This window comes from Rhinatrema bivittatum, chromosome 1, assembly GCF_901001135.1.
Source record: "Rhinatrema bivittatum chromosome 1, aRhiBiv1.1, whole genome shotgun sequence".
NCBI classification, from domain to species: domain Eukaryota; kingdom Metazoa; phylum Chordata; class Amphibia; order Gymnophiona; family Rhinatrematidae; genus Rhinatrema; species Rhinatrema bivittatum.
In genome coordinates, this window is record NC_042615.1 from 810,700,707 (window position 1) to 810,772,362 (window position 71,656).

At 45.8% G+C, this 71,656-nt stretch overlaps 2 protein-coding genes across 4 annotated transcripts; both read right to left on the minus strand.

The window, feature by feature from the left end:
* Window positions 1-210: 210 nt before the first annotated feature.
* On the minus strand, window positions 211-2,705 carry RPP25L (ribonuclease P/MRP subunit p25 like). 2 transcript variants are annotated; one of them, XM_029581410.1, is made up of 3 exons: window positions 2,623-2,705; window positions 1,709-1,875; window positions 211-1,382 (listed from the first exon to the last, which is right to left on the minus strand). In XM_029581410.1, the coding sequence occupies exons 2-3, from the start codon at window positions 1,713-1,715 to the stop codon at window positions 814-816; spliced, it is 576 nt and encodes a 191-aa protein (XP_029437270.1). In that variant the 5' UTR covers window positions 1,716-1,875; window positions 2,623-2,705; the 3' UTR covers window positions 211-813. The 2 variants fall into 2 exon arrangements, with proteins under 2 accessions (XP_029437270.1, XP_029437261.1); XM_029581401.1 differs by lacking the exons at window positions 1,709-1,875; window positions 2,623-2,705 and adding an exon at window positions 2,296-2,602.
* Window positions 2,706-13,392: 10,687 nt separating this feature from the next.
* DCTN3 (dynactin subunit 3) lies at window positions 13,393-36,182 on the minus strand. 2 transcript variants are annotated; one of them, XM_029581425.1, is made up of 7 exons: window positions 36,025-36,182; window positions 31,079-31,163; window positions 30,770-30,856; window positions 23,800-23,883; window positions 22,973-23,031; window positions 17,257-17,316; window positions 13,393-15,632 (listed from the first exon to the last, which is right to left on the minus strand). In XM_029581425.1, exons 1-7 carry the CDS (start codon window positions 36,112-36,114, stop codon window positions 15,543-15,545), a joined length of 555 nt encoding a protein of 184 aa, XP_029437285.1. In that variant the 5' UTR covers window positions 36,115-36,182; the 3' UTR covers window positions 13,393-15,542. The 2 variants fall into 2 exon arrangements, with proteins under 2 accessions (XP_029437285.1, XP_029437280.1); XM_029581420.1 differs by having other exon boundaries at window positions 13,393-15,638.
* Window positions 36,183-71,656: the final 35,474 nt, after the last annotated feature.

Here is a 71,656-nt window from a genome sequence, read left to right on the forward strand (position 1 = left end):
CATACTAAATTTTTAAAAGTATTATAAATCATCATGTGAGTACTGTTTCTATAAAAGAGGAAGTAAAAAAACACAAGTATCTCATCAGTAAGAAGATATTGCAAAAGGGAATTAGGATTTTTTTTTTTAGCAGCCAACCTAAAGAACATTCAGTTGTGCTGCTTTTAAAACAGTAACTAATTTAAAAAAAACAAAACACACCTATAGCAATACATTCCAGTTCAAAAGCAGTACTCATTTATTAAAAATAAAAGGTTTCCAAACAAGCAAATTGTTTGTTACATTGCAACATGTCTCCCACAGACTTACAAATAGTACTGCCTCACAAAAAGTTTAATAGGTTTTCTGTTCTCCCCACATCACGTCTTGATATTAACCTGAAGAGTCATCTTGATCACAACTAGCAAGTGACAAGAATTAGCATGTTTTCCAGAACCGTAGTCAGTCCAATACCCTGACCCCTTTACTTCAGTGAGCCAGAACTGAAGTGTAATGGTACCCCCCCCCCCATCTCTTCTGTGCACAGAACGTCACCCCTCATATGCCACTCAACTCTTCAATGCAATTTTGCTTCTTGGGATCAACATGTCAGTAAGATTTTACTGTACTGAGAGATTACTGCTCAACCAAAATCAGATGCCAACCAGTCAACTAGCACCAGGTTGCAAGATGGATGTTTTTATCACTCTATCAGCACTGGCAACGAATCTTTACCTCTATCATCGCATCCTGAAAGAACATGCTGGTATTTCTGGGACAACCATAGCCCTTCAGTGAGGCTTATGAAATGTCAGTTACTGACGTGCCCTTTTGTTAGGACTTCTTACGCGCATCTACATATCTTCCTATCGACCTGGGGTATTTTCCCCCTTTGTTCCTCCCTCTCCCTCCACCTTGTTTCCTCTTTTTCTGGCCCTGCGATTCCTCTTTCAGCGCCTGGATCCACATGGCATCAAAGCACCCTGGGGCCTGATAACCAGGCTCTTGGGTATTTAATGGGTCTTTGCTCAGCAAAACATATATAGCAGGAATATTTCGCTTCACAGTCAAGCTGTCCAGACCAGCCTCTGGCACAATGGGCTCCCACATCTCTTCAATCTGCCGAAAGACCACCTTTGTGATCTGGTGAAGCCCTTTCACCTTTCGTTTCATGATCTCTACGCATGTGATAGTCTTGCTGACTGCCTTGCCAAAACCACTGAAAAGGATTTGTCTGACTGGGTCTGACTCCATTTTGCTTATAGCATATCCCATCAGGTTTCTGATCTTGCTTCCATCCCTTACTTTCATGTCAGTGGTATCTTGAGGCAGGTCAGTGAATGGAGAGAGAAAGGGCTTTTCCACAACCTTTGTCTTCCTGTAATTTTCCATTGTGCTGATTACTGTAAACAAAGGAGAGAATATTTACTAGAAAGAATGTCAACTCATGTTAGGACATGACTATAGCACCTCAAAAAGTGATGCTACAGAGCAACTTAAAATTAAAAAAAAGTCAAGATTTCATTTTCTGGGAAAGTGAGGGGAGAGGCAAAGCCCCTACTCAGCAGCTAAAATTTCTTAGTAATTCATCACAAAAAGGGAGACCAATCAAAATATTCTGCAACATCAGGTTAGCAACTGTTTGCTGCATCCCCCAGACAGACAGACATTCCCTCTCAACAACTCTTCCCCCCCCCTCCCTCCCAACACATTAGTTTTTGCCCCTTACCTAGCATCCTCAACTCCCTCCTTCTGCCCCTTCACAACCCCCCTGTTGTTCAAGGATGTATCTTCTCTCTTGCTGCGGTGAAATCAAGATCCCCAGGCATATGCAGATTTGACTAGAAATGGAAAGAGTCCTTGGGGGACGCATACATTCCTCTCTCATATACTGCGCTACAAGGAAGAAATATGCAGGCCTTTACTAGTTCTTAGTGCTTCTTCCTCCGGGGAGACAAAGGAACAGAGGAAAGTATGATGTTATAGACTAGAGGAAGAGGAAGGAAGGGATAAAGCAGACGGATTGTGGGGGAAGGGCAGTAAAGTTAGCTAAGTCAGATACAAATAGAGAGAAGAAGATTGATTGGGAAAGAAACGAGATTGAAAGCATGGGGGGAAAAGACACGAAAAACGACATGAATTTCACAAGAGCAAAAAAGATGAATAAAATCCAGACAGAACTGATATGTGAAAAAAAAAAAAGCAAGCTAACCTCCCAAAGAAGAACGCTACAAACTCTTTCTATAACCATGCTCGTTATTTTAAGCCGCCCGCGTGATTCTTACTCCCTGGTGCACACCCCCCAGCTACACAAACCTTCCGAGTCCCTCTCCCCGTCCATTGCTGCCTTGCCAGCCACCTCGCATCCCGGCCACCAGGCGGCGACAGCAGCGGAGGACACGCGCACGGGGAGAGCCGCGGCTCCATGCCGGCTCCCCCGCCCGCGATGTCCGGAGCAGATCGACAACGACGGCGGCGCCGCCGCTCGTAAGTGGATGCAGAGAGCGCTCGGGCCTGGCCTTCCCGCTCCAGGGCGCCTTCCTCTCGCCTGGCCCTTCGGCATCCCGCCGCGACTCCCTCTTTCGATAAACGCTTTCTTTTCACACCGCACGCTCTTTGTTTCGCCCGACAACCGTCGCTTACCGTTCAACCGCGGCGCTTGAATCCCGCCAAGCAGGCGCTCGCGGTCACTTCCCGGGGCCCTGCAACGTCATCACCAGGCGCGCTCAATGGCTGCTTCGGAGCTCAAAACTAAATGTAATCGCGAATCAGCCCCGCCCACCTCACAGCGTCGACCAATCCACCGATCAGGCGCGACAGCTTGCTCCAGCCCCGCCCCCATCTCCACGCCAGGCCCAGGGCGATACCTAGGGGTTTTCTGACGCCCGGGGGAATTCTGTGCAAAAAAATGTAAACGTTTGTGCACAAAAACTTAAAAATCTGCAAACTTTATATTGGTCAAAATAACACAATTTAACATGACAGTCTTTAAGTAATTACAAAACAAAAACAGAACGTTACAACTTGAGGTACTGCAAAATAACAGATGTGTCCTTCTATTGCTTTTAATGTATAATTAAAAAGACTTACCAGAGAGAGTGGTATCAGAAAGGTGTCAGTGTGTTCGCAGTCTCATGAGCTCTTGCCCTTACAGGGCTACAGCCCCTCTCTTGACTTCACCACTTATTAATCACGTCATTTACCTACTCTCTTCAGGTTTGTCAATTAATGTTATATTTTTATAAAGTGCAAATATGCCTCCCCTAAAATCCCTAAAACCACCCATATTTGACCATCTAACATGCCACAACTAGTCATTAGAACTGGCAAATGGAGGAATTGGGGCCTGAGAGGGCAAAGTGGCCAGGGGAGTAGGGAGAGCGAGTGGAAGGGACACTTAAGTGAATTTCTAGGGAAATTCTGATCAAAATATTTAAAATTCTGCATCTCTAAGTAATAACATTATGTTCTAATGACTAGTTGTGGCATGTTAGATGGTCAAATACGGGTGGTTTTAGGGATTTTAAGGGAGGCATATTTGCGAACACACTGACACCTTTCTGATACCACTCTCTCTGGTAAGTCTGGTAAGTAATTACATTTGAAACTAATACAGAAAAAAGTTATTACTTAGAGATGCAGAATTTTAAATATTTTGATCAGAATTTCCCTAGAAATTCACTTAAGTGTCCCTTCCACTCGCTCTCCCTACTCCCCTGGCCACTTTGCCCTCTCAGGCCCCAATTCCTCCATTTGCCAGTTTCTCTCCCCTCAACCTCTAGGCTCCACCCCATCCACTCTATCACCATTCCCAGAGTTTGACCCTGTTCTCAGTACTGCCCCTCTCACACACATGCTCCCTCCCTCGAGTACACATACCCACATCCTCATACAGACTCCCTCACTCTCTCTCTCACACACACACATCCTCTCATACAGGGTCCCTCTCTCTTGCATACACACCCACACAAGCTACCTCTGTCTCTCTCTCAAGCACCCCTTCACACAGGCTCTGTCTCACACATACAAAATCCCTTCATACAGACCAGCACTCTCACGTACACACAATCCCTTTTTCATACATATGAGCTCCCAATCTCTCTCACACATACATACTCCTTCACAATCTCCTCACACAATCTCCTTCACAATCTCCTCCACAATCTCCTCACAAGGCTCCCTCTCTCTGAAACCCACTAAAGCATCCCCCCACCCCCTCTTACCAACCAAGCTGCCTCTCACCCTCCCCAACCCCCCCTCCCACACACACACATTCTCTCTCACCGGCAACCCCCCAACCTCCCATGCTCTCTCACCCTCCACTCATATACACATTCTCTCACTGGCAATCCCCAACCCCCTTACCTCCCATGCTCTCTCACCCTCCCCTCTCTCATACACACATTCCCTGTACCTACCAGGATCAGTCCAGACTGCTGGGTTATGCCTCCCCTCCAGCAGATGGAGTCAGAGAGAAAACTGAAAGCACCCCCTAGATATACTGGTGTGCCACCTGCCATCCTTCAGTATTTCCTCTGACTCCAGCAGATTGAGAGACATAACCTGCAGTCCTGTCTATCCTGACACAAAATCTTTTTCAGGTGTCATTTATTAATTTCTTGACTTGTACTGTCTAGATCGATTAGTTATTTCTCTGTTTAGTTTATAAAAAAAAAAAAGTGGAACTGTTTTAGTTTCTTGTTGTTTCCTTGTTTTCAGCGCAGCGTGCTATTCTTTTACAGGCAGGCTGAGAGAGCTTTGCTCTCCTTTATTTTCCCGGTTGGTGTCCCGTTGGTCGGGGGGAAAGTCTACCGGTGGTCCGGTCACCCTCCCCCGTCTGTTCCTGCTTTATTCCAGTGGTTTTTTCCTCCTGAAGAGGGCTTCTGTTTTAAAAAAAAAAAAAATAAAAAAAAATAAACTAAAGGCTAATTTAAATTCAGCGTGAGGACCCGTAAGTCCTGTTGGTGACAGGCTGTGGTCCCTTGTAGCCCTAGCCTGCCGCGCGGACCAGGGACTCCGGAGGGGGTGAGGTCTCTTCACCCGGAGATTTTTTCCCCTTGCTGTTTTTTGGCGCGAATCCCTGCTCCCAACCAGATACTCACGGTTCTGCCGTAGGATGCCCCGAGCTTCGGCCTGCACGGCCTGCGGCAAGGCGGGGGCGCGACTCTCCAGGGAGGGTCTCTGCTCCCATTGTATTCCCGGGGGCGAGGGACCCTCCCGGGGGCCGAGCGCTGCCCGCAGCGCAGCTTTTCGTCCCTCTTCAGGGCGATCAGGGAGCCTGGCAGCCGCGCTGTCATCAGCCCCGCCCCCCACTGTTAGGGAGCCGGTGGCTATTTTGACCACGCGGCAGCCTGCTGATTCGGCATCGGAGGAGGAGGATTTTGCTCATATCTCTCCTCCTGCCTTGAGCCCGTGCAGTGGATCCGAATTGGACGCTCCTCGAGCCCCTCCCCCCTGGGACCAGCCCGCGGGGGGCTCCAAAAGGAAAGTACCCTTTTCTTCAAAATTTGTCCTATTGATGCACCAGGCATTTTTAGACGCGGAGGCAGGTTGGGAGCCGGATGAACCCCCTCCCCCTAAGGTTCCCAGGGTCTCTCCTGAGCGGGGCAGAATCTCTCCTGAGCGGGGCAGGTCTGGGCCTAGGGACAACGCGGGGGGGGTTCAGATCCCACCAGACTTTATTCATTAGGCGGCAAGGGGGGTCCGGTAGCTCCGGATCTCACTCAGGGGTCTCCGGATGGCACAGGATCGCCGGATGGTACGGGGACAGAGGTCTCTGACGCTCCGGGGGCGCTCGAGGGCGATGACCCCCAGATCCTGCGCCTGTTTAGCAAGGATGAGCTTAACTTTTTAATCCTTCATGTTTTGAAGGAATTAGAGATCCCAGCGCCACAGCAGGACACTGACACTTCCACGGGGGACATAGCTATGGCAGGTTTAAGGGCTCCCCCACAGTCTTTTCCCTTACATGCCAAGGTTTTACAGCTAGTTTCCAAAGAATGGGAGGTGCCGGAGGCATCACTGAGAGTCAGCAGGGCCATGAATAAATTATATCCTCTGCCTGCAGATTCTTTGGATATTTTTAAAGTCCCTGCCGTGGATTCTGCAGTGACGGCTGTGGTTAAGCACACTACCATACCTGTCACAGGAGGGGTAGCTTTGAAAGATCTCCAAGACAGAAAGTTAGAAGTGCTGTTGAAGCGCATCTTTGAGATAGCGGCATTGGGGGTCCGAGCAGCGGCATGTAGCAGTATGGTTCAGCGCGCTACTCTCCGCTGGGTCCAACAGTTGCTTACCACACAGGAGCTACCACCAGCCGAGGCTGAGCAGGCTAACTGCGTGGAGGCAGCGGTTACTTACACGGCGGATGCCTTGTATGATTTGTTGAGAACCTCGGCCCGCACTATGTCATCGGCGGTCGCTGCTCGGCGTTTACTCTGGCTTAGGCGTTGGTCGGCTGATGCCTCGTCAAAATCGCGCCTCGCATCTTTTCCCTTCAAGGGGAAGTTGCTGTTTGGGGAGGAGCTTATCAAAGACTTGGGGGAGAACAAAGTGTATAAGTTACCGGAGGACAAGCCCCGTTCGTTTCGCTCTTTTGGGAATGTACGATCCCGCTTTCGGGGCCAACGCCGGTTCCGTATGGGAAGGGGGGCTCCTTTCCCACAGAAACAGCAGGTTCCCAGGTCTCAGCCTTGGTCTCCTTCCTTTCGAGGCAGGCGGCCACAGCGTTTGGGATCCTCGCAGAACCTCTCCACCGGCAAGCCTTCGCAATGAAGGCGCGCAGGCCCATTCCTCCCTCCCCTGCATCGGAAGTCGTTTGTCCCTGTTTTGGGAGGAATGGGTCAAGGTCACGTCGGATCAGTGGGTTCTCGACGTAGTTCGTTACGGCTACGAGTTGGACTTTGCTCGGCCCCTCCGGGATCTTTTTATGGTCTCTCCCTGCGGTCCTCAGGAGAAGCGGCAGGTTATCGCCCACACTGTGCACAGGTTGTGATTGCTGGGGGCGATATTGCCGGTTCCTCCGGAGGAGACCAGAACAGGCAGGTATTCCATTTACTTTCTGGTTCCAAAGAAGGAAGGTACGTTTCGCCCAATTTTGGATTTAAAAAAAGTGAACAAGGCATTGCGGGTTCCCCGGTTTCGGATGGAAACGCTAAGGTCTGTTATTGCGGCCGTCCACAAGGGAGAATTTTTGGCTTCTTTGGATCTGGCCGAGGCGTACCTTCATATCGGGATCAGGGAACGTCACCAGAGGTACCTCCGGTTCACAGTTCTGGGGGAGCACTTCCAGTTTTGCGCCCTTCCGTTCGGGCTAGCCACGGCCCCGAGGGTGTTCACCAAGGTTCTCGTTGTAGTTGCAGCTTATCTGCGACGTCAAGGAATTCTGGTGCATCCCTATTTGGACAATTGGCTCATCCGCACAAAGTCGGAAGCGGCGTGCCGACGAGCAGTCCAGTCGGTCGTGCAGCAACTTCAATCGCTAGGTTGTGTAATCAACTTTGCGAAGAGCCAGTTGGTCCCGAGTCAACAGTTGGAATTTTTGGGGGCGCGCTTCGATACCTTAGAGGGCAAAGTATTCCTCACGCAGCAGCGCCTAGAGAACCTGATGTCTCAGGTGCAGACCTTGCTAGCTCTACCGTTGCCTACGGCTTGGGATTATTTACAGGTCATTGGACATATGGTTTCTACTCTGGAAATGGTGCCGTGGGCCTTTGCTCATATGCGGCCTTTACAGCGAGCTCTCCTCTCCCGCTGGGACCAGAAATCGGAGGATTACGGTGTCCAATTGCCGCTGTTGGAGCCAGCTCGGTCCAGTTTGGCTTGGTGGCTGATCCCAAACAATTTATTGCAGGGGGTGGACCTAGAGCCGCCCCCGTGGATCGTAGTGACGACGGATGCCAGTTTGACAGGCTGGGGAGCGGTCTGTCAGTCCAGCGCGGTGCAAGGCCTGTGGACCCCGCTTCAGGCAGCTTGGTCCATCAACCGTCTGGAGACCAGAGCGGTACGTCTCGCCTTACGCCACCTGCTTCCGTTGGTTCGAGGTCGGGCGGTGCGAGTTCTATCGGACAACGCAACCACGGTAGCGTATATCAATCGTCAGGGCGGCACAAGAAGTCGGCCGGTGGCGGACAAAGCGTTGTCGCTGTTGATGGCCTGGGTGGAACGTCACCTAGCCCGCATAGCGGCTACCCACATAGCGGGCGTCGACAACATACAAGCGGATTATCTCAGTCGTCAATACTTGGATCCCGGAGAGTGGGAGCTCTCAGCCGAGGCGATGGGCCTCATCACCCGACGATGGGGAACTCCGCATCTGGACCTGATGGCGACTCGGCAGAATGCGCAGGCGGCGCGTTTCTTCAGTCGACGGCGAGAGCACGGGTCGGAAGGGGTGGATGCCCTGGTGCTTCCATGGCCTCGGCACATCCTCCTCTATGTGTTTCCCCCGTGGCCCCTAATAGGAAAGGTGTTAAGACGCATAGAATCCCATCGAGGCCCAGTGATTCTAGTGGCTCCGGAGTGGCCAAGGAGACCGTGGTTTGCGGATCTCGTCAACCTGGCGCAGGACGGTCCTCTCAGATTGGGTCATCTTCACCACCTGCTTCGGCAGGGACCCGTATTTTTCGATCAGGCGGACCGCTTCTGTCTGGCGGCTTGGCTTATGAGAGGCGGCAGTTGAGGAGGAAAGGATACTCAGAACCGGTCATTTCCACGCTCCTTCGGGCGCGCAGGCCCTCCACTACGCTAGCCTACGCCAGAGTGTGGAAGGTGTTTGACTCCTGGTGCTCTGCATCAAAAATCCCGCCGCGAAAGGCCTCGGTAGGGGATATCCTTACCTTCTTGCAGACGGGTTTAAAAAAAGGGTTAGCTTACAGTTCTCTGAGGGTTCAGGTGGCGGCCCTGGGCTGTTTGAGGGGCAAGGTGGACGGGTATTCGCTCGCTGTCCACCCAGATGTGGCGCGTTTTTTGCGGGGCGTTCGGAACTTGCGTCCACCATTTCGACCCCCTTGTCCTTCCTGGAGTTTGAATTTGGTGCTCAAAGGTCTCGTCAAGGCCCCCTTTGAGCCCCTCAGGAGGGCATCGCTAAAGGATCTCACGCTCAAAACCGTGTTCCTAGTGGCAATTGCGTCAGCCCGTCGGGTGTCGGAACTCCAGGCACTTTCGTGCAGGGATCCGTTTTTACGGATTTCCAGTGCCGGCGTGTCACTACGTACGGTCCCGTTGTTCTTACCAAAGGTGGTGTCGGCTTTTCACCTTAATCAGACCGTAGAATTACCTTCGTTCTCAGAGCTGGACCTAAAGTCTTCGCACGGTTCCGATTTGAGGCGTCTAGATGTGCGGCGAGTGCTCATGCGGTATTTGGAGGTAACTAATGCATTCAGAAGGTCGGATCACTTGTTTGTCCTGTGGCAGGGGCCCAGAAAGGGCCTACAGGCGTCCAAAGCAACTATTGCTCGTTGGCTGAAGAGTTCGATCGCATCCACATATATTGGCTGTGGTAAGTCTGTTCCTGAGGGGCTCAAGGCGCACTCTTTGCGTTCTCAGGCGACTTCCTGGGCAGAAAGTCGTTTGGTTTCTAGCCAGATTTGCAGAGCAGCCACGTGGAAGTCATTGCATACCTTCGCTCGTCATTATCGGCTTGATGTTGGCGGCACATCAGCTGATTCCTTTGGCAGCAGTGTCATTCGAGCGGGACTCTCTGGGTCCCACCCCAGTTAAGGGGGCTTGGGTACATCCCAGCAGTCTGGACTGATCCTGGTACATACAGGGAAAGGAAAATTATGTTCTTACCTGATAATTTTCGTTCCTGTAGTACCAAGGATCAGTCCAGACGCCCGCCCGTTGTTGTCTATCCAGAGAGTCTGCTCCATTAGCCAGTTCTTTTTCAATATTTCAGCACGGTAGGTACCAATCCCTTTTCTTTGATTTTAGAGGGTGGTGCCTTTTGAAGTTCTGTTAATGTTCGCCAGTTTTTGGCATGTGAGAGTTTAAATATTTGATCTAGACAGTTGCCATGGTTTATTCATGGTTGAGTTGGCGGAGGATTGTTTTGGCTTTCTTCTGCTTTGTTATACTTTATACTGAAGGATGGCAGGTGGCACACCAGTATATCTAGGGGGTGCTTTCAGTTTTCTCTCTGACTCCATCTGCTGGAGGGGAGGCATAACCCAGCAGTCTGGACTGATCCTTGGTACTACAGGAACGAAAATTATCAGGTAAGAACATAATTTTCCTTTCTCTCTCACCGGCATGCCACGAATGGAGCACGCCCCGCGTCTGCCGCAGGACGTGCTCCGTTCACGGCAAAGATGAAGGCCCGGCGCGCCGTTCGCGGCGAAAAGGAAAGGCCCCCTTGTGCCGCAGGACACTCTCCATTTGCGGTAAAGATGAAGGCCTGGGTGCGCTGTTCGCGACACAGGGCTTTCCCTTTTTGCCGCGAACGGCACGTCCGGGCCTTCATCTTCGCCGCAAATGGAGCTTGTCCTGCGGGACGCGCTCCATTCGTGGCATGCCGGGGTCTCCTCTGCTATTTTCTGTACAGGGGGGAATTCTGAGCAACTTCTACGCTCCGCAGTAGCGTAGAATTCACCCAGGACTACCTTTTTTCTTTTAGTGGAAAATTTGTTGTTTTTTTTTTTGTTTTGTTTCATTATCATCTAGGGATGTGCATTCGTTTGCAACAAAATAGGAAATAAAGACAATATTTCCTATTTCGTTGCATTTCAGGAAGCCGAAAAACCAAAAGGAAAACCCACAAAATTTCATGTGGTTTTCCTATCGTTTTTTGGTGGGGGGGAGAAAGGGCACATTTAAAAAAAAAGAAACCCCAACCCTTCAAATTTAATTAATTACACCCCCCCTCCCCCCCACGCAAGACTTGCCAAAAGTCCTTGGTGGTCCAGTGGGGTCCCGGGAGTGATCGGCCCAAACTTCCTGCGGTGGGCCAATAACGAATCACATCTCTATTATCGTCTGCTATCTTTGAACGAGCATCTGTTTGTACTTTGCGCAGTGTGGTTGCCAGCTTGCCACATTAATTCACCGGCATAGGCAGAAATAAACAACAATAAGCAGCCCTTTTCGGTGAGCTAAGTTTCTGACAGCCAGTCTTCGTTCACCAGGAGATATTGTTGGGACCCGATGTAGAGTGTGTAGGAGTCAAAGTTAGAACGGTATTGTTAATTCAAGAAGAAGCAAAGGTATCGCCTACAACTTGCTTTTTTTTTTTTTTTAACTCTTCTGGATAATACAGGAAGAAATGCATTGCTGTTTCTCTGGCCTCATGGGGGTTCTGTTTAGGTTTTTGTCATCAATGCACTGTTAGGTTTTTCAGCATGCTTTCAAGTACCACACCCCCCTCCCGGCAGTCAGCTTTACCAGAATATATACAGAATTAAGGGTCAGACTGAGGTCCATCCTGCCCAGCATCCTTTCTCAATGGCCCATCAGGCTCATAAGTACCCAGCGGATCCCAAATAGTTGACCTATTTTTATATCTCACTCTCAAGGATAAGCTCTGGCTTTCCCAAGTCTGCTTGGCTAACAACCGTTAATAGGCTTTTCCTTCAGGAACTTGTCCAATCATCTATTTTTAGTTGCCTTGACCAAGTCCTCTGGCAAGAGATTCCATAGTGTGTGTCATGTAAAAATATTTCCTACCATTTGTGTTAAGTCTGCCCGTTGCTAGTTTCATGCAGTGTTCCTTGAAAGAGTAACCATTCCTATATGTACCCATTCCATCCCCACTCATGATTTTAAAATCTCAGTCTCTTTTCCAAAAGCCTGAGTAGCTCAAATGGTAACGTGTGAGACCCTTGAGCTCTGGCTCATGGGTTCAAACCCCCATATAGGGAGAGAAAGTTTTTATTCCAAAAAGTTACCAATAAGGGCCCTGACCTCAGCAGTCAGAGTAACAGATAAGTATGAGAAAAATAATTGTGAAAGCTTGATGGGCCGTTTGGTCTTCTTCTGCCGTCATTTCTATGTAAGAGAAAGAGCCCTAATCTGTGTTGCCTCTTTCCCTAAGGGAGTTTTTCCATGCCCTTTATCATTTTTGTCACCCTTCTCTGTACCTTTTCAATGTCCGCTATATTGTTTAAGAGATGGAGGGGAGCAGAACTGCACACAGTGCTCAAGGTTCATTGCACAATGGATCTATACAAAGGCATTATAATATTCTCAGTTTTGTTCTGTATTCCTTTCCAAATAATTCCTAACATTCGATTTGCCCTTTTCATGGCTGCTGCATACCAAGTCAAAGATTTCAACTTATTTTCCACAATGGCTCAAGTCGTTTTCCTGGGTGATGACTCCTAAAATGGACCTGTTGTTGGGATTATTTTTCCCTATGTGCATTATTATGCAGATATCCACATTCAATCGCATCTGCCATTTAGATGACCAGTCTTCTCGTCTCACAAGGTCTTTCTGCAGTTCTTCAAAATCCACTACAAATACTTGAAACAGTTTTGTGTTATCTGCAAATATGGTGACCTCACTTGTTCCTTTCTCCAGATCATTTATGAATATGCTAAATAGCAGAAAAAGGGAGGTGATATTGCTCCTGTATCCCTGAGGAGAGCTCAGTTTGAAAACCGTATACAATTCTGGAGACCATACCTTCAAAAAGATATAAACAGGATAGAGTTAGTGCAAAGGGTGGCTACTTAAATGGTCAATGGTCTTCATTATAAAGCAAATGGGGAAAACGTAAGATCTAAACATGCATACCCTACAGGACAGGAGAGATACAGGGAATATGATAGAGACATTTAAGTATCTCACAGGTCTGCATGCACAGGAGACTCAACAGAAAGGAGGCTCTATCTAGCACAAGGGATCATGGGATGAGGGTGAAAGGGGATAGACTCAGGAGTAATCTTAGGAAATATTTCTTTACAGAGAGGGGGGTAGATGCAGGGAACAGCCTCCCACTGAAGGTGGTGGAGATTAAAACGGTATCTGAATGCAAGAAAGCAAGCGATAATTACCAGAATCTCTGAGGGACTGATAGGAATTATAAAGCTAAATTAATTGGGCAGATTTGCAGACGAGTTGGGCCATATAGTCTTTCTGCCGTCATTAGAGGGTCGGTGTGGTTTAGGAACAGAATGGGGGACTTGACAAGTCAGGCATTCAAACCTCTCTCCATGGTCTGTGTGAGTTTGAGAAAAATCACTTTATTTCCTCATTTCAGCTTACAAAGCTATAACTGGATAACATCGACCTTCTCTTCATTGAACTGGCCTTCAAATCAGGCAGCAATATTGGTATTTTACAATTTCCACCTCCAAGGTAGCTGCTTGCATGCTTCTGCTGTATTATAACTATAGAATACCCTACAATCATCTGGCATTTTAGAAATGCACACTACCTTCCTTCTTCATCTGCAAATAAAACCAGGACACTACACCATTTAATATCTCATTTTAGTTTAAGCCTGATTCAGATACAGCCAGGTAGTTTTAAGAGAAGACATTACACAAAAATACAGCAAAACAGACATTGTAAACATTAACAATAAATAGGAAAGTTTAGAGAACCAGTAACCTTGTACAGTGTTATAGAGATTTAATTGATGGTCACGCTGAACCTGCACTACTGTGTTACAGCAAGACAACATCATGAGCATGAAATCAAAGAAAAGCAAACAACGCTACGTCCCCACCAGTGTCAGTTCATGGGCAAGAATACCTTTGATGGAAGCATTTTCCACCTACTGCTTTTTGTAGATTTAGAAACATATGCAAATGCTCAAAGAAAACCAAGACCTCTTCTGGCAAGGGATGACATTTTAATAAAAGTTCACAGCGGAATGAATGGGGATGGTGGAAGCAATTCTGATTCCTTTCCTCAATTCTTCATTTAAGAGTGCATTGGTCAGGTCCTGGAAGCCACCATCTCCATTCCTCTCCCGCCATCTACAATAATTGACTTGAAATGGCTGTGATGGAAAGAAAGCTCTCTGTAAGCACCAGATTTTAGTGACAAACATATCTACAGAAAGGTCAGAGAGGTTTTGTAGCTAGGCCTTGCAGTAAACATTCTTTGTAAGCTGTAGAATTCTCCAAAGATCAGGTTGCACGTAAGGTTTCAAAGACCATGCAGGTCCCTTCAAATATGACTTCTGGTTTCAAAGGCGTGTATAAGAATTACTGAAAGATTTGGGAATGAACTAATCCACACAAAAGCATCACAAACTGCAAGGAATAACTGTAAGGTCAAATCCACTATACCATAAAGAAAAACATTTTTAAGCCGTATAGAACTAACTTAGGAAAAACAATTCCTGGAATGAGGAGTTTTGCATAGTTATAAGTCAGCAATAAAATAGAGACACGACTGAGATCTCCAGCAGGGTAGAAACATTTGCAAGAGAAGCAAAAAGGAGTGTAGGGAAAGATCACACAAGGGACTCAGAGGAGGCATCTCCTACAGCCCATGGCTGCTAAAGGAAACTGAAGTTACCTGGGAAGACCATCTGACGAGGGGAAAGGTTAATGCACATCACACTGAAGCATGGTGAAGTCTTCTTAGGAATGATTACTGCTCGGCTCAGCGTTGGACAATAAGTTATCTCTTTCAGTTTTACAAAGAGAGATTGGCATGCATGGAGATTGGCAGCTGCTTTAGCGATCTTGAAGGGTCATATGCACCTCATCACCGCTTAGCCTTTAAAACCTGTTGCGAGTTGAGCAGAGGGAAGCAGGAAGCTGAAGCGTGCTACTTCAAGCCAGATGAGGCCAGGTAGCTCTGCAGCTGTTGTTTACCAGCCTCTTTTAAATTTCAGTTAACGACTAACTAGTTCTAAGCAGCAGCAGCAACGAGCCATAACTTCCAATAAGATTTCAGATTCCTCCAGTTTTCGCTAAAGGCACACGTTAAGATAATACACCCCTCTAGAATCTAATGCAGGGCCAAGGAAGCTTTTTTTTTTTGGACTGGGCAGATTCCTCCTGCTCCTTTGTACTTCCAGTTCAATCAGACACAGGGCTGGGATCTGGCTCCCTGAGCCTTCGCAACTGTCTGGGGATCTATCCCGTTTTATATCCCCTTCAATCTACTTAGTCTGGACAATGAGGCAACAGTCCGGGGTCTGGGGCCAGGCAGCAGGCTTCCTTCTGGAGCCCTGAATCTAGCGCCTAGGTGTGACCCTTAAGGGATGACCGTGACTCCCTCCCTTCCTGGGGGCCACCACAGCCAGCCCCAGCCCTGGAAGACTTGAGTCAGGGTTTGAACTCGTGACCTTCTACTGAGGCACCAGGCCAGCCCAGAAAGATCACATATGTGTGTGTGTGTGTGTGTGTGTGTATATATATATATAGTTTTTAAAGGCCTATTCTGGCCACTTCTTCCTTCAAGTTTCTAAATGTTTGCTCCTTAGAGGCAGAGCCGAAACTCCCATGAGGTGGGTCAAAATTTCGCTAGGATATGAATGCCCACAAAAAATGTAGTGTTTGAAGAAAAGTTACACATACAGAAAGAAAACAGATAATGGTCACTGCAAGTTGCTAACTCCAAATCCCTTATCTCCCATGGCTGCTCCGACCCCGCTGAAAAGATCACTCTGCTGCAAGTTTCACTCGCTTCGCTGCCTCCAGCTGCGTTAACATTTCATCCCACTGGACAAACTGTTTTGACAGGAGCAAGGTCTGATGCTAAGCGTAAAGGAAAAGAATTGTGCATCACCCAACAAAACAAAATCCAATGTCTCTAATTTTGCACCAGTTGTCATCAAATGAGCTTAACATCTTCACAAGGATGGACCGGCAGGGATTTATAGTAAGGGAATGCTGTGGCTGGCAAGGCTTCTCACCATGGACTGCGTTACCGCTTACACATTTGGCCGCACAGAACCACGCATCTTGCACCAAACACGCACACAGCAAGTAACACGTTTATATGGCAAGAGATGCGCCCAACAGCTCGCATTTACTTAGAAACCAGTCAGCAAGTTGTGGGACTTGAAAACAAGCAGAGCCTAAACCTGTCTGGGAAGAAAAGAATCATCAGAGGAAGCACAGGTTTAGCCACCAAGACTTATCCAGAAAAGCTGCATTGGGATCTGCACTCACCGCTGAAAAACGCACTTCTGCACTTTATGCTCGGTTCTCTTCCTTTTTGTTGTTTAGCACTTTTCTGTTCCCATACATTTGGGTCTAAGGCTGCCAGGCTTCTCTCTCCCCTGCTGGGGCACCCTTTTTTTTATCTTAGTTTGCAAAAATAATGCAAAAAGCAGGCACCAACAGACTGGGAGAATAGAAACAGGATAATTGTATTAAATCTGAGAGAGCACTTAGTTGTATGGGACTAATGCAGACAAGTAGACTAATCCTGAATTTGACAAAAATTCAGAGCGTACAAAGCACTGCTATCATGAAGATCACCTTAATAGCAGCCTCTACCACCAATGGATAGAGCCTGTATCCAGAATCTCTGGCCAATAGGCTGAAAGGTCAGCACTGCCCCAGATTGTCACACACTCATTACAAGAAAGTGTTTTGATGCGATGTTTAGGGGTCCCACTCATCTCCCTGCTTTTTGTCTGCCCAGTCACATCTCTTCAGATCCTGCACTGCAATCATTTTTCATCCTCTGTTACTGCTCAATGGAAACAGGTTGTAAAGCTCAGGCTGTGTGCTTCTTGCTTATGGCGGTCACACCTGCTCCACTGTCTGCTGAGGTCATGCACAGGAAAAACACTGCCTGACCTTCACAGAACATTTTCACAGAGCTACACCCAAGAGGGTAAATAAGTGCTTCTAACCAGAAAGAGACAAACATCAACTTATAAAACAGACATGTGCAATGGAAGAAGCTTATTTATACAAACTCACACACTGCTGTGTTTTGTTATAGGATTCCATACTATGATAGCGGGGCTGTGTAGAAAATAATTATTCATCTGAGCCCTGATCACCACTGGCCCCAAGGCTCTGAGTACAGTGGCACTCGTCACTGGGGATAGTAACAACCTCAAATCTCCCACCTCTCTAGTGCCTCCTGGTGATTGCTCAGGAATCTCACAGCTTTGGGAAAGGCTGGGGCAGTGCTCCAGCAGAACAGATTGAGCGTGCTCACATACAGGTGTAGTAAGGGCCAGGACCCTCCTCATGTATGACCTGAAATCCAGTTGCTCTAAGTAAATCAGCATCTGTGGGGAGGAGGAGAGAAAGCAGCCGAGAACAACCCCCACCAATCACGTCTCATTACCAATTACACTCCCTTAGCTGGCAAAGTGCTCCTGCCATAAACATCGCTCAGCTTAAAGGATACTGTTTTATTATAATCTTCTAGAAGTTTCTTGGTCTCTGCTGTTATTGCTTCAGACTTGTCCTGCAATTTAAAAAAAAAAAAATATATATATATATATCTCATTGTATATATATATATATGAGATTTGCTTTTCTGAAATTTACATTGAATGCTGATAAATCTGCTGTGGATAAAGTTCAACTTTATAAATGTTTGACACACTTAAAGTGCAAAGAATAAGGGCTATTGCTTCAAGTTTGTTTTTTCCTCTTTACCTCAGATACACAGTACGAAAAAGTCTTTACAAAGGAAGATCCCATGTCAGGACACAAAGTTAAGGACTTCACATTAGCCCATAATCCAGTTTTCCATGCTAACTCTCCTCCAGGAGAGGCCGAGTCGCTGCACAGATTGGATAAGGAATGCAGAAGCTTCATGTCTACAGATCTAGCTCAAATCAGTAGCAGCTAAAAGTCACTGCATGCATGTCTGAAATAAGTCAGTAGTCTCAGATCAATTCCAAGTGGGCAGATGCCCACAGCCTTAGAAAACAGGAGCCCAGCTGACACTCTGGCGACCACCTTACGTAGCCAGGACAAGGAAAGAAGAGCCAAAACCCGGCGTAACCTCTCCTGCCCAACAGAGGTCCAAGGCGCGGTGGCAGAATCGCGAGAAGCTTCAAACTGTCACTACCTGCGCTGCGGGGAAACCTACATTTAATTGCCCACCTTTCTAAACCTGAACTCAAGGCAATTCCTTGTCCCAGAGAGCTTACGATCTAGGTTTGGACCTAAGACAATGGAGGATGAAGTAACTTACCCAAGATCACAAACAGTGTCAGTGGGAGAAGCAGAATTTGAACCCTGGCTTCCCTGGTTCTCAGCCTGCTGCTCTAATTTTACAGCACCTTTCACAAATGAGAAATTACTATTTACCTGATAATTTGCTTTTCTCTAATGAAGTCAGGTTAATCCATGACCAGTGGGTTATGCACCTCTACCAGCAGAGGGAGAATGAGCAAAGCTGATGTCATATACCTCTGCTCTGACATCAGCCCACCAGTATTCTCTGCAAAAGCCAACTGTGGACAAACTAACAATACTTGATTATAACCATTAAAAGTCAACCACTCAAGCACTCAGCAACAGGAAACACTGAGCTCAGCCAAAGAGTGTATCACTACTTTACCTAGGGACTGAAACTGCCACTTACCAGTTATCCCCGGAATCAGCTTCTGAATGCAGATCTCCGGCGGAAAAACTCTGCCTTGCTTCATGTCGCAACAAACACTGAGATACTCCAGTGTCTGGGACAACTGTAAATTGCTCTTGACAAAGTTCACCACCCAACCTAGCTCCTGCAGCAAGGAGATCACCTTACGTGAGGCTTGAAGACTCATTTCCAAGTTTGTGACCTAATTAGCAATTCATCTAGGTGTGGGTAGAGAAGAATACCATCCTCTCTCAACGCTGCCACCACTGCCACCATGACCTTGGAGAAGGTTCTGGGTGTGGTGGCCAAACTGAAGGGGAGCATTTGAAACCGATAATGTTCTCCCAAAATGGCGAACTGCAAAAAACGTTGATGCTCCAGACAAATGGGAATATGTAGATACGCCTCTGACAAATCCAGAGATATAAGAAACTCCCCCGACGGTACTGCCATTATCACCAAGCATACTGTTTCCATGCAGAAACGAGTCACTTGCAAATGATGACAGACTCCCTTCAGTCCAGGATGGACTGAAAAGAACCCTCCTCTTGGGCACAACGAAATAAATGGAATAACGGCCCGTATTTTCTTGTGATTTGGGCACAGGAATCCAGAACCACAAGTTCAACAGCCTTGCCTCTTTTGCGGGGAGCTGCAGGGAGACTCCATGAAGATGTCTCAAAGAACATTGAGAAATTCCAGCGCATAGCTCTCTTGTCACCTCCAAACCTCAGTGATCCTGACCCACTTCTGATAAAATAGACAGACAACCCCCTATCTCCTGCTCCAGGAGGTGGTCAGGACACCTTCATTGAGGGGGTCGGGAAGCACTGCTACCCGAGCCTGTGCCCTGTCTGGGCTGCCTGGGCCAAAAGGACTGACATTTATTTATTTATTTATTTATTTTAAGTTTTTTTATACCGATTTTCCTGCATAAAATGCATATCAAACCGGTTTACAATGAAACAGAATGAGCAGGAAGTAAAATTCCTTAGTCTAATACATTTAAACATCAATAATGAAATAATTTTAAACAAAGCAAAAAGCTAAATAACATTAATAAAAGTTAAATTATTAACATAAACATAAATATAATTATATTAGAAGGAGCACAAAGGTTAGCATGAAGGGGAGCACACCCGGCACGCGACGCCTGGTGTAATTGTGCAGTTAATCGGGTCGCCGCTGGCTGGTCGTCATGACGTGGGGGGGGGGGGGGGGCGAGTCTTCACATCGCTGATTTTCTCTTTTAACATCTCAGTTCATTTTTACTATTTTTTTTGTGTCTTTTTCTCACAAGATGTAGTTTTCTTTAAGTGCCCGATGGTAGTGGGCTGCCCCTCTGTAACAGCGCCTGGTGGAATCGTGCCGTTAATCGGGTCGCCGCTGGCTGGTCGTCATGACGTGGGGGGGGGGGGGGGGGGGCGGGTCTTCACATCGCTGATTTTCTCTTTTAACATCTCAGTTCATTTTTACTATTTTTTTGTGTCTTTTTCTCACAAGATGTAGTTTTCTTTAAGTGCCCGATGGTAGTCTACCCAAAGGTCTAGCCCTCTGTGAAGTCGCTCCTCTGTATGGTCAAAAAAGTTTGAAACCCTGAGAACGGCGCTTTATCGTAGTCTAGCAACTGAGGAACCTGGTACTCACCCCACTTATTGGCCATTTTTTCCAACTCACTCTCAAGTAAGAGTGATCCTTTACGAGGCAATTGTATCATCCAACCAACTCCGCAGCCACTGCTGACATCTGCCCATCATCATTGAAGCCACCCCCCTCTGGCAGAAGCACGGACCAGGTTGCAGCCCGCCGCTGCCAAAAAGGCAGCCGCTGGCTCCATCACTGCCCTGGAACTCAAACCAGTCTCATCAGCCTCCTGAGATAGAAGCAAACAAGTGCGAGCCATCAGGGAGCAGCAAGAAGGTATTTGCAAACTCATTGACGTTGCTTCAAAGGCCTGCTTAAGGACAGCCTCAATTCTCCTATCCTGAGCATCCTTCAGTGCCGCTCCTTCTACTGGAATGGTCATTCACTTGGCGACGGAATACACCAGCGCATCCACGTTTGGAAAACGCGACTGCTCTCTCGCCACCGGATCCAGGGGCATAGACCTTCCAAGGCTCATCCCCCTTTAAAATTAGTTTCCAGAGCACCCCATTCAAGATCAATCAACTCTTGAATAGCAATGATAATGGGGGAGAAACATGATTATTTAATCAAAGAAACCCAGTACTCCAAACATCATCAGTGTCTGAGAGATTAGTGCTGGCAACTCAGCTCTATGAAAGAAGTCCAACAATGTTATATAAGGTTCCAACCCCGGAGGAATTTCCCTATCCTCCAGGGAGTATGCGTCGCCTTCCTCATCCGTGCCATCTGGGTCCCTATCAGTGTGACCCGCAACAGGCCGAGACGCCTTTCAATGTTTACCTGCAGCACCAGCCTTGCGGGATTCCACAGCCTGTGATCCTGAACTTTCAGGTTTCGACGGCTCTGTCGAACATGCCTGTAAAAAGGACTGCAGTCCCTGAAAAAAGCCTCACCCAAGAAAAGGCGGTTCATATCAAAACCAAGGGTTGTTGGGTCTGGCACCCACTGAGTTGCCCTCCCCTGACGACGAACCAGTTAGGAGAATCTCAAAACCAGGCAAAACATCGGACAGGTCTCCATCCTGCAAATTGTTGGGAAGGGCCGGGCTCAGTAAAATCAGTTGGAGACAACTCAGCCTAAGCCTCTAAGCAACACTGACAAAGATTAGAGGGGACCTCTGGCTGTGATGCCCAAATAAATATGGCAAGCCGTACAAATGGCAACATGTTTTAGGCTTCTTTGCTACTAGCGCCATGGAAAAACAGGACATCTAGAGGCAGCACGCCCAACAACACAAGGGTGGAACAACTGTGCATCCACGCCCGGACAGGATGCCCAAACAATGGACAATAGATTAGATAGATTGATCAGATACAGATAGATATATAAATCTATATAGATCCATAAATACACACACACATTCATACATACTCCGTTGAATGCTTTTAATACGCCCAAAACTTGGACGTCCAATCATGCAGTCCAGATGGACACTCAGCCTGGATGCGCAGGCACGAACCGACATCAGGCACTGCTTTTGTGGGCGACTTATGCAGAAAAATCGCACAAACGCAGTCACAGCCTACCACGAGGCATCCCAGTGAAGTCTGAAAGCAGGGCCTAGCCCAAAGAGCTGCTCAACCCGCCAAAACTACTGCGCAACTCCAAGTCCCCCATGGAGATGGGAACGCATGTAGGATCGGTGCGCTGAGGCTCGGAGACCACAAACAGAAGAGGGGAGAGGAATCCCTAAATCTCTCTCTTCTTACTCTTTTTTTTTTTTTTTTTAACTCTACCTGAGCTCAGCCCATCTCGGTTGAGTACAGAGTCAGTTGCTGGCTGTGAGGGGGGAGAGGGCTAATGCCTTGGGTGCCGCGTTCAGCTTCCTGCACCCGCTAGTCTCTCAGCTGAATCTCTCTTAATAGCTAAGTCCACGCTGGAAACCGGCTACCAGACCGAGGCACTCGACTGAGGGAGGGATCACCAGATATCACCTCAGGAGAACTCAACTGAGAGAGGGACTATAAAGTATCACCTCAAGAGAAGCAGTATGTGATTAATCCTTCTCTTTCTCCTTTTCCTTTTTTAGAACAAGCAGTCTCCAATAGAGAGATGCACATCCACCGTCTGCTGGAGACGGAAAATACTGGCGGGCTGATGTCAGAGCAGGGGTATGTATATACCTTAATGTTAGCTTTGCTTCATCTGCTGGTAGAGGTGCATAACTCACTGGTCGTGGATTAACCTGTCTGAATGCTGAAAAATATTCAAATCCCCAGAAAGGAAAACACACCAACTAATCTGATTTCATTTTCAAATTTGTTTATGAAAAACACAGAATTGCAGAAGACAAAAAAATAAAAACATTCAGAATTTTTCATTACACAAAAGATTTGTTAATGGGCAATTACCAGCAGGGAAAAATTGTACTGACCATTTACTGCACTGTTTTCCAGTTATAGGGTGGACATTCTTGCTCTTAATCAGTCAAAAATATTACCGTTACTATTTCATTACATTTTTACGCAGTTCCTCGGCCAAAGCTTCCACACCTCCGGAGCAGCATGAATTAGAAGCACGTTCACAGAGGACGTCACACTCACCAGCATATAACTGGCTCATGTGGTTCAGTTTGTGCATCCCTAGCCAATAAGAACACGTCAGATGCAGCAAATGTGAGGTCGTCTGTGAGACTGGCCCAAACACGGCTGTCCCCAAAGATATCCGAGGAATTAATAAATACCAACTGAACCAAAAATTAAAAGGCCTTGCCACGTCTGCTTGAAAAACATCAGGCAGCAGTACATGCTAGGTTCAGTTCGATTTTACTTCGGCATGGCTTTCAGCAGAGAACAGCAGATGTATTTATTTATTAGCTTTGCTTACACTTGCACAGGCCTGCCCTGAAAGAGACGAGCTTCCCATCTATTCACCGTACCTGCTGCTGGATGTGGATCTGAGACAGTGTCTGCAGTTTGGAGGCATGCCCAGGAACAGCTGCAAAGGCACAAAGAGCAGAAATCTAGCAGGTTTCAGGGAAAGAATTAAGCTTACCTTAACTTAATGTACTTATCCTACTTAGGAAGCTCAAAGTCATATAGTGCCTTCCTGAATTTAAGCATAAGCCAACACCTCTCTGAGGTACATCAGCAAATTTATCAGCATTAATCCAAGTAAAGGAGGCAGCTGTGTCTGAGCAATCAAAGTTATAAAGATCCTGCTAATGTTTCTTCATATCTATGGTGCTGACACTTTCAGATCATGTTCTCTTTCTATGCCTCCATTTACTGTCTTACTGCTAGGCAGAAATAAAAATAGCAGCACTGTTTCCTCTAAGAAGTTCACGTTCAGCCAAACCATGCATTCTAGAGATGTCCGAGACGCTGGAATGGTAAAGCATGCTGAGATTCTCCTGTGCTGACAAGGACTGTACCCATCTGTGGCCATTACCCCTGCACGCTAATTCTACTAATCAGAGGGAGAGTCATGTGCATCCAATAACTGTGGGGTTTTAAAAGAAAAATGCAAAGGAAAAACAGAATAAAACAATGGCCCTGGCCATCAGCAGCCTGTTACTGACCTCTGCCAGTCAGACCAGAAAAAACCCTGGACATGTTTAGATCAACCCGAAAAAAAAAAAAAAAAAATCACAGCTCAACAACCCCAGCTGAAAAACGGCAGGCAGCATGGTTCCCTGGACTGGCACTACCTAGTCCTGCAAGTCAGGGTTTCTGAGTTTTGTATAATTTGAATTATACTAAATACCTTTAATATGTTCGCTCTCTAGGAATGGCTGGAGACTCTTCAGCTGCTCCAGAAGGGTCGCCTGGTTCAGAATAAACTGCTCCTCTGATGGGGAAAACACAAAACACCAACAGTAGGCAATGGGTGAGGGAGCAGCACTGAACAGTCAGGGATCGCATGGGACTGGGGGCGCAAGATGCAGCCTTAGAAATCTATAGAACAGCACAGCACCCATTCGCTCTTCAAGGTTCCTGTGAGGTGGTTATTAAACTGAACAGACAGCAAAACCACGTTCACAAGGCGCCAGTGCATGTTTAATTCAGGCAATCAATTAACAGAACAAAACTCCCATCTTCAATCTGAACATCCACTTGAGCAGAAAAACCACAATGAAATCAGAAACTAAGAAGGTGCGCATACTGCAGGCAAATTCAGTGATCTGCTCTTTGGCCAAAAATGGAGAAATTACTTACCTGATGATTTTGTCTTCCTTAGTGTAGACACTTGGACTCAGGACCAATGGGTTATGCTCCCCTGCCAGCAGATGGAGACGGAGTCAGGCTGCAATGCTGACATCACAGTCCATAAAGCCCTGCAGTGACCTCAGCTCTCCAGGACTCTTCAAAAGCCACTGTGAACATACTAGTGAAAAGACTTGACTAAAAATATGATCAAAACAGATAACCCTAACCGTACTCAACCAACTATAAACACTTAACTTCAGTAAGAATATAGGTACCCTAATCTAGGGACTGGATGAATACTTACCCGTGATCTCCTGGATTCAAGGCCCACTCCACGGGAGGACCCATGGCGCAGTTCTTGGGCAGTCGGGTCCATCTATCTACAGTAAGGAAAACTAAATTATCAGGTAAGTAATTTCTGCATTTGTTGTGTTTATCCCATGCTCTTTTGAAATCTTTCACTGTTTTTGTCTTCACTACCTCCTCTGGAAGGGCGTTCCAGGCGCTCACCATCCTCTCCGTGAAGAAATATTTCCTGACGTTGGTTCTGAGTCGCCATCCCTGGAGTTTCATTTCGTGACCCCTAGTTCTACTGATTTGTTTCCAATGGAAAAGGTTTGTCAATTGTGCATCATTAAAACCTTTCAGATATCTGAAGGTCTATATCATATCTCCCCTGCACCTCCTTTCCTCCAGGGTATACATATTTAGGTCCTTCAACCTATCCTTGTAAGTCATTTGATGGAGATCCCTCACCATTTTCTTCACCCTTCTCTGGACCCGCCTCCATCCTGTCTCTATCCTTTTTGAGATACAATCTCCAGAACTGAACACAGTATTCCAGGTGAGGCCTCACCAAGGACCTGTACAAGGGGACTCAATTCCTTTTTCTTACTGGTTATTCCTCTCTCTATGCAGCCCAGAATCCTTCTGGCTTTAGCTATGGTCTTGTTACATTGCTTCGCAGCCTTCAGATCACTAGACATTATCACCCCAAGGTTCCTCTCTTGCCCCATGCACGACAGCCTTTCACCCCCAAGACGGACAGCTCTTTTGAATTACCACACCCCACACTCTGCACTTCTTGGCACTGAATCCCAGCCGCCATATTTTTGACCACTCTTAAATCACGTCTCATTCTCTCTACTCCTTCCGGCGTGCCTACTCTTGTGCAGATCTTAGTATCATCTGCAAAAAGATAAACTTTACCTTCTATCCCTTCCGCAATATCACTCACAAACATATTGAACAGAACCGGTCCCAACACCGATCCTTGTAGCACTCTCCTCAACACCGCTCTCTCTTCAGAGTAGGTTCTATTTACCATCATACACTGTCTAGTCGACAACCAGTTTCTAATCCAGGCCACCACATGGGAGTGAGCACCAAAGCTTCTCATTTTATTCACAAGCCTCCTATGTGGGACCCTATCAAAAGCTTTGCTGAAATCCAAGTAGATCACATCAAGTGCACTTCCTCAATCCAATTCCCTAGTCACCCAATCAAAAAAAGTCCGATCTGTCTGACTGGACCTTCCCTTGGTGAATCCATGCTGCCTCTGATCCAGCAACTCTTCTGACTGTAGACAGTTCACTATTCTTTCCTTCAGCAGCGTCTCCATTTCTTTTCCCATCACCGAGGTGAAGCTAACCGGCCCGTATTTTCCAGCCTCCTCTCTGCTTCTACTCTAGTGAAGGGGGACCACCACCTCTATTCTCCAATCACTCGGCACCATGCCCATTTCCAGAGATCTACTGAACGGGTCGTGCAGCAAACCCAACCAGCAGCTGAGCTCCCTCAGTATCCTGGGATGAACCTCATCAGGCCCCATGGCTTTGTCCACTTTGTTTTCCTAGCTCTTCCCATACATTCACTTCTGTAAACTGAGTTCCATCTACTCCACCCACCTCCATTTTCTTGTTAACTAACAACGGTTCTTCTCCGGGGTCTTCTTTAGTGAACACCGAACTGAAGTATTTGTTTAATATTTCTGCCATTTCTTCATCTCTCTCCAAACATTGATCCTTTTCAACTTTCAATTTCACTATACTACTTTGGACCTTTCTCCTTTCTCTGATGTATCTGAAAAATGTTTTGTCACCGCGCTTTACCTCTTTGGCCATCCTTTCTTCCGCTTGAATTTTTGCTTTCTTGATTAACTTTTTTCATCTCCCTCAATTTCACCAGATATTCTTCTTTGTGCTCCTCCCTTTGGGATCCTTTATATTTCTTGAACGTTTTTATTTTATCAGCCACCTCCTTTGAGAAACAGACAGGTTTCTTATTTCTTTTGCTTACTTTTCTAACACATAGATTTGTTGCCTTTGTAATTGCTCCTTTTAGTTTGGCCCACTGTTGTTCCACCCCTCATTTTCTCCCAGTCTTCTAGTTCTCCCTCCAGGTACTTCCCCATTTCAACAAAGTCTGTATTTTTGAAACATAGAAACATAGAAATGACGGCAGAAGAAGACCAAACAGCCCATCCAGTCTGCCCAGCAAGCTTCACATTTTTTTTCTCATACTTATCTGTTTCTCTTAGCTCTTTGGTTCTATTTCCCTTCCACCCCCACCATTAATGTAGAGAGCAGTGATGGAGCTGCATCCAAGTGAAATATCAAGCTTGATTAGTTAGGGGTAGTAGGGGTAGTAACCGCCGCAATAAGCAAGCTACACCCATGCTTATTTGTTTTACCCAGACTGTGTTATTCAGCCCTTATTGGTTGTTTTTCTTCTCCCCTGCCGTTGAAGCAGGGAGCTATGCTGGATATGCGTGAAGTATCAGTTTTTCTTCTCCCCTGCCGTTGAAGCAGGATATGCATTGAAACGCAAACTCGGCTCTCTGTGTGACTTCTCTGTATCCTATTTGCGATATCAAACCATACTGTTTGATGATCACTGGTGCTGAGGTGGGCACCCACCCGGACATTAGAGACATTATCTCCATTAGCGAGCACTAAATCAAGTATAACTCCCTCCTTCGTGGGTTCCATTACCATTTGTTTGAACAGAGCCCCTTGCAGGGCATTCACTATCTCTTTACTACTGTTAGATTCTGCAGAAAGGATTTTCCAGTCTACGACCGGCAGATTAAAGTCACCAACAATCAACATTTCTCCCTTCTTACCCACCTTTTGGATGTCTTCAGCCAGATCTGTCTAGTTTTTCTATTTGATTCAGAGGCCTGTAAACCACGCCAGTAAAAATGGATGCATTATCATCTTTTTTTATTTTTTGGTTTAATCATTTTTTGTCAAAGCAAACACGATGCAGTAGTACAATAATATCTGCATAAATATGAAACACACATAAAACAGTGCAAAATACAAAATACCAAATATAGAATACAAAAAGTCTCCGCAGATGACATATATGAAAACAAGAGCATCTGTCTGCTCCGACAGGAGTTTATAAACATGAAAACAAGGAATTATCCCTACCCCTGCTGACAACAAGGACAAATCTGTGCAAATGGGACGATTACCAACAGTGCTAATAATGAAATGGAACCACGCCAGATCATGGGAACTAAAAATGTTTTGAGGATGAGTGCTCTGATTTTTATCGGTGAAGTTCAGAAGATATAAGACCAGACGATCTACTCCTGCTCAGCTAACCATGTCCGATAGGGGGACAAAATCCTGAGAAAAACTTGGAGACGATCATGATGAAGTGCTGTCAGACGAGCCATCTGAAACAGGAAGTGAAGCTTATGTTGCATCATGGCAAGACTGGGTGCTTTATCCGCTTTCCATTGTTGAGCCAGAGCTAGCCTTGCAGCCATAAAGGCTTGTTGAAGAAATCGTTGTCTTCATTCAAACCATCCAATGGTAGGTTGAGAAGCACGTGCCAGGGTGCTATCGTAAAGGTAGTTTTGAGTATGGACGAGATCCAACACCATCATCTTTTTTTAAGACAGTCCATAATGCTTCTTTATACCATCTTCCTTGCAGCTCAGTTGCTTAGATATTGTTTTTGACATAAAGAGCTACTCCTCCCCCTTTTCTGTCCTCTCTGCCCTTCCGTAACAAGTTATAGCCTGGTACGGTCATATCCCAATCATGAGATTCAGTAAACCATGTCTCAGTGACAGCAACGATGTCCAAGTCCGCCTCCACCATTAGGGCTTGCAGGTCTGGTATTTTATTGCCCAGACTACAAGCAATCGTGCTCATAACTTTCCAGCTTTTCTTGTTCAGGTTACTACTTCTTTTGGACTTATTTTGTATCTTATTTAGATGACTTTCGTTACCCCCTTCACCCAGTTCCTTTGTATTTGTACTTGGGGGGGAGGAGTGACATTCAAATTTCCTTCTGCCACCCCGGTCTAGTTTAAATACCTTATGGCACAGGATTTGAATTTCTCTTACGATCCTTTTTCCTGCCACAGACAGATGTAAGCCATCTTTGACATAGAGCCTTTTACTGTTCCATACATGGCTTCAGCCTGCAATATATCCAAAACTTTGTTCCTTACACCAAGTTTTGAGCCATGCATTGAAGTAATCTATGTGGCTTAGCCTCTCTTTCCCCTTTCCAGGAACAGGAAACACTTCTGAAAAGACAATAGTCTTCGCCATGTGACTAATTTGTTTTGCCAGTCACTGGAAATTTCTATGTGCCACTTGGATGTGGTTGCTAGCATGGTCATTGGTTCCCAGATGGATGATATCAACTTTAGAGTCTTTGCTTTCTTCTTTGATCGTCTTGACTATCTGAATAGCATTTCTACCAGCCGATGATCCTGGAAGGGTTTAACTGTAGTGTTTCCCTCGAAAAGGGTTCCCAAATTAGTATCTCTGATGACTGAGTCGCCTAGTACAATGAGCTTTTTCTTATGGTCCTTGATTGTAGTATGGAATTTTTGTGTGCACTGGGTTTCTTCTCTCTTTTCAGCTACCTCTTCAATCTCTATCGCAAGAGCTTCTTCATTATCTAATACAGAGAAGGCATTTTGTACTTGGTGTCTGCGCATCACAGGTCTTACTCTACCAGAGCCCACTGTAATCCAGTTGTTCTTGGGTTCTTGTATGCTCTGTGTAAGTGGGGGTGGACATGTGGGCTGCACAACTGTGAAGAATGGGTGTCTTTGGGTCACAGGTCTAATCCTACCTCAACCCACTGTAAACCCCTTTTTTCTGGGCTAATGGGGAAATGATTCCTGAATACTGTAAAGTGGGAGAGGATTTTTTGGTGACTTCTGATACTTTTATTGCAGCCTCGATGGGCCATATGGTCTTTTTCTACCCGCAAGCTTCTGTGTTTCTATTTTGGGGCTTTGCCGAGTATCTCCAAGGAAGAGAAAGCTAGTGGTTAGCCCATATCAGAAGAGCTCCTGGAATGCCAGTGGAATTCTCCTCCACCTTGTCTGTGCGTAACCTTGGGAGAGACTTGATCTGTTTTTCTCACCTCATCATAGCAGGGTGGACTAATGACATTTTCCTCACATCGCTGCCTTGGAAGGCGTTGTGCAGTATGAATAGCCAAACTGTGCTGCCAGGCAAAAATATATATGCAGCCAACTGGCACCGTGTTTAAAATGGCAACACTGGGCTCAGAGTCTTGTACCACTAAGGAGGATAAGGTACTGGTTGGGAAGGAGGGGTGAAGGGGTGACTTTCTACTCCAAGGGGACAGGGCAGGGACACTTTAAACTTTTTTCAACTTTGACTACCTTAAGGGGCAGCAGAGGAGAGGGGGGTCTTACTAGACAGGGGGTGGGCCCTTCAAGGAGACAGCCTGGGAGCAACGGATCGTGCGTTAGCGTCCCTGATATTCCCAGGGAAAGCTAGCTAACTTTCCATAAAATAACGTGGCTAGCAGATTTCATGGCAAGCTGTGCATTAATAAAGAGCTGATTTGCATGCAGTTCAGATCATTTTAATACCTGGACTGGGTCGTCTTTTTTTTTTTTTTTTTTGGGGGGGGGGGCGGTGAATAACGCATTTACCGCAAAATAAGTGCCATTTGCCACATGGTAAAGGCTTAAACAGCTTCGTTAAGGACACCCCTACGTGGAAATGGAGGATAAAGTGACTTACCCAAGGAATCAGCAGTAGGATAGGAAGGTTCTGAATCCTTGTTTCCCTGGTTTTTAGCCCACTGCTCTAATTACTAACAATCGATATTCAAAGCCTTTGTGCATGCAACTTTTTAGTTACATGCAAAAAAAATAAATTTTTTAAAATTTTCCCATACCAAACGGGCTATCAATTCAGACATTCTGGGCGAGGGGCTTAACTTTTTCAGTGCGTACACAAAATTCAGTCCTGTCTAAGTAAAGTTGTACACACAAATCTGGTTGGGAAAAGCCAACAGTCCTAACTTAACCCAGATAAAGTTCCGTTCATAAATTCATCCAAGTACATTCAGCAGCTGATTTGCGCACGTTAAGTCCTGCTGGGAAAAGTTACACCTTCAGTTTTCCCTGTATATTTTTGCTGGTCGATGGCTTACTTGAATATTGACCTCTAGCTACTCCTTTCAACCTCGCCCCCTTCAGTTTCAGTCAGTGCTACTATATACAATACCTGCTAAAATAAACTCCAGCTTCATGGCATCAGGAACGACAATCCTATCAATGTACTGAGGATCCAGGTACTTTATTACATCTTCAACTAAAATAGAAAGAGGAGACCTGAGTTACAAAAGCATTAACTTCTACAGATTTTTTTTTATAGTTCAATACCAGGCAATAATCAAGCAGGCTGGTTTAGAAGAGACTGTAGAGGCTTTGAATTCTCAGAGGCATTTGCTGTGGTTGGGCTTCCCTTCCTTTAATGCCTCAATATCAAACTCTAAAATGCTGGAAAATGACAGCATGTTGGATAGGTACTTACTTTTCTTATATAAAATTTTAATCCGTTCTCTTTTGCTTGCAATGTTTCCAAGGGCTGCCTGTACTTTTATCAGGTCATCTGTTATCTAGAAAAAAAAACATTAGAGAAAGTAAATTATGAGAAGACAAGTCTATTCGGATTAGAGAAGAGAGAGGATGAACCTGGGAAGGCAGCATTAATTTATTTTAGTCTATGAAATTAGCATAGGCAAAACTAATCACCCAAATAAAGCTGGCAGTACAGAATCCACAGAGGGGTAATTTTGATAAATGACAGTCATTTTAGTAGGAAAAAAAAAATCATCATTTTGGACAATAATGTGCTTTTCAGAAGAAGACTGATACAATACTAGCACATTATTCTGTGGTTTGTCCCTGCAGGTGAGTCATGAAAATTAGCCACTTACTACTGTGGTGTGATATAAAAGCAGTTCTGTTTTTAAAGGTAATGTTTTATTTTTTTCTAAAATGCCAATACTGTACAGAATAAACACAGATGCATTAGTAAAGGGGCAGAACGAACAAGACAAGTCATACAGGTGCTGGAGCAGAGAAGTTCCTATCCCAAAGGCCTGATAATTTAGTGGGAAGAAAGACGTAGAAAATATGACAAAAGTAGCAATTTCAGGAATAGCACAGACATGGGATTTATGAGAGCTGGTAGAACATCTCTCTGATGAAGTGTTCCTTCAGGTAGGAGAAATGTAGAAAAAGAGGGGCCTAGGACAGTGCAAAAATGTAAGCAATATGTCAATGGAAGATATATAAAAAGATGATCAATAAATCACTTCACTGAGGGCATTACGCCAGCTTAATGGAACTGTGAAACCATGAGGCCAGTACTGAAAGATTCACTTCTTTTCCCCTGTGAGCTGAGTGGGGAAGTACCAGAAAAAAGGTCTACAATGTGTATTTTCACTGATAAAGGGCTGGATGATAGAAAATCCTTTATTTCTAAATATTAGGAAAACAAAGATCCTCTAGGTGGGTAAGCGACAGCCAGAAAGCCAACAGCTAGGTTTGGATGGAATTTCTATCCCTATTCCTTCAGAAATGTGAAGTCCAGGAGTTATTTAAGACTCACAATTGACAATAAAAAGCAAATATATCAGGTAACTAAAACTGCATTTTATAATCTTAGGTGATGAGTCATATCCATTATTGTAGCTCATTATATATTGGGTTAGCAGAGAAACGCTTGCATATTTTACAACTTACTCAGCATGTTATCACACATGTATTATATGGGCTGCCACAATGAAAGCATATTACCCCGGTATTAAGAGATCTCCATTGGCTCCCAGTAAAATGGAGATCAAAGTTCAATCTGTTAGTGAGAAATTACTACTTACCTGATAATTTCCTTTTCCTTAATCTAGACACATGGGTTCAGGACCAGTGGGTTATGCACTTCTACCAGCAAATGGAGACTGAGCAAACTGATGTCACAGTATATATTCTCCCGCAGTGACATCGGACTGCCAGTAGTCTCTTCAAAAGCAACTGTGGACAGACTAGCAAAAACTTGATTTAAAAAAAACAGACAACCATTTCACTACTCAGCCAACATGAAACACTGAGCTCAGACAAGAAATACATTAACAATAGTCTAGGGACTGGAGTAACACTTACCAGTAACCTCTGAACACAGTCACCCAGGAGGATTATCACACAAATATATGGCAGCCAAAGGCAGGAAGCTGAACCCATCTGCTTATATTAAGGAAAAAGAAATTATCAGGTAAGTAGTAATTTCTCATTTCCTAGCACACAAACAGATGGGTTCAGGATCAGTGGATGTACCAAAGCTACTCCTGAATAGGGTGGGAGGCTGCCAGCGATCCAGTCAAACTACCTGTACAAAGGCTGCATCCTCCCGGGCCTGCACATCCAGACAATAATATCTGGAAAAGGTGTGGAAGGAGGACCACGACATAGCTCAGTAAATGTCGACAGGAGACAACAGTCTAACCTCTGCCCCTGACACTGCCTGAGCCCTAGTGGAATGAGTAGGCAACGGTTGTTCAGAAACCACATATGCGGCTGTGACTACCTCCTTCATCCAGCGAGCTATTGTAGCCCCGTGAAGCCTGCTCACCCTATTTACCTCCACCATGAAGGACACACAAGCGATCTGTCTTTTGGAAAGGTTATGAAACCTCCAGATGCATCCCTTGGATGTCAAGAGACATGTCCTGAAGTAACAGGTGATATTCCTCTGCATCTCTTTCCTTATCCAGAGAAGGCAAGAAAATGGACTGATTCAAGTGAAAATTTGAGACCACTTTAGGCAAGAAAGAAGAAACAGGATGCAGTTGAATTGTTCCTGGAGTCACCCGAAGGAATGATTCCCAACAAGAGCTGCAGCTTAGAAATACGACACGCAGAACATATCACCACCAGAAACACCGTTTAAAGGTCAGTAAGCATAAGGAAAGGAAGTGCATTGGTCAAAACATAGGACCCGCCGAAAAATCCAACACTAGATTAAGACTCACAAGGGTACCAGTAACCACAAGGGAGGACAAAGATTTTTCACTCCTCTCAAGGAATGACCCACATCAGGATGAGATAAGGATTTACCATTCACTTGACCCCTGAAACAGCAAAGAGCCGCTATACTTGTACCTTCAAGGAATTAAGGGCCAACCCTTTATTCAACCCATTCTTCAAATATTCCAAAATAAACGGAATCTAAACTGAATGAGGAAACACTTCTCGATCCTCACACTAAGTCTCAAACACTTGCCAAACCCAAACATAGGCCAAGGTAAGTGGAGAATTTGTGAACACAGAGTAAAGTGGCAATCGCCACACAGGAATAACCATGCTTTAACAGGCGAGCCCTCTCTAGGGCCAAACCATAAGAAAGAATCAAGTCGGATCCTTGTGAAGAACTGGTCCCTGTTGAAGCAGATCCATGTGCGGCGGAAGATGAAGTGGGATCTCCACCATGAGTCATCGCAAATTCGCATACTACAGACACCTGGGCCAGTCCCAGAGGACCTTCTAATGCAGCCCCTTTTGCTTTCATTTCTTTATAGGCCTGGTGCATTAGCAAGATAAATTCTGTGGAAAACAATTTCCTGCACTGTGCCTTGCCTTCTTCCAACTAGTGCTACTCTCTCTATCACAGGACTTGCCGGAACTTCGGCTGCATCCCCCCATGATGGGCCCTCTGCCCAGTCGAGCTCTCTGATTGCAGCTCGTCCCATCCCCTCACCTGCTCTCCGGTGATTCACAGCCATCACAGTGGGGGCAAAAGGAGCCTGCAATGGAGCTCCTCCTTGTCCCACATTGCAAGCATTTCCAGCTACTCTCAGCCATGCGTCTTGCCGCTGAAGGGGAAGAAACTTGTGTGCCTGCCACTGTGGCTAAGGATGCCAAACCGACCGCTCCCTATAAGCGCGTGCCTCCCCATCCTAGACCTGACCTCTGTAGACCATGGCTTGCTTAGGACTATTCCGAGGAGGAGTTTGTTTTTTTAAGGTGAGGTGGGAATCTTCCCAGAGTATAACTACCTGTTACTACTCCTGTTTTTCTTTTTTATAGTCCTCTAACTATCCCAGTGAACACCCATCTAACCGGTGGCAGAGAACTACTGAAGAACTGCACAGCTATCCCAGAATACTTATCCCCAGATAAGCAAAAAAAAAAAAAAAAAAAGTGGAAGAAATTCTCTGCCTCCACCTACAGCAAGCAGGGGAATCTCACAAGTGTTGGCTGGTCTGCAGGACGAAAAGGAAATTAGTTTAGGAAGTCTTTTAGCCTTGCCCTCCAATATAAATCCAGGTAATTGTACTAATTTATTAGAAACTCAGGCTAGTACCAGCACTGTACTTTGCCATACAGAGGACCTGGGTATGACTGCAGAGTCTATGCTTCCCAAGCCAGCTGTGGAAGCAATGGAGGCAACATCTACAGGTCCTGGGAGAAAAGAGACTCTGCTATCATTCAACATCGGCACCTACTGGCCACACATAGAGTTCAAAGACTGTTGCTGAGTTGAGAGGAGGATATTAAAAAAAATTATAGATAAATTCCTCAGCAAATGCAAAGAATGTTTCGCTACATAGTAATGCAATAGAAGATTGTTTCAATTGATAGAGAAATCCAAAGGGCAAGAGGAAATTGTTCGGCCAAAAAAAAAAGGAAACCTCAGCTAACCTCTTAGAAATGTTTAATATATGATAATAGCATAGAACAATGGAACAGTAGCCAGGGAGGAAGAGTGGCTAGAATATATGATTCAAACCTTTACATAATACAACTCTGGTGTACAGAAACAAATGGAGACCCCCAGGTGGGAACTAAGCAGATGATGGATTGGATAAGTTCTTGGACGAGAAGTCCATTACCTGCTATTAAGTTGACTTAGAAAATAGCCACTGCTATTACTAGCAACGGTAGCATGGGATGGACTTAGTTTTGGGTACTTGCCAGGTTCTTATGGCCTGGACTGGCCGCTGTTGGAAACAGGATGCTGGGCTTGATGGACCCTTGGTCTGACCTAGAATGGCATGTTCTTATGTTGAACAAACCACAACAAAACTATCAGCCATTGGTGAAATCAAATTACTAGACAGACAAAAAAAAAAAAAAGTATTTGAAAGCTTTCAAATTGGTTTTAGGTATTAAAAGCACAACATCTCATTTGTCATAGGGCAAGGAGGACAATATTTACATTTTGGTTCATCTTTCTTTTATGTTTTTCTGAAATTTGCACATTCATCTTTCATTTTGTAAAATGCAGGTGTGGGTCTTTAACTGGAGCATTAAGAAATGACGGAGCTTTACAATGTTCCTGTTACCGATCCCTGTGTCGCTTCTGTGCAGATTCTCCCTAAGCGGGTTTGGGAGATATCTGAAAGCAGCAATGCTACTTACAGATATAAACTAGCTTTTCGGTGCTTCCCTTCTCCGCAGGCAATAACCCCCAGCTCTCACCTTCCCCCGGCTCCCTCCGGGCCCGTACACCCGCCTCTCAAGCTCCTCCAACCGGCTTTGTAGTTTCTGAATATCGGCTACCGACTCCATGACAGCAACAAACCTCCGCCCAGCCCCAGCAGCCGGAAATACGTCACGCCCGCGCCGGAAAACGACTCCGTATCCGCTCGTCGCAGGAAATGACGAAACTGAACACGTGCGAGAGAACACGTGTGCCGTAGAAGAAAGAGGACCGGGCTCTTTCCTTGCTTAATTCCTACAGCAGAAAGGAAATCGGGTTTGAAAGGAAGCGGGGAGTCGTTGTCAGACTGCGCAGGGCAGAGCCTTGTTTGGATGATCAGCGTAAATTATAGCACCGAAAGCTATCGGCCAGTGTTTCAGAAAACCAGCCCGCGGCTTCCTGCTCCCTCCTCTTCTCTCTTGTTCCCTACAGCGGAGGGGAAGGACTGGACACAGACACGGGCAGTTCTTTCTGAGCCCCGGTCGCGATGAGGCTAGAGGGGAGGCGAAGGGTAACGCTTCCAGCACAAGTTAAGAAGCAATGATTGATTGTGAGGGAAATATATTACATGATAGTAGAAAAATACCACGTGGCTCATCCACACTCCCGCTTAGTTTTATAATCCTTTCCTCTCCCTCAGCTATTATCTGTCCTTGTGCCTTGCTTTCTTTACCTCTGACACTGTCCCTGTCTACACCACCTCCATTGGAAAGCTGTACCAGGTGTCCACCACCCTTTTCGTAAATAAAGCCTCCTTTCTGTTAAAAGATACTTGCCTTCTATGCATTTAATGCTTGGAGGTATTAAAATATTATTTATTTATTTATTTTTAATTTTTATATACCGGAATTCCTGTATGCAATACAAATCAGTCCGGTTTACAAGTAACGAAAAGGTTGCCCTGGTCTGGTAGATTAGACTGGGGTTTTTTACATAGAACATAGAATGACAACAATCAACTATTGAACATTATTACAAGGAACAGTGAAAGTAACAATAGTATTTAACAAACCTATAATATTATTATAACATTATTCGTGTTCACGTTTTACAAGGAACTTTGGTAGCGTAAATAGTCTGCAAGTAATCGGTTAAATAATATAATATGAAAAGGATGACTTAAATAAATAGATATTGTGAATAATCAAGTCCGTGTATGAAATTGAGTGAAATATATATGAAATATATATGAAATATATCTTTCATGTCCTCTAGGATAAACGAGTTTACATCTTTTAACAGAATTGTAGGCAGTACTCCAAATGCAGGCTTACCAAAGACTTATACAGAGGCAGCATCACCTCCTTTATCATGCTGGCTATTTTTCTGTCTGCATCCAGTCATTCTTCTAGCTTTTGCCATTGCCTTGTCTACCTGTTCAACCAGCTCAACATCCCACTCTGGTTTTGTGCACTGAACTTCACCCCATATGCTGCATTGCTGCCTTGAGTTTTTACAATCCAAAATTAAATCTTAGCTTCCAAACTCTAGACCATTCCTGAAGCTTCCACTAAATATTTCAATCATGAACCTGTTTCATAGGTGATAGATTCAATGTGAAAAATGACACCGTTGCCATTTTTAAAGATTTGCAAGTGTTCAGAGGAAATTTTAAATAACCAGTCTCCCATTCAGGTGAGTAAATGATTGTCTCCTAACAGAAATCCAAAGAACTGAATCATGATAGAAAACTTCAGATGCAAGACATTTTTAACAAAGCTACAACGAGCAGATTAACATCTTGCAGGCTTGTGGAGCTGCTGGAAATCTAGGTTATTTTAGCCAAAAGATCTCCATTCAAAAATAGGAAGAAGGATCCATAAAGCATAAGCATTGGCAAGTTAAATGTAAGACATTGATAAGACAGGCCAAGAGAGAATTTGAAAAGAAGTTGGCCATAGTGGCAAAAATAATAAAACCTTTTTAAAATATATCCGAAGCAGAAAGCCTGCAAGGGAGTTAGTTGGACTATTGGATGATCAAGGGGTTAAAGGGGCACTTAGAGAAGATAATGCAATCGCAGAAAGATTAAACAATTTCTTTACTTCTGTGTTTACTGAAGAGGATGTTTGGGAGATACACATTCCGGAGAAGCAAATCATGGTGAACTTGGAAGATGTGGTAGGTCTGATTGACAAACTGAAGAGTAATATAACACCTGGACCAGAAGGTATACACCCCAGAGTTATGAAAGAAATAAAATTAAATTTCAGACCTATTTCAATTAATATGTAACCTATCATTAAAATCATCCAATGTACCTGAAGATTGGAAGATGGCCAATGTAATCCCTATATTTAAAAAGAGAACCACGGGTGATCTGGGAAACTAGACCAGTGAACCTGACTTCAGTGCCAGGAAAAATCACCCCCCCTCCAATCCCCAGAAGCCTCCCCCAGCTATCCTTCAGAAGCCTTTACCAAATCCCCCAGCCAATCCTACTCTCCCAAGCAATCTCCTCATATCAATTTGAAATGTCTCTCTCTAGCCCAAATATAAGTTACCTCATTACAATGTAAAATGTTATGTTATATAAGTGACCTCGTTACAATGTATATAAATGTTATATGTTATTTAAGTAACCTCGTTACAATTTGAAATGTTATATGATACAAATTACCTCATTACAAAGTAATATCAATGTTATTTTAAATGCTACCCCCTTAATATATCATATTTGTTACTATTTCCACCCATTTCTTTAGATCATAGATAAGTTACCTTGTTACAATGTAAAATAGGGCATACCTTGCCCTATTCACTCAGTTTTATGTAAACCGGTGTGATATCTCGATCGAATGTCGGTATATAAAAGTAAGTAAATAAATGGAAACTTATAAAGAATAAAATCACAAACATTTAGGTTTGATGGGATACAGCCAACATAGATTTACCCAAGGGAAGTTTTGTCACACAAATTACATTTTTTTGAAGGGATAGATAAATGTGGGAAAAATGTGAACCAGTAGATGTGGTGTATTTGGATTTTCAGAAGGCGTTTGACAAAGTCCCACATGAGAGGCTTCTAAGAAAACTAAAAAGTCATGGGATAGGAGGCAATGTCCTTTTGTGGCTTGCAAGCTGGTTAAAAGACAGGAAACAGATAGTAGGATTAAATGGTCAGTTTTCACAGTGGAAAAACGTAAACAGTGGAGTGCCTCCAGGATCTGTACTTGGACTGATGCTTTTTAATATATTTATAAATTATCTGGAAAGGGGTACGACGAGTGAAGTGATCAGAATTGCAGATGACACAAAATTATGCAGAGAAGTTAAATCTCAAGTAGATTGTGATGAATTGCAAGAGGATCTTGTGAGACTGGAAGATTGGGCTTCCGAGTGGCAGATGAAACAACGTGGATGAGTGCATATCAGGAGCTACCACCCAGAAAAAGATCTAGGCATCAGAGGTGATAATACATTGAAATCGTTGACTCAGTGTGCTGCGGCGATCAAAAAAGCAAACAATGTTAGGAATTATTAGCAAGGGGATGGCAAATAAAATGGAGGATATCATAATGCCTCTGTATCGCTCCATGGTGAAACCACACCTTGAATATTGTGTGCAATTCTGGTCACCGCTTCTGAAAAAGGATATTGCTGCACTGGAGAAAGTGCAGAGAAGGGTTACCAAAATGATAAGGGGCAAGGAACGGCTGCGCTTTGAGGAAAGGCTAAATAAATTTGGGCTGTTCAAGGCAACAGATCTTTGGCTGAATTTGCCATAGAGTTCAAAACTCTTGCGGCAGAACTCTGCTGGGATCCCAAATGTCTCAAGACTCTCTTTTTCAGAGGCCTGGATAACTGTTTAAAGGACGAGCTAGCTGTTTGTGAAACACCTGACTCGCTGGACGAATTGATCACCGGCTCCGGGACAAGGTGAAGGAATTCCGTCCTAAGGTGTCACCTGGGTTGAAACAGGCTAGTGCTATACCTGCACCTCGGATGGTTCCAGTAATTCCTGCTGTTGATAAAGATGAACCGATGCAACTTGGTCATGGACGTTTGACTTCCAAAGAGAGAAGACCGGAAGAGGCGCGGCCTCTGCATATACTGTGGTCAGCCCGGCCACGATGTCTCTACATGCTCCATTTGTCCAGAAAACGGACGGGCCTAAGTCCTGCAGGAGGACTGTTCTTAGGCCTCACTACGCCCTCTCGTCTGCTCTCTCTCCCAGTCTCCTTGACTTACGGACCAGTCACGGTTCAGACTCCTGCCCTGGTGGATTCAGGGGCAGGAGGCAACTTCATTCTCAGACGTCTAGTGGAATACTTGAGGATTCCCCTCTTCAAGTTGAAAGATCCACTACTGTTATCCTCCATTCATGGAGTGCCCTTACCGGGCGACATGACTTTCCAGACCGTACCATTTACTCTCCGCACCGGAGCTCTCCATACGAAATCGCTCTCCTTCTTTGTACTGGAAAAGGCCATGCACCCTATCGTCCTGGGGTTACCCTGGTTGCAAGTGCACCAACCCCAATTTGATTGCGCATCCTTGGATCTCTCCCGCTGGGGCCCAGAATGTCACGGGAAGTGCCTTAAGGAAATTTCGCCTATCATTTGCATACCTAATACTCCAGTTATGCCAGGACTGCCGCCCCAATATACATCCTTTGGGGATGTATTCTCCAAAGAAGCGGCTGATATTCTTCCTCCACATAGGCCCTATGACTATGCCATAAGACTGAAGCCCAATGCTGAGCCACCAAAAGGACGGAATACATTGAAGAAAATCTCCAGAAGAGTTTTATCAGACCATCAAAGTCGCCAGCTGGTGCAGGCTTTTTCTTTGTGGGGAAGAAGGACGGTACCCTACGTCCATGTATCGATTACTGAGAACATAAGAACATAAGAAAATGCCATACTGGGTCAGACCAAGGGTCCATCAAGCCCAGCATCCTGTTTCCAACAGTGGCCAATCCAGGCCATAAGAACCTGGCAAGTACCCAAAAACTAAGTCTATTCCATGTTACCATTGCTAATGTCAGTGGCTGTTCTCTAAGTGAACTTAATAGCAGGTAATGGACTTCTCCTCCAAGAACTTATCCAATCCTTTTTTAAACACAGCTATACTAACTGCACTAACCGCATCTTCTGGCAACAAATTCTAGAGTTTAATTGTGCGTTGAGTAAAAAAGAACCTTCTCCGATTAGTTTTAAAAGTGCCCCATGCTAACTTCATGGAGTGCCCCCTAGTCTTTCTACTATCCGAAAGAGTAAATAACCGATTCACATCTACCCGTTCTAGACCTCTCATGATTTTAAACACCTCTATCATATCCCCCCTCAGTCGTCTCTTCTCCAAGCTGAAAAGTCCTAACCTCTTTAGTCTTTCCTCATAGGGGAGCTGTTCCATTCCCCTTATCATTTTGGTAGCCCTTCTCTGTACCTTCTCCATTGCAATTATATCTTTTTTGAGATGCGGCGACCAGAATTGTACACAGTATTCAAGGTGCAGTCTCACCATGGAGCGATACAGAGGCATTATTACATTTTCTGTTTTATTCACCATTCCCTTTCTAATAATTCCCAACATTCTGTTTGCTTTTTTGACTGCCGCAGCACACTGTACCGACAATTTCAATGTGTTATCCACTATGACACCTAGATCTCTTTCTTGGGTTGTAGCACCTAATATGGAACCCAACATTGTGTAATTATAGCATGGATTATTTTTCCCTATATGCATCACCTTGCACTTATCCACATTAAATTTCATCTGCCATTTGGATGCCCAATTTTCCAGTCTCACAAGGTCTTCCTGCAATTTATCACAATCTGCTTGTGATTTAACTACTCTGAACAATTTTGTGTCATCTGCAAATTTGATTATCTCACTCGTATTTCTTTCCAGATCATTTATAAATATATTGAAAAGTAAGGGTCCCAATACAGATCCCTGAGGCACTCCACTGTCCACTCCCTTCCACTGAGAAAATTGCCCATTTAATCCTACTCTCTGTTTCCTGTCTTTTAGCCAGTTTGCAATCCATGAAAGGACATCGCCACCTATCCCATGACTTTTTACTTTTCCTCGAAGCCTCTCATGAGGAACTTTGTCAAACGCCTTCTGAAAATCCAAGTATACTATATCTACCGGTTCACCTTTATCCACATGTTTATTAACTCCTTCAAAAAAGTGAAGCAGATTTGTGAGGCAAGACTTGCCCTGGGTAAAGCCATGCTGACTTTGTTCCATTAAACTATGTCTTTCTATATGTTCTGTGATTTTGATGTTTAGAACACTTTCCATTATTTTTCCTGGCACTGAAGTCAGGCTAACCGGTCTGTAGTTTCCCGGATCGCCCCTGGAGCCCTTTTTAAATATTGGGATTACATTTGCTATCCTCCAGTCTTCAGGTACAATGGATGATTTTAATGATAAGTTACAAATTTTTACTAATAGGTCTGAAATTTCATTTTTTAGTTCCTTCAAAACTCGGGGGTGTATACCATCCGGTCCAGGTGATTTACTACTCTTCAGTTTGTCAATCAGGCCTACCACATCTTCTAGGTTCACCGTGATTTGATTCAGTCTATCTGAATCATTACCCATGAAAACCACCTCCATTACGGGTACCTCTCCAACATCCTCTTCAGTAAACACCGAAGCAAAGAAATCATTTAATCATTCCGCGATGGCCTTATCTTCTCTAAGTGCCCCTTTAACCCCTCGATCATCTAACGGTCCAACTGACTCCCTCACAGGCTTTCTGCTTTGGATATATTTAAAAAAGTTTTTACTGTGAGTTTTTGTCTCTACAGCCAACTTCTTTTCAAATTCTCTCTTAGCCTGTCTTATCAATGTCTTACATTTAACTTGCCAATGTTTATGCTTTATCCTATTTTCTTCTGTTGGATCCTTCTTCCAATTTTTGAATGAAGATCTTTTGGCTAAAATAGCTTCTTTCATCTCCCCTTTTAACCATGCCGGTAATAGTTTTGCCTTCTTTCCACTTTTCTTAATGTGTGGAATACATCTGGACTGTGCTTCTAGAATGGTATTTTTTAACAATGACCACGCCTTGTGGACATTTTTTACTTTTGTAGCTGCTCCTTTCAGTTTTTTTCTAAGAATTTTTCTCATTTTATCAAAGTTTCCCTTTTGAAAGTTTAGCACGAAAGCCTTGGATTTGCACACTGTTCCTTTTCCAGTCTTTAAATCAAATTTGATCATATTATGATCACTATTGCCAAGCGGCCCCACCACCGTTACCTCTCTCACCAAGTCCTGTGCTCCACTGAGAATTAGATCTAAATGAAATCACGTTCAAAGACCATTACCCATTGCTGTTAAACTCGGAGCTGTTTGACCGGCTGCAAGGGGCCAAGATATTTTCAAAGCTTGACCTGAAGGGGGCCTACAACCTCATTCGCATTCAGAGCAGCGATGAATAGAAAACGGCCTTCAACACGCGAGATGGCCACTTTGAGTATCTAGTAATGCCATTCGGGTTGTGCAATGCATCCGCCATTTTCCAAAATATGATGAGCGACGTCTTGCGGGATTTGCTATACAAGAATGTTGTGCTCTACCCGGACGATAGATTAATCTTCTCCCAGGATTTGGATACCCACATTGCAGATGTCAAGCAAGTACTCCACCATATTCGCGAACACCAGCTGTACGCCAAACTCTCTAAATGTGAGTTTCACAAAGACTCTGTGCCTTTCCTAGGCTACATTGTGTCGAAAGAAGGCTTCCAAATGGACCCTCACAAACTTGAAAGTATCAAGAATTGGTCCCAACCTACCAGCCTGAAGGCTTTAAGGAGATTCCTGGGGTTCACCAACTATTATCGAAGCTTTATAAAGAATGATTCCTCTTTAACCGTACCCTTGACTGCGATGACTCGCAAGGGTGCCAACGCTTCAAAATGGTCAGCGGAGGCCATTTCCGCGTTCGAGAAATTGAAGACTGCCTTCTCCACAGAACCGTGCTTGCGGCATCCAGACCCCAACAAGCCCTTTATCGTCGAAGTTGATGCTTCAGATGTGGGTGTAGGGGCTGTGTTGAGCCAAACAGGAGACTCGAAAGCCTTATGTCCCTGTTCCTTCTTCTCACTAAGATTTTCTCCAGCCGAGAAAAACTATGGGATCGGCGATAAAGAGCTCTTGGCAATAAAGCTTGCATTTGAGGAATGGCAGCCTTGGCTCAAAGGTGCTCAACATCAAATAACCGTATTCACGGATCATAAAAATCTAGAGTATCTCTGCCATGCACAATGTCTGAATTACAGACAGGACCCAAAAAACAAATCGGAAGCCGATCCAGTAGGCTGTATAGCAAAAAAAAGCAATGGAGATCGGTGTGTATAGAATGCCCTTTATTGATTAAGCCCGACTCTGGCCGAGTTTCGCTCTATGACCTAGAGCTGCCTCAGGGGCCATACACTATAACAGGGCTTATAGCTTGTATAATTAATATACCTTCAGACTCTGTGTTCAGTACAGATCAAATCTTATTCTATTGTGTGATCCTCAGCCGTCAATAAAGGGCATTCTATACACACCGATCTCCATTGCTTTTTTTGAATTACAGACAGGCCAGATGGTCCTTGTTTTTTAATCGTTTCAATTTTGTGCTGAAGTACCGCCCTGGAGATAGAAATACCCGAGCAGACGCGCTGTCACGTTCTTTTCATTCGGAGGATGTGCCTGATGAGCCACAGCACATAATTGACCCGAAGAAGATCCTCTTGGCATCCACCCAGTCTGTACCCGTTCCTAAAAGACTCATGAAGAAAGTGCTCTTTTGGGCGCACGATTCCAAGTTGGCTGGCCATCCTGACCAACGCCGTACCCTGCTCAAGATACAGAAGCTGTATTGGTGGCGTACTATCAAAAAGGATGCCTATTCCTACATGGCATCCTGCACCAAGAACAAACTTGCTTCTGGACAACCATGGGGTCAGATGCAACCACTGCCAGTTCCGGAATGGCCCTGGTCGCACATCGCTACTGACTTTGTAGTCGATTTACCTACTTCCAGAGGAATGAATACCATCTGGGTGACAGTGGATCGATTTAGCAAGATGGCACACTTCGTGGCGCTGCCTGGCATACCTTCAGCCTTGGAGCTTGCAAAGCTCTTCATAAAGCACATATTCCGCTTCCACCGACTACCTTCTCACATCGTATCTGACCGTGGGTCCCAATTCACGGCACGATTTTGGAGGGCCTTGTGCAAATTGTTTGACATCTCTCTAGACTACACCTCAGCCTATCATCTGCAGTCGAATGGCCAGACGGAACGGATGAACCGAACTATGATGCAGTTTATTCGAGCTTATGTCACATCCCAAAAGAATAACTGGGCCGAATTGCTTCCATGGGCTGAATTCGCCATCAACTTTCATCCAGCAACATCTACTGGATTGTCACCTTTTGAAGTGGTTTTTGGACGTTTCCCAACACCGCCACTTCCACTGAAGCTCTCAGTGACGTCCCCAGCAGCTCAGTCCACTGCTGATGATATCCATAATCTGTGGGTTCAGACAAAGGACATACTAATCAAAGCGAGTGACCGTGCTAAGAAGTACTACGATGTGCACCATTCGCAAGCTCCAGTCTTCAAGCCAGGAGAGAAGGTCTGGTTGTCAACCAAGCACCTCAGACTTAAACTACCCTCCTCTCGGTTTGCTCCTCGCTACGTGGGACCATTCCCAGTCCTTCAACATATTGGCAAAGTCACCTACCGTCTGAAGCTACCACCTGGTCTCAACATCCATAATGCTTTCCAAGTTTCACTTCTGAAACCACTCATACTCAGCAAATTTTCTTCCAAATCTCAAGACCCACCTGTCATCGATGCAGAAGATGACTTAGAGTTCAAAGTCGAAGAGATTTTGGATGTTCAAAAAAGAGGCAATATTTTTGAATACCTTCTATCATGGGAAGGTTTCGGCCGTGAATAAAACTCTTGGGAGCCTCAGGCCAATATCCTGGACAAAGAGATGCTTCGTCAGTTCCACATCGCGCATTCTTCCAAACCCAAACCTGGTACCCGAAGAGGAGATCGCCCTTTGAAGGGGGGTACTGTTGCGACCATCGCTGCCCGATGTCTCCACTCCGCCCACCTTACCTCTTTTGCAACTTCCTCTTTGGTTGATGGAAGTTTGGCTGCCACGGGGTCATCTTGCCATTCTCCGGCATCCCCGGACCGGCTCGACACTGTTTTACGCCATGTTCTCCAGAAGCCTAAGGGCGCGCGCGAGGCGCTGCCCCGACTCAAGTACCAGCTGTGGCGCGAACCTCAGGGGTGTCCCCCTGAGATGACGTTATCTTCACCGGATAGTTAAGGTCTCTCGTTTCGCTAGCTAATCAAGTTAGCAAAGGTTAGGGTTTCCTAGCTTCCTCCACGTATCACTGCGGATGGGATTCGTTCTTCGCATACCTTGCTACTCTGCCTCCTCGGACTTTACCAGGGGTACCCGCTCCTCGGGGGCCTCGCTCTCTCTTGCTTTTCAGGTCGCAGTCTGGAACCGGTATTCACTCCTCGAGGGCCCACGTTCCCGGACCTGCTACCGAATACAACTTCTGCCAGGAAGTCACCGCTGCCTACAACACCAGTGAGTTACCATTTACTCAAAGCACAATTAAACTCTGGAATTTGTTGCCAGGGGATGTGGTTAGTGCAATTAGTATAGCTGTGTTTAAAAAAGGATTGGATAAGTTCTTGGAGGAGAAGTCCATTACCTGCTATTAATTAAGTTGACTTAGAAAATAGCCACTGCTATTACTAGCAACGGTAACATGGAATAGACTTAGTTTTTGGGTACTTGCCAGGTTCTTATGGCCTGGATTGGCCACTGTTGGAAAAAGGATGCTGGGCTTGATGGACCCTTGGTCTGACCCAGTATGGCATATTCTTATGTTCTCAGAGCTTTCCCTGGAACCAGGTACTCGCTCCTCGAGGGCCTACTTCATTCCAGCTCCTGGGCTGCTTCAAGAGACTTGTGTGAGTGTTACCATCAAGGACTTGTTCCAGAACTCTGCATACCCTGCCTACTCACTTTCTTAGTTTCTCTACAGCTCAGCCATCCTGGGATCGCTGTTCCAGTGCCTGAGGGACTACAGCCCAGCCGGGCTCTTCCAGCTCACTACTGCCACCTCTGGTGGGTCAATATATTGTTTAATAAAAGAACTAAGTGTGTGTCTGTCTCCCAACTCTGAGCCTGACCAGGGTCCCTCTTGGGATCTTCCCCCAGGGGCGTGGTCATCTGCCACCGGCCCAAGGATCCACCCACAACTATCACAAATAATAACATGAAGCAAGGCTTGGCTGCCCCTCTTCCTACCCATCCAAAGGACATTTTCAGCTGTTAAGCCAGCCTGGATCCTTCACATCTGGGATCCTGAGATAAAAAATAAAACTCGAGGGAACTGCTAACCATGAGTAAAGTATTATTCAAGATCACTGAGGCCACTCCACAGGAGTCTTTGCACCCTGGGGAGAGAGGGCACTTGGGCTCTCTGTGCACAGATAGGGACTTCTTTTACCTTTTTCCAAGTTTGGAAGGGCATCCCCATCCAATTCAGGGATTCCTTGCCCACTTGGGAACTCTAGTTTTCTCCAAGCCCTGGTCGCTGGAACTTTCCTTGCCCTGGTATAAAGATGTTCCTGCACAGATGGCGGAAAGAGACTGTAAAATAATTTAAACTGAGAAAGGACTGTGATGCTTGGGAATAAGTTATGTGCCATCTTCCAACTGACTTCTGAAACAGCAAAAAGATTTTGATTTTGAACACTAATAACTCATCTCCAGCATGGTTAGTGGCACCTGCAATATACATTTAACGAAAGGAAAATGCCCCTCTCCCGGGGTCAAAGATTATAGAGGAAGGCACCGCTAGCACTCAGCCCCAAAAAGATAAACCCACACCCCCACAACCAAATATTCAAACCCTGGGGAAGGGAGACTTCCAGCCCCAAAGAAGTACTAAATATATTTTATGGCCCCACCAGAGCACGGCCCGCTTCTGGAGATGGGGTTACAATGCTTGGCTGCATAGGGAGAGGAATGGTCAGCAGAAAAAGGGAGGTGATACTGCCCCTGTATAGGTCCCTGGAGGGACTTCACTGGGAATACTGTGTACAGTTCTGGAGACAGCACCTTGAAAAGGACATAAACGGAAGGGAGTCAGTGAAGAGGGTGGCTACTGAAATTGTCAGTGTTGTTTATGCTAAAGCATGAGGGGACAGACTTATAGATCTAAACATATATACCCTAGAGGAAAGGCGAGATATGATAGAGACGACAAATATCTCAAAGGTTTCTAAGCATGGGAGGTGAGCCTCTGTCAACATAAAGGAGTCTCTAGAATGAGGGGTCATGGGATGAGGGTGAAAGGGGGTAGACTCAGGAATAATCCTATGCTAGATTTCTTTACGGAGAGGGTGCTGGATGCAGGGAACGACCTCCTACTGGAGCTGGTGGGGACAAGGACAGTATCTGAATTCAAGAAAGCAATGGATAGACACCAGATCTCTAAGGAAGTGATAGGAATTATAAAGCTAAATTAATTGGGTGGATGGCCAGGCTAGATGGAGCATAAGGTCTTTTTCTGCCATCCTGTTTCTGTGATGAATTGTTTTAGCTTGTGTTTTAATTCAGCCACAGTAAACTTTTCACTTTAATCTGGCGAGTGTTCTTCCGCCGGTCCTTCTGTGGTTTGCTTTCAGTTTTGATCCAGCGTTTTCGTTGGTCTCCCTAATATATGTGAAGGATGTCTTGAATCCAGCACAATGTTCAGCATTTGCACAGACAACAGTCATAATGCAAAATCTGTTTTGAAAGCGTAAAAATAAATACTAAAACGTACATTCCTGTCCAAAGTTAATTGCGCATGGGATTTCAGGTGCACCTGAGCCTCTCATTTTTTGAGAAGCTTTAAGGCTCTAATTAAGAATGCTCCTTTTATCTTAGTGCATCCTTCTGCACTAATTATCCTTTTATTTAAATAAGTGTCACGGGTTCCGATCAATATTCCAGAAGCCTACCCTTGGGGAAAGTCCCCCTTGGACGCTTAGCTTTCAAAGACCTTCTTTCCACTTAACGGGGATCGCTGCCACACACCAGGGGTAGAGGAGGGGGGCTGTGTTTATGTGGCCTTTTCCTGCAGCAGGACAATTGAAAGAAAGCAATATTGATTGCCTGGTACAGTGCAAAGCCTTCACAGATGCAGGTGATAGTTACTACAGTGCAAATCAGATTCGATTTTTAGTTTTTCTCAGTTTTTTTTCTCTCTTTTTAGACTTACTTCACACATCTGAAGCTCAGTTCCTACAGCCAGTTTTCATTATCTGTCCTCATGCAAATTGTCACCTTTCCTGTATTGTAGCTCTTGCCTTACAGGCCTCCACAGAAAGCAGCCAGCTTGTGGGATAACAATTTCTGTGCTTGTACCAAACGTCTGACTGCCATGTAAGAGACAGAGCTGGGGAGTCATCCCTGTAAATTCAATCAGGGGCTGTGAACCAGTGGGTATACATCTTTTTTTATTGATCACAAGCAGTTTGGTCATTCTAATGTTCTGCCCTTCCCTAGGCTCCAGGGGCTGTGAGAGAACCAGGGCTAAGACAGAGCCCACCGGATGTTACTAAACAAATGATGGGAACACTTCAAATCTAACTTAAGCACAAACAGAGGCATGCTAGCAATCACACGACCATGCCAACATACATTTCTGGTTATGTCCAGGGTGTATGAGGAACTGCCTGATACCACATGTGCTGCTGAAATGGACGCCTGTGGACTAATTTCAGCACATCTTCAAAGTCATAAGAATATAAGAAATGCCATGCAGGGTTCGAACGATGGTCCATCGAGCCCAGCGTCCTGTCTTGGTTATTTGAATGTACCTAGCAGATCCAAATGGGGAGATCCTTACCTGTTGCTCATTCAGACTAGATGGCGAGTCCCTATTACTGCTTGGCTAATAAACGTTAATGGACCTGTTCTCCAGAAACTTGTTCAAACCTTTTTTAAGCCCAGCTATACACACCTCCCACATACAGATACCCCACACCTTCCCCATCTACACACACACAAACATACATTCACTCCCACACATCCCCACACACACAAGCACCCCCCCCCCACACACACACACACACATCCCACCCATACATATAAGCACCTACTTACACACACACGCCTCACACAATTTCCTCCAGCACACCCATACCTATTCTGACAAAAGATAGGGAAAATAATTGATGCAGCGTCTCAATTCACAATTCTGTACACACAGCCACACACCACCATGCCCCATCTCATACATAGCAACCCCCCCAAAAAATACACATACCATACAACCCACTTATACACAGTGCTGCCACACATTACTCCCTCACACAACCCCCATCCACACAAACTCGTCCAAAGCCTATATCCATCCCCATACCTACACAACCCCCATCTACAATTCCCTACATGTATATATATATATATACACACACACACACACACCTCTATAACATAGCCCTCCACACATACAACACCCTCATACATATAACCTTCCTGACAAATACCCACACACACATACAAACTCTCAACCTCCCACACTGCACACACACACAGCCACACCTGGTATCTGCAAACACATGGCCAAACCCACAAAAATCACATATCCCACAACACACTACCTATCTAAACACACCTCACACACATCCATCCCCACAAATACCCAAATGCACCCACAAACACGTGCACTCCATCCCCAAAAACCCGCCAGGCTATACACGCACCCTACACAAAAATCTAACACACATGCACATCCCACTAGTTCCTACGTATATGCACACTTCACACACATCCATCCCCACAAGTGCCCATCCACATACATTCTACACAACACTTGCTAACAACCACACCTACTTGTTAGAAACATACGGCCCCGAATCCAGCTACAGCGTCCTGCCCATGTGGCACAAGGTGCCGCCGACTCAACCTCTGCATGCTTCTCACTAGGCGTGCACACACGCGCCTCTCTCCCCTTCTTAAAGGGGCCGCGGCGGGAAACTTCTCTGTGGCCCCAGGAGATGATGTCACTGAGCTCGGGTATTTAAACCCAGCTCAGATCTTAGCACCTCGCCTTGGCAACAGGTCTGGCTCTTTGTTGAGTGCGTTGTTGCTTGTTCCTGATCCTGCGTTCCAGTTTGTCTTCCTGATTCCGTGTTCCAGCCTCGTCTTCCTGATCCTGTGTTCCTGTCCCGGCTCCTGACGTTGCCTTGTCCTCTTCTGGACACCTCCTCAAGAGAGAGCCCCGTGCCTAAGTCCTGCCGGCCCTGGTACTGAAGGGCTGAACCTGAGGGGAATGTGGGCTGGTATAGGTGAAGCTCCAGTTGGGTCTTCTCCGCCTGTACTGCCTCCCGACAACGAGGACCACCGGGGGGGCCTGCCTTTGATGGTTGTTCCAACCTCGTCTCGGTTCAAGGGTCCACATACGAACATGCCCTGAGCATACAGTTACAGGGTAATAGATTGTTGTATATCATCCACAGTATCATACTTCACATTCGAGCACACCTGCATGAGCAAGGTAGGTGACACAGCAGAAGAACACAAGTGAGCAATACATTTGGCAAAAATACAAAAGTAATGCTATGTACAAAAAACCCAAAAAGAAAAGGAATTAAGCCTTTCCAAATGCCCCTCTAACGAGGAAAACCAAGAAATTACATCTGAAAATCAAGAGCTCATTATTTGGGGATCTATGTTTTGACATAGTTCAAAGAAGCAGCTACATAATGTCCAATCCCTTCTTTATTTTCCCAGTTTCCTATAAGACAACACATGATATTCAGACGAAAGCAACCTAGGTGCGCATTATGACATATTGTTGCGGTCCCGGTCGCTAAGTTAGCGACCGGGTCCTTACCTTGTCCCCGGGCTCCCCGTTCGCACCGCGAACCGCGTGCTAAAAGGCCTTCCTGGCCGCATGGCAGCGGCGTCTCCCTCGTGGAGACGCCGTCAGGGCCTGAACTCAGCTCCTCCCCCCGCCGGGGAACGCGCGCGCGCGAAGGGCCGGCACTTGTAGGTCCAGCACCCGGAAGTGCTGAACCGCCCCTTCTCTGACGTCAGACGCCGGCAGACTATTTAAGTCGGCGTCTGTTTCCTCAGCCTTGCCTTGCAACGAGGTCACTCTCTGAGTGTTAGTTGCGTTCCTGGTGATCCTCACTCCAGTTGTTCCTTGTTCCAGTTCCTGCTGATCCTGCTCCGGTTCCTGCTGTTCCTGCTCCAGTTCCTGCTGATCCTCGCTCCAGTTCCAGCCTTTCCTGTTCCTGCTCCTCGCTTCCTGCCTGCTTCTGCCTCTGCTGACCAGATTTCGGACTTCACCTCGACTCCTCTTGTCTTCAGCCAGCCACGACCTTTGGACTTCACCTCGACTCCTCTTGTCTACAGCCAGCCACGACCCTCGGACTTCTCCTTGACTCCTCTCGTCTTCTGCCAGCATTGACCACAGCGCTTCTCCTAAGACCCAGCGACCCGGACCTCTACAGGCCCCCTCCTGGGGAGGTCTCGGGTTTCCAGGGCGAAGACTCCTCTTCAACTCCCGCTGTGCTCCGCCTCCCGGCCTTCCTCCACCCTCGGAGCCCTCGCTCCACCCAGCCGGCCCAAGGGTCCACTAACAATTTCTATCCACAACACATATAACATGTATTTCACTGGACTGATGGCACAAGTGCATTCATTGCATTGTTCCAATGACAATGCATGGGTTAGAAGAGCATCTTATACCCGTCTGATGAGATGGGTATAAGACGCTCTTCACACACCATCAAGCTAAGTATCTCTGCTGAATAAGTCATTGAAGCGGTCAGCTTTTTGGTTCAATAGAGAGAGATAAAAGGCCCTAACAACCGATGATTGTATCTATCAGCACATAGAAGCATAAAGCTCTTATAGGTTACCAGATACACATATGGAACCTTCTAACCTGACAGACACTGATCCTTCTTGAATGACTCCATCTCCTCCCTCTAATGGGGCCTGGGCGGGTACAGGCTGTTGTAAAAAACTACCATTTTGATCCCTAGAGTCCATTACTGGACTCTCCGAGGAGCAGGTTAAAGTACCTGCTCCTCTCTGGTCTCGCAGTGGAGTATAGTTTAGATTGAGTCTTGGATCCTCCAAGGAATCAATCCTTACTCTGATCCCGCTTGGTGGCTCCGGTGTTGCTGGTGCTCCCGGGGCAAAGATGTTTCTTGGGTCTGGAGGGAAATCCCCTGCTCCTGGTCATATCCCTCAGCGACCACCCTTCCTGGGATTTCTATGGGAGTTTTCACAAAGCAATCCTCTATTTTGGGTTGATTACCCTTGAAGAAATAGGGACTTTACTATTATCAATGCAAAAATCTATTAATAGTATGGCAAAAACATTGCAGGAAACTTCTAACCCCTGCATTGACAGGAAGGTCCCTTTAAACCTTGCGCCGACTTTAACCAGGAATAAGCCGCACACCGTAGCGTTTTTTCCAATTGAGAACAAGCCGCACATCTTCAAAATTCTCAGCACACGAGCATACTGTACCCCTGAGGAAGGAAGAACTCCGAAACCCTGCAGTGCCGGGTGTCCAGACAGTGTGCGATTAAAATCTTACCTGAAAGGGAACCAGAAACAGGACTCTAAACAGCATCTGATTGTGTATGCGGACCTGCAAGGAACCCTTTCTACATTCAAGTCCATCGCGGCAGTCAGCGGAATTTCACGGCGTCTCTGTTTTTGAGAAAGCTGTCTTTACAGCATTCATTCACACACCATCAAGCTAAGTATCTCTGCTGAATAAGTCATTTAAGTGGTCAGCTTTTTGGTTCAATAGAGAGAGATAAAAGGCCTTAGCAACCGATGATTGTATCTATCAGCACATAGAAGCAGAAAGCTCTTATAGGTTACTAGATACACATATGGAACCTTGTGCATTATGATGGTTGCAGGGCTATTATCACAGTTAAATTTGCCTTTATAAGTCCCATCATTTGTGAGAAATCTTTTGCATAAATATATATATATTATTTCTTTTTTTCACATTACGAGGTTTTTTTTCTCTGATATCCTTTTAACTACGTCATGGTGGGAACCTCGCGGGCGTCCCCACCGCATGCCGTCACCTGCTCACGATACTTAAACCCAGCTGACCATCTGAGCTACGAGTTAGCAAGGAATCTCGTCCTGCTAGTCCGCTACTCTGGGATTTCCTCACTGACTACTGGGTGACCTAGGTACCCGCTCCTCGGGGGCCTTGCCGCACTCAGGGCTATCCGCTCCTCGGAGAGCCATCTCTCTCTCTTCTCATTTCAGTGAGTTCCTGCACCGTTCTCATTAAACTCTGGCTGATCCTGCTCCAATTATCCTCGGGGCTTTGCCACCTCTGCCTCGACATTCCCGGTGTGAGTACACTACCTTTGTGGCATGGATTCTCGGGTTACCCCACTTGCGGACCACTACCGGGATAGCCTGCACAAGCAAGCCTAGAAAAGGTATTCACCGGGACTGTCTGGGCCGCGGAGGTCTACTGGACTATCAGCTGATTCCAGACTCGTCTGCTTTGCTCTACAGGATTTGCTGTATAATAAAGTTGTTCCTCTGTTGTATCGCTGCTGAGACCTTGCCTGTCGGGGTGAGGGCCCACAGGGCTCCTCCCTGTGGGCGGAGTCTTTACTTGCCTCGACCCAAGGGCCCACTATTAAGTTTAAGAGACACTGAACATAACAACTTCGTCAAGGAGGCTCCGACAGGACCTTCCCGCCGCGGGGCCTAGAAAGTCCGGGCGAGTGCGCACGTGCCTAGGGGGAGGCGCGGCGCAACGGCTCCGGTGCATGATGGCGGCATCTGAGTCACATGAGGTTTCCAGCGGCGCTCTGAGGCCTCGGCGGGGTCCCGGGTAGGTGTGGCTGGTTATGGGACTTCCTGCGGCCGGTTGGAATGTTACAGGAGGGCATCGAATTTCTAAAATCTCAAGCTGAAGTGTGCTGCACAAATAGAAGAAGATCCTAAATTCATACACTCCAAATAACAAAGGGAAAATGGCAGCAGAAGCACAAAGGCTGCGGAGAGATGAATAAAACAGATATCGCAAGAAAACATCTAGACAAAACCCCAAAGCAATTCTATAGTATTATTGTTTGTAAGGTTTTGGGTGGACCCTTGGACACTGTGGTAGATGACCACGCCCACAGGGGAAGTCCCGTGAGGGGCCACAGGTCAGGCTCAGCTCTGGGACACACAACACAGAATTATCTTTTATTAGACAGAGTTGAGAAGCCACCAGAGGTGGCAGTAGTGAGTAGAGATGAAGCCCGGCTGGGCTAGGGCTCTTCAGGATACTGGAACAGGGATTTTATTTTTTATTTATTTAACTTTTTTATATACCAACATTCAAGACTGTGGTCCCATCATGCTGGTTCACAAGAAACAGGGGTGTAATTATAAAAAACTTTACCATTTAAACAATAGTGCAGAAAAGCAGTTACATATAACAAGGAAAACAATAACTTGGAATGAGAAGGGAAATGAAGATCAGATAGTTATATATATGTATAAATAACATTGTAAGAGGTGGGATCCCTCAATGACTGTGCTGTAGTGGAGAGAAACTGAGATAGTGAGTACAGTGGAGCATTCACAGGGTTCTGGTATGGAGCCTCCTAGGTTGAGTACTCACACAGCGGTTTTTCTCAGTAGGAATCACAGGAGCTGAAGTAAAGGCAGGCCCTCAAGGAGCGAGTACCTGGTTCCAGGGAACAGCTCTGAGAGAGTCAAGATGGTAACTCACTGATGGTGTAGGCAGCGGTTTCTTCCAAGCAGAAGTGAGCTCAGCAGCGAGCTCGGGAACATGGGACCTCGAGGAGCGAGTACCGGTTCCAGACAGCGACCTGAAAGAAAAGAGAGAGGTCCCCGAGGAGCGGGTACCCCGATAGAGTAAGTCCAATTAAGGAGAGGCAGAATAGATAGGTATGGAGAGCGAATCCCATCCGTAAGGAGTCCCATCACCTTGCTAACTCGATTAGCTAGCAAACAGAGTAGGCTTTTGTATCCAGGATGTGTGACATCATCACAAGGGGACGCCCCTGAGGTTCGCGCCAAAGAAGGAATAAGAAGCAGGGCCGCACGGCGTGCGCGCCCTATGGCAGCTGAACAACATGGCGGGATGCGGCGCCCAAGCCGGACCGGGGATGCCGGAGAGGACGGCAGGCAGACGCCGCGGCAGCCAGACGTCCATCAACCGCGGGAGGAGTCGCCAAAGAAGTAAGGAGGGAGGAGTGGAGACGTCGGGCAGCGACAGTCGTAACATATAGGGAACTGGGAAATAATATTAGGGCAGTTAAAATACCACCGACCAAAGCTGAAACAAGAAAGATCTGTGGTGGGAGAGCGTGCGCACTGACGCTCTCCCACCCTCGCATTTCTATTCCAACTCCCACAGTCATCAGACTCGGAGTAGCATGTTAAAGGTCCTGCCGAGCTGGCGAGAGGGAGCGGGAATGTCCTATCTTTTCTGGAAGCCTGCAGTCGGCAGAAAACCAGCACTTATATTGACCGATTTTCTGGCCTGACAGTCACCAGTGTCCCTTTAAGAAAACCGGCCAGGCTGGCTCAATACTGACCGGTCGCCAACCCTAAGCCATACCACCGCTGTGCCGGGTGCTCCCCGGGAACCCTCCTTGCTCCTCTCCACCCTAGAGGCGACTCAGCACTCCTCCAGAGCTCCTAAACCCCCTTGACTGGCAAATACCAAAATGCACACTTGTACAGGGGTGCGCGGAACTAGGATGATCCCATCTCTGATACAGAGGGCATAGATTTAGTAAGTGACTTCGGGCACCTTACAGGTATGAGATGTGCATAAGTTCCCAAAGCCAACAAAGGAAATAAAAGATTTCCCCACAGAAAGAATGAGCCGGAAAAAACTCCTTAAAATCCTGGGGGAAAGAGGCGAAACAGCAGATGAGTCAGCCAATATGTAACATCCTGCCACCAGGCCAGAAACATAGCCATGGCAGTTTCAAATGGATCCACCCAGCTTTCTAAGCTAGATCTGTGGGGGGCTGCACATTGCCTTGTGCTACACGATTACGTTTTAGCCGTCCAAAAGGCGGGCGTTTCGGGAGGCCGGGCTGGGTCAGGGGAGTAAATCACGCGCGCGTATAGAATTATCAGGCATGCGGGTTTTCCCCTGGGTAATTCCAGCCAGAGACATAGCAGGCCCAAAGAACAGGGGCACGTAGGTACCCCTGTAAGCTTTAGGGAACTTTCAAACAGGCCGATACAGAACGGTGCGCTCGGCCGAGCGCACTGTTTAGCCCCCGTTTGGCCGCGCATTTTTGACGCGCTATTATTACCCCTTATACTGTAAAGGGTAATAGCGCGTGGAAAACGCGCGGCCTACACCCCCCCCCCCCCCGCCCCCCGAAACTAATAGCGCTCATCACATGCAAATGCATATTGATGAGCCTATTATTTAAGTCACCCAAAATACAGAAAGTAAAATGTGCGGCCAAAGGCAGGCGTTGATTTCAGACGGCACCGGGCAAGTGTACAGAAAAGTAGAAAAAACTGCTTTTCTGTACACCCTCCGACTTAATATCATAGCGATATTAAGCAGGAGGCCCGAAAATTTAAAAAAGAAATACTTCTTTAAAAAAAAAAAAAAAAAAATCTGCCTGCGGCTCGCGGGTTAGAAAACGGACGCTCAATTTTGCTAGCGACCCTAGCGCCTCCTTATTAGCGCGGGTCCTAATTTAAATAAAGAATTGGGCGCCCAGGAGTTTACTGAATCGGCCTGAAAGAAAACCTGCCTGAGTCGTTTTTCTTACCCGAGTACAGAAGCACCCACTAGGCCAGAGAAAATATTGAATCTCGCCAGAATCCCAGAATGGTCTTTGATTGATTCTTGTTTCAAGCTTCTTCCTATCACTCGTTCTGAAATACTCTGGATGCTTGCCAGGCACTTGTGGCCTGGATTGGCCACTGTTGGAAACAGGAGGCTGGGCTTGATGGACCCTCAGTCTGACCCAGTATGGCATGTTCTTATATTCAAATACTGCACTATTTTTAAATTGTTATTATATTGCCTTGCTACCGTGTTTCCCCGAAAATAAGACATCCCCCAAAAATAAGACCTAGTAGAGGTTTTGCCAAATTCTTAAATATAAGACCTCCCCCGAAAGTAAGACATCCCTTGTAAACAGGGGTGGATTGACCTATCGGGGGATCGGGCTTCCCCCGGTGGGCCGGTCAATCCTGTGACGTCATTTTTTAATTTTTTTTTTTAAATAAAGTTTCCAAGGTATTAGGGGCAGACGCGAGCAGTGGTATCCCGAGGGGAGCCGATGCCCCCGGGCGCAAGGAGGCTCATGCGGCCGCTAAGCCTCCTTGCCCGAAGAAAAAGATCGCGTTCAAACGCACTGATGCTCTGTCTCCTTCCTGCCTGTGCGGCCCCGGAGGTAAACGTTGCCGGAGCCGCATGGGCAGGAAGGAGAGAGCTTCAGCGCGTGCAGAAGAGGAGCCGCCGCGGGCTGCTGCGAATCCCAAGTCGAGGAAGAGGCCCGGTAGCGAGGAAGAGGCCCGAGAAGTTCAGGGCCGCTGCAGAGCCCATCCTGCGGCGACCCGCGAAGAGGAGGCCCAGAGGTGAGAGAGAGGCTGAGGGTCTGTAGAGGGTGTGTGTGCGTGTATGAGATGAGTTGAGAGATTGTGTGTGGGAGTGAGGATCTGAATGTTTGCAGAGGCAGCATGTGAGAGCCTCTGTGTGTGTGAGAGAGACAGCGTGTGACGGTGAGAGCCTATGCTTGAGCAAGACAGCATGTGGGAGTGAGAGAGAGCCTGTGTGTGTGAGAGTCAGACAGCATGTGCCAGTGAGAGACTGTGTGTATGAATGATTGTATGAGACAGCATGTGACAGAGCCTGTGTGTGTGTGAGAGAAATGCATGTGAGAATGAGAACCTGACTGTGTTTGAGGGAAGAAGACGGAGAGAAAAGAAATACGGAAGAAAAAAGGACAATATAAAAGGAACTGGCAAAAAAATAAGAAAGGGAAGGTGGAAAAAAAAAGCCTGACACCAACTGATTAGAAAACTAACATCAGCCAGCAAAGGTAAAAAAAAATAAATTACTTTTTAGTGATTGGCACATGTACTCTTTGGGAATGTGCAAGAGTAGCACTTTCTCTATGAGGATCTCACAATGTACGAGATCAGCATGGAGAAAGTGGAAGCCCACGGGGCCTGCACAGAGGAGGCAGCAGAATGGGCTTCAGTGTCAGTAGCAGCAATCGGCGCCTCCCCAATAGCCATGCGGCAGCAGTGACGGTGGCATCAAGATTACTGACATCTGGGGATGGTGGCAGTACCAGTCGGGGGACCCCTTCCAAGCAGTGTGCAGAGGTTCAAAAGCAGCAGAGTCAGCCCAAGCTGACTCCCATGAATGCTGCACACTCCTACCTCTCTCTGACAGCACACTGGTGAGGCATGGCTGAGGCAGGGGCAGCCAGCAGCTCTACGGTATTAGACATCCCCTGAAAACAAGGCCTACTGCATCTTTGGTAGCAAAAATTAATATAAGACACTGTCTTATTTTCGGGGAAACAGGGTATGCATCGAACAAGATTGTGACCCTGGACAGGTGGATAATGCTCAAATTTAATGCCATTTAATTGTAATTACATTTCTCTTCAGTGCTTTGGAATCTTTTCTTTTTTTTAATAACCCAAGTAATTGCATGGCGCGGGCGCCGTTCTGTCCACGTGCACCTTGCAGCTTCTTTACCACACGGGGTCATTTCTCTTTGAAAATCTGCTGCCAGTACGCCCGTTATCAGTTGCAAGCAACTTTCTGCCCGCTCTTGGTGTGGACAGCTGATGAGGACGATACAGCGTGCACACATCTGAAAAATATCGATGCACGTTACGCGGCTTCCTCCCTCTGAACGAAGCCCGCCCAGGAATGCCTTTCTTTAACCCAACTAAAAGGGCACACGTTTGGGAGGGGAACCGTTTCCAGCCAGGGCAAGCCACCCAAGTTAACACCTATTTGCCTGGGTTCATTGCTCTGAAAAATTGTCCTCTTTTTTTTTTTTTTCTCCTTACTGTTGCTTTGACAGCACCGGTATGAACTGTCGTGCCGATAAAGTTTTGGGAATTTGATTCTGACGTCAGCGGTGTCAGTTGACCGTGCGCAAGAATCTAAGTCCAGGAGATCGGAGAAAAGGCGTCCTTGGGAAAACAGGTGTCCTGTCCTCGTGTCAGGGAAGCGTGCAAGCGCACTCGGGAGTTTGTGTGGGGTTTTTTTTCCCCGCCAGTTACCTTGGATACACAGGTGATGCACCTACCTAGCCGAAGCTCTGGAAAACGGAAAGTTACCCAGCAACATTTTCACCCTCTTGCAGCTGCCTCGCTCCCCGCACCAAGAGGAGGGTGGTGAAGGTTTTGAAACGGGGCCCACATCACTCTCTCTTATCGTTCCGCTGACTCAAATACCAGGGTGAAAAGTTGGGGGGGGGGGGGGGGGGAACAGAGTGACAGCGTCATGAAAAACGAAATCCAGGCATGACGAATGCTCACAATTGGATTCTCTGTAGCTTAGGGGGATTTGCACCTCGCGTTGTGGGGCTGGATAGATGGGTTTAAAGAGGGCAGCTTTGCTGAGAGAAAGCTGGTGGGAAAAGCGGTGCGGATAACGAGGGACTGGTATGGCAGATTTCGGGGCCGTTTTACCCACCGCCTGACGTATTCCGGGCAGAGCTGTGCCCCCAGCATGGGAGTGAGCCGTCAGGAGCTGTTAATAAAACTTCTGTAGACGCGCTGCAGTGCAATTCTGTCCATTGATTGCTCCCCGTTGAATAAACCAGAGAGAAACTGACACTGTCAGTTGTATTGATGGAACAGAAGAAAAGGCTCCTTAAAGTCCCTTTGGATTAGGCAGGGTAGGAGGTCTTGGACCTCTGTGGCCTAACGTAAAAGATTTAATAAGCAGAGGAAATCGATGGTGCTTAATCCTTGTCTAATCAGCATAACTGCAGTCTCAGGGCAGCTGCCTAGAAGGTTAAAAAGAGGAGAGATTGTTTTGATTTATTTATTTTTATTATTTATTTTTTTTTGCCAGCAGAGCTCCTCTGTGTTATGGTTGTCTATGGGGATACAGTTTGGAGAAAAGACGTGTGCTAGGGAAGAGACTGGTTCACATGCCGCCATTCACTGTGGCGCTCCGGAAATTGGCCCTCTCCCCCTTACACTATGCCTCCAACTCAAAGGAGGACGACCACTGATTTTGAAAGAAACGAACGTTATTTTAAATGAACACTGTTACCACTTAGAGTAGCAGGCTGAGATAGTGGGAATCTGGCTTCTCGTGTAATGGCAGGTCTCGAATATGTTAATGGGAGAGGCCAGCGGAGAGCCACGTTAAAACAAGACTGGAGAGGCGCCCTCCGTTCACACACAAAACTTACAAAAGCATTCTTTACGTGACCTCTCTCACGCTTGCCCACGACTCTCACGCAATCCTCTCTCACACACCCCTGGCTCCTTTTTTTGCACAGAAACTCCCCAAGCCAAACCCCTCTCTCAGGTCCCCCAGCCTCTCACCCACAGCCCTTCCTAACTAACCCCTCAGTCAATCCTCCTCCTTTCCCCCCCCCCCTTCCCCATCACGTCCAATCCCTCTCTCGCCCCTTCTCAGCCCCCACTGATTGGACCAGCAGAGGTAGGGAGGAGAGCAGCCATACATCAGACTGTGCCCTCTTCTTTTACTTCCTGGGGACCGGCTTGAGCGTGGAACCTGAGGCATTAAAGGAGGAGGTCACGACCCAGCATTACCGCTGCTCTCCTGCTGGCCCGATCGGCAGGGGGGGGGGGGGTGGTTAGTTCCGGTGACAGGGCGCCTCAATCTTTAACCCAAAAGGATGGGCTCTCCCCCCTCCTTCCAGACCCCAACTGGGCTCAGAGACAAGGTCTGCTCATCCAGGGCGCCGATCGAGGTGAAGACAGCCATGGTACTTATCCTGTGAAACCTTTATGTGCTTGCAAAAACCACACAGACGACCACACGGTGAGGCACGTAAGGTATTCCACAGGACTTTTCAAAATGGATGCTTCCAAAATGAAGCTGCGGACCTCCTTTAAGGTCCCGCCTGAAGCTGCATTTTCTCAGGGATGCAAGCCAAATGGCTCCATGTCGCCCGGAGAGGTGAAGATTGTCCTGATTTGAACCACCGCACCTAGGGACGTTTCTCAAAAAACTGGAACTACAAGTCCAGAGGTGCAGTGGGACGATACCAGTTCTGTGACTGGTAATTTGTAAGCTATTGTTGGGATCGTCCATTGCACCTGAAGGCTGGAGGGTGGCCAGTGTAACCTCGACCTTTAAAAAGGGCTCCAGGGATGATCCTGGAAAACGATAGACCGGTGAGCCTGACTTCAATGCCGGGAAAAATCATGGAAACTATTCTCAAGATCAAAATCACAGAACATGTAGAAAGCCATGGTTTAATGGGACTCAGCCAGCATGGATTTACATAAAGGAAATCTTGCCTCACCAATCTGCTACAGGTTTTTGAAGGGGTTAATAAATGTGGATAATGGTGAGCCGGTGGATGTGGTGTATTTGGATTTTCAGAAGGCGTTTGACAAAGTGCCCCATAAGACTCTTGAGAAAATTAAAAAGTCATGGGATAGGAGGCGATGTCCTTTCGTGGATTACAAACTGGATAAAAGATAGGAAACAGAGAATAGGATTAAATGGTCTGTTTTCACAGTGGAGAAGGGTAAATAGTGGAGAGCCTCTGGAAAGGGGAACAATGAGTGAGGTGATCAAATTTGCAGACAACACAAAATTATTCTGAGTTGTTAAATCACAACTGGATTGTGAAAAATTGCAGGAGGACCTTGCAAGTCTGGAAGACTGAGCATTTAAATGGCAGATGAAATTTAATGTGGAAAAGAGGAAAGTGATGCACATAGGGAAAAGTAACCCACTCTGTAGTTACACAATGTTAGGTTCCATATTAGGAGTTATAACTCAGGAAAAGGACCTGGGCGTCATAGTGGACAATACTTTGAAATCCTTGGTTCAGTGTGTGGTGGAGTTCAAAAAAAGCAAACAAAATGTTAGAAATTATTAGGAAACGAATGGAGTTAAAATGGCGAATTTCATAGTGCCTCTGTATCCCTCCATGGTGAGACTGCACTTAGAGTACTGTGTGCAATTTTGGTCACCGCATCTCAAAAAAGATATAGTTGCATTGGAAAAGGTATAGAGAAGGGTGATCACAATGATAAAAGGGATGGCACAGTTCCCCTGTGAGGAAAAGCTAAAGAGGTTAGGGCTGTTCACCTTGGTGAAGAGACGGCTGATGGGGGGATATGATAGAGGTCCATAAAATAATTCGTGGAAAATAACAGGTAAATGTAAATCACTTATTTACTCTTTAAAAAATACAGAAACTCTATGATGTTGGCAAGTAGCACATTCAAAACAAATCAGAGAAAATTATTTTTCACTCAATACACTATTAAACTTTGGAATTCATTGCTGGTGGATGTGGTTAAGGCAGTTAGAACAACTGGGTTTAAAAAAAGGTTTGGGCAAGTTCCTAGAGGAGAAGTCAATAAAGTGTTATTAACCAAGCAGACTTAAGGAATATAGCCACTACTTATCACTGAGCGATAGCAGCATGGGATGTATTTACCGATTGGGATTTTGCCAGGTACCTTGTGACCTGGATTGACCACTGTTGGATGCTGGGCTTGATGGACCCTTGGTCTGACACAGTATGATTCGACTAGCATGTTTTGCTTTAGAACATGAAGTTAGCAAGTAGCACATTTAAGACTAACCGGAGAAAATTCTTTTTAACTCAACGCACAATAAAGCTCTGGAATTTGTTGCTAGAGGATGTGGTTAGTGCAGTTAGTGTAGCTGGGTTCAAAAAAGGTTTGGATAAGTTCTTGGAGAAGTCCATTAACTGCTATTAATCAAGTTTACTTAGGGAATAGCCACTGCTATTAATTGCATCAGTAGCATGGGATTTTCTTGGTGTTTGGGTAATTGCCAGGTTCTTGTGGCCTGGTTTGGCTTCTGTTGGAAACAGGATGCTGGGCTTGATGGACCCTTGGTCTGACCCAGCATGGCAATTTCTTATGTTCTTAACATCTTCCACCAAGAAGGTGCTGCAGTGAAGCTGGACATTGCTGGTCCCGGGCCTTGAGACACTGGCGATGCCACTTGCTGCAGTTCAGCACACAGCGCTGGCTCACAAAGAAGATTCCAGCAGGTAGGAATCCTGGCAGTACAGGCAGGATAGTTGGTGAGAAACAGCAGCAAATTATCTGCACTTGGAAGGGAGGGGGTAGACTATTGAACTGAAAATCATGCTGTCTCTGGGCCACTGGGCCACCACTCTTACCTGTCTGCCCATGTGCCCCACGTCGTCATTGAAGACTTGATACTGCACCGGGCATTGGTGGGGCCCACACATAATGCAGCTTTTGCAAGAGGTAGGCAGCCTTCCATGGAATCAATAACGGATCATAATCTCTAAGCTTATTTTTTAAATTCCCTTTGTCAAAAATCCTGGACTAACTTCTCCTCCCAAACATCAGCTCCCTTAACACCTTTCTTTAGCAATTACAACCGTCTGTACACTGAAAGCATGACGTCAAGCTTTAATAATATGAAGCCAAAGACAAAATAGTAAGTTTAGTAGATAAATATTGGATTTAAGCATGCTCGGGATAGATATAGCGGGAGTGGTGAGAACACGTTTGAGAGGTTGAGTAAAAGCTATGGATTGGGGGGAGGGGGCGGTGTGTGGGGGTGTGTGTGTGTCTGTGGGTGTGGGGGTGTGTGTATGTGTGTGTGTGTGAGTATGGGTGTGTGTGGGTGTGTGTGTGTGGTGGGGGGGGGGTGTGTGTGTGTGGGTGTTTGTGAAAGGGGCCTAAGAAGTTGGTGTAATGATTGAAACTTTTATTTTCCTCTTTCCAGAATGCTACAGGACTAAGAAGAGAAAGCAACAGAACTGACATGGATACCTTGCAACATCCTGCAGGCAGTCAAGTTTGTATGCTTAACAGCTGGGAAATACCCTTAGCTAAAGCAGGGTAGATGGGAACAATTGGGCAGACCGGGTGGGCTGATTGGTCGTTATCAGCCATCGTTTAACCTCCCCCGCTCGACTTAAATCCTCTTGGTCCTTAGTTTTTTTCGTCTAGACTGCAAACTCCAAGGAACAGGGACTGTTCATCGCGTGCCTCTCTGCACGGCACCGCGTACATCTGGCACGCGGCCTCATAAACGATGATAATGATAATAAGAATTTACTATGTTTCTCTGTGGAACCTGAAGGAAACGCGAGCAAGTTTCAGCAGATGCCGGCCAAGTTGTTAGCATGGCTTAACGCGAAACATCCCCGCTGTAAAAGGTTTAGTCCCTGTTAAATAAGATGAAAACCTATTATACAAGCATTCGCTTATGCCTGTGATCAATACCAGCGATTACAGATCTTATTTCTTAGCATCTGCCTTCTGTTCTCTGTCAGTGACCCTCCTGTTAATCAGGCCACCTAATCAATTGCGGTTTTGAAAGTCATCTCTGCAGCAGGTGAAAGGTCATCCCAAAGCCGAGAGGAATGGCCGGACCAGAGCCTTTATTAGCTCAGACTTTGGCTCAGGGGTCACACATATCGGCTTGTTATGGCACGGAATTTTATTTAAATGGTTGCAGATTAGTAGGAACCCAGTGTGGCCAATTTCATACTAGCATGAGATTTATTTGTTTATTAATGTAAAATGTCTCATTAAACCATTTCCCCCAACTAAAAAAAAAAAAAGAGTCGACCAAGGTGGTGCACAGAGAAACATGCAGAATCAATATAAAACATCCATAGCAAAATCATCAAAACAGAAACATAACACATATGCTGATCAATTGCACATTTCCCAAAAGGATCAATAAAACCCACAAAAACATTTTTATCATCCAAAAAAAAATTAATTTAAAGATTTGAACCCCCAGAAAAGACCTTTTGGTCCTCGTTTTCTAAAGCTGAAATAACCGTGGATAACACAATAAAGAAACCAGGACTACTAACCACTTTCCACAAGGAAAAAAAACATAATCATAAATTAGTGACTTACAGTATTGTTAGAACAAAGATAAATTTGTCTCACCAGTTAAAAATGGTCACTTTTTATCATATGACTCATTATTCTTTGGATTTGTTTTTTTGTGTTTCTTTTAAAATATTTGCAAATTAAAAAACTCTTTTCCTTGGTCACAGTACTGACTGAAACTTAATGTACTTATATGTAGCGTCATCCAAGGAGTTAGAAACAAAATTAGTTAGATCCGATGGAAGATTTCTTGACATTTTTCTTCTTAAACTTAATCACAGCTTGCTTTTCAGAATCGTCATATCGCTTTATTGTGTTATCCACGGTTATATTTCTCAGGTAGATTCAGTGGGATTTTTTTTTTCATTGCTTGTTTTTCTAAATCCCATGCCAAAGCATTTTGGTTTGCAAAGCCTAATGTCCCATGGGAGTAGGACTACAAGGACCACGGTGCATTGGGACAGGAGAGAGAACTCCAGGAGCGGGCAAAAATAATGGACCTGGAGCTTGCAGACAGCACGGTCATCACTCGGACCAGTTACGAATGCATTGCACGATGGCTCCGTGCTGGCAGCCCCTATGAAATCGATGCTTACACGTTCACCTTAAAAGAGCAAAAGGGTCTGAGAGTGGTGCCCTGAAGTCTGACGCACAGATTGAAAGGGGCATCGCTGAGTCCGCAGCACCAGGCCAAGCACGGGAGGATCTCATGAATGAAAAACAAAAGGGGGAGGGGGACAAGTGGCTCGGGCGGCAAGCGCTGGGCACTGTTATGCGGAAGGTCCCCGGGTTGGGACGGGCCCGAGATACTACGGATGCAGCGTACACAGCCCCCTGTATGTGGGGGGGAAATCACAGTCATTGACGGATGAGTGCTGGTGCATGACCCCCCCTCCCCCAGCCCAGGACCATCTCTGCAAAGGCTGGGGTAGGCAATGTTGGGGAAAGAGGAAGGAACATCTGATTGATAACATTGATAAGACAGGCGAAGAGAGAATTTGAAATGAAGTTGGCCATAGAGGCAAAAACTCATAATAAAAACTTTTTAAAATATATCCAAAGCAAGAAACCCATGAGGGAGTCGGTTGGACCATTAGATGACAGAGGGGTTAAAGGGGCTCTTAGGGAAGATAAGGCCATTGCAGAAAGACTAAATGAATTCTTTGCCTCCGTGTTTACTAATGAGGATGTTGGGGAAATACCAGTTCCGGAGATGGTTTTCAGGGGTGATGACTCAGACGAACTGAACGAAATCACTGTGAACCTGGAAGAGGTAGTAGGCCAGAATGACAAACTAAAGAGTAGCAAATCACCTGGACCAGATGGTATGCATCCTAGGGTTCTGAAGGAACTAAAAAAATGAAATTTCTGATCTATTAGTTAAAATTTGTAACCTATCATTAAAATCATCCATTGTACCTGAAGACTGGAGGGTGGCCAATGTAACCCCAATATTTAAAAAAGGTTCCAGGGGCGATCCGGGTAACTATAGACCAGTGAGCCTGACTTCAGTGCCGGGAAAAATATGGAAACTATTCTCAAGATCAAAATCGTAAAGCATATAGAAAGACATGATTTAATGGAACACAGTCAACATGGATTTACCCAAGGGAAGTCTTGCCTAACAAATCTGCTTCATTTTTTTGAAGGAGTTAATAAACATGTGGATAAAGGTGAACCGGTAGATGTAGTGTATTTGGATTATCAGAAGGCGTTTGACAAAGTCTCTCATGAGAGGCTTCTATGAAAACTAAAAAGTCATGGGATAGGAGGCGATGTCCTTTCGTGGATTACAAGCTGATTAAAAGACAGGAAACAGAGAGTAGGATTAAATGGTCAATTTTCTCAGTGGAAAAGGGTAAACAGTGGAGTGCCTCAGGGATCTGTACTTGGACCGGTGCTTTTCAATATATATATATAAATGATCTGGAAAGGAATACGACGAGTGAGGTTATCAAATTTGCAGATGATACAAAATTATTCAGAGTAGTTAAATCACAAGCGGACTGTGATACATTACAGGAGGACCTTGCAAGACTGGAAGATTGGGCATCCAAATGGCAGATGAAATTTAATGTGGACAAGTGCAAGGTGTTGCATATAGGGAAAAATAACCATTGCTGTAGTTACACGATGTTAGGTTCTATATTAGGAGCTACCACCCAGGAAAAAGATCTAGGCATCATAGTGGATAATACTTTAAAATCGTCAGCTCAGTGTGCTGCAGCAGTCAAAAAAGCAAATAGAATGTTAGGAATTATTAGGAAGGGAATGGTTAATAGAACGGAAAATGTCATAATGCCTCTATGTCGCTCCATGGTGAGACCACACCTTGAATACTGTGTACAATTCTGGTCGCCACATCTGAAAAAAGATATAGTTGTGATGGAGAAGGTACAGAGAAGGGCAACCAAAATGATAAAGGGGATGGAACAGCTTCCCTATGAGGAAAGGCTGAACAGGTTAGGGCTGTTCAGCTTGGAGAAGAGACGGCTGAGGGGGGATATGATAGAGGTCTTTAAGATCATGAGAGGTCTTGAACGAGTAGATGTGACTCGGTTATTTTCACTTTCGAATAATAGAAGGACTAGGGGGCATTCCATGAAGTTAGCAAGTAGCACATTTAAGACTAATCGGAGAAAATTCTTTTTCACTCAACGCACAATAAAGCTCTGGAATTTGTTGCCAGAGGATGTGGTTAGTAGGGATGTGAATCGTGTGATCGATCGTCTTAACGATTGATTTTGGCTGGGGGGGAGGGAAATCTGATCGTCATGGTTTTTTTTGTTAAAAAATCGTAAATCGGGGGAGGGCAGGAAAACCGGCACACCAAAACAACCCTAAAACCCACCCCGACCCTTTAAAACAAATCCCCCACCCTCCTGAACCCCCCCAAAATGTTTTAAATTACCTGGGGTCCAGTGGGGAGGTCCCGGCGCAATCTCCCGCTCTCGGGCCACAGCTGCGTTAATAGAAATGGCCCTTTGCCCTTACCATATGACAGGGCAAAGGTAGCGTCGGCGCCATTTTGGTTCCTGTCACCCGACGTCACAAGTGCAGGAGATCGCTCCCGGACCTTGCCAAAAGTCCAGCGGGGGTCCGGGAGTGACCTCCTGCAGTCGGGCTGTATTGCCAATATTCAAAATGGTGCCGGCGCTACCTATGAGGCCATAAGAAGCACATGGCAGAAAAGAGCAAGGTGACAGCTCAGTAAGAGAAATCAAGATGATCAGGTGTTTGGGAATAAACACAAAATTACTTAAATGGCTTTTTCACCCATTACATAAGAACGTGCCATGCTGGGTCAGACCAAGGGTCCATGAAGCCCAGCATCCTGTTTCCAACAGTGGCCAATCCAGGCCACAAGAACCTGGCAAGTACCCAGGATGTACAAGAGGGGAACATCTTCCTGGGTAACTGTGAAAAAAGGCTCTTGCCAGACCCCAGCCCTGTTTGCGCTGGAGCTGGAAGTACAAAGGAGCAGGAGGAATGAAATAACTGAGACAAAAGGGGGCGAATGATCAGATTAACATATGGAACCCCGCCTCGGGGTGGGGGTGGCTCTGGATTCACGTGTACAGACTGGGGGTAGTTCAGCCCTCTCTTCTCCAAGCTGAACAGCCCTAACCTCTTTAGTCTTTCCTCATAGGGGAGTTGTTCCATTCCCTTTATCATTTTGGTTGCCCTTCTCTGTACCTTCTCCATCGCAATTATATCTTTTTTGAGATGCGGTGACCAGAACTGTACACAGTATTCAAGGTGCGGTCTCACCATGGAGCGATACAGAGGCATTATGACATTTTCTGTTTTATTCACCATTCCCTTTCTAATAATTCCCAACATTCTGTTTGCTTTTTTGACTGCCGCAGCACACTGAGCCGACCATTTCAATGTGTTATCCATTATGACACCTAGATCTCTTTCTTGGGTTGTAGCACCTAATATGGAACCTAACATTGTGTAACTATAGCATAGGTTATTTTTCCCTAGATGCATTACCTTGCACTTATCCACATTAAATTTCATCTGCCATTTCGATGCCCAATTTTCCAGCCTCACAAGGTCTTCCTGCAATTCTTCACAATCTGCTTGTGATTTAACTACTCTGAACAATTTTGTATCATCTGCAAATTTCATTACGTCACTTGTCATATTTCTTTCCAGATCATTTATAAATATATTGAAAAGTACAGGTCTCAATATAGATCCCTGAGGCACTCCACTGTCCACTCCCTTCCACTGAGAAAATTGTCCATTTAATCCTACTCTCTGGTTCCTGTCTTTTAGCCAGTTTGCAATCCACGAAAGGACATCGCCACCTATCCCATGACTTTTTATTTTTCCTAGAAGCCTCTCATGAGGAACTTTGTCAAACGCCTTCTGAAAATCCATGTTTAGCTACATGTTTATTAACTCCTTCAAAAAAGTGAAGCACATTTGTGAGACAAGACTTGCCTTGGGTAAAGCCATACTGACTTTGTTCCATTAAACCATGTCTTTCTATATGTTCTGTGATTTTGATGTTTAGAACACTTTCCACTATTTTTCCTGGCACTGAAGTCAGGCTAACCGGTCTGTAGTTTCCCGGTTCGCCCCTGGATCCCTTTTTAAATATTGGGGTTACATTTGCTATCCTCCAGTCTTCAGGTACAATGGATGATTTTAATGATAAGTTACAAATTTTTACTAATAGGTCTGAAATTTCATTTTTTAGTTCCTTCAGAACTCTGGGGTGCATACCATCCGGTCCAGGTGATTTACTACTCTCCAGTTTGTCAATCAGGCCTACCACATCTTCTAGGTTTATCGTGATTTGGTTCAGTCCATCTGAATCATTACCCATGATACCTTCTCTGAGATGGGTATCATTTAATCTTTCTGCGATGGCCTTATCTTCTCTAATTGCCCCTTTAACCCCCTGCAAGGATTGCAAATCCCGTCCTGGTTCTTAATTCGAAAAGATGTATCACTTTGGCATTTTGCCAGTAAGAATGTTCTGGTTACAATGTATGCAGATTATTGATACAATAAAATTGTTACTGGGAAAAAAAAAAAGACGAAGTGATGAAGGCAAGAAAGGTAAAGAGAATTCAAAAGGGTGCGGGATAAACACAGAGGATCCCTGGTGACTGGAGGATGGACATGAAGGGCCGGGGGGGGGGGTAACCCGTGTTAACTCTAGGTGCAGCATTTCTGCATGGGGGTAACCTACATGGAGCGGGAGTTACTACCCCAAACATTCCGGGCAGACTGGATGGACCATTTGGGTGTTTCACCTGCCGTCATTTCCCATGATACTGCATTCCTATGTGACGAGGCGGCGCAGGTATTCACGGGGGGGTCAAGTACCGGGTCAGCCTCTCTCTCATTTTGAAGGATTGGCTTTGGTTGCTGGTCTTTCATTGAATTTCTTTCAAGATGGTATTGTTTGGTTTTTTTAAGACATTAGGAGGGAAGGGTGCGGGCTACCTGGAGGAAGCGCCTGGGTCTTTAAGAACCAGGACGGGATCTGCAATCCT

What these genes read in the sequence shown, in the direction of transcription:
- RPP25L (XM_029581401.1), bottom strand. Translation starts at nt 2,542, where the DNA reads ATGCCGAAGGGCCAGGCGAGAGGAAGGCGCCCTGGAGCGGGAAGGCCA. An exon ending in CGGGGAGAGGGACTCGGAAG is followed by an intron (nt 1,383 to 2,295) that starts GTTTGTGTAGCT and finishes CTTTGTTTACAG; the next exon opens with TAATCAGCACAATGGAAAAT.
- DCTN3 (XM_029581420.1), bottom strand. Translation starts at nt 36,114, where the DNA reads ATGGAGTCGGTAGCCGATATTCAGAAACTACAAAGCCGGTTGGAGGAG. An exon ending in TAAAATTTTATATAAGAAAA is followed by an intron (nt 30,857 to 31,078) that starts GTAAGTACCTAT and finishes TTTCTATTTTAG; the next exon opens with TTGAAGATGTAATAAAGTAC. An exon ending in TAGAAGATTATAATAAAACA is followed by an intron (nt 15,639 to 17,256) that starts GTATCCTTTAAG and finishes CTTTACGCTTAG; the next exon opens with CATCAGACCTTGCTCCTGTC.